Here is a 72,089-nt window from a genome sequence, read left to right on the forward strand (position 1 = left end):
AAGAAATAAGCTCACATGACACTGAGGAGCTGGGATTTCATGGCAATGGGAGGTTGGAGAGAGCCAGACAGGTTAGGCGTGAGCTTAGAGGGAGACCCAGATGAGAAAGAGAAGAGAGAGGACCTGTTCTGAGGAGCCCAACAGATGAAACAACAAGTTCACAGAGCCTAAAAGACCAGAAGGGCGGCAAGAAGAGAGAGAGAGTTGATAGAGAAAGGGCAAGTCGGATATTGAGAGGAAGGGCATTCCAGTGATGTGGGACATTAGGTGAGAAAGGTTTAAGGTGGGAGAGGGCTTTAGATACAAAAGGGGTAGAGAAAAGACATCCTTAAGCAGGACGCAAGAGTCGGGATGGTGTATAGCGAGAAATTACGGCTGAGATGTAAGGAGGGGCAGAAGAGTGTAAAGCTTTAAAAGTGAGGAGGAGAATTTAGTGTGTGATACGGGATTTGATAGGGACTATCCTACCGGGCTGGCACCAGTCTGTAAGAGCTGCGCAGAGAGATCAGAGAGAAGCAATCCCTCTCTCTGCGTCTCCCCGCACAGATCTTTTAGCAGATCACACTGTTTCTGTTATTATGTTTACTACATAGGATTGAAACAGGGGGTCTCCGCTAGCTGAAACATGTTAACTTCAGGTTCGGGGACCCCCTGCTTTCCGATGTAATGTCACGCATCATGGCCCATGTCACAGGATATTTAAACTTGCAGGAGATACGCCACCATATACTGAAGCCTGTATGTCGGAAAGCAGGGGATTCCCGGACCTGAAATCTGCAACCGGCCACTTCGCCGCTGAGGTAACTGTCTTACCCTACAACACCCTACCCTAAGCTGTTACCCTAAAACCCCCTACCCTAAACCTTTAAACCACTTAAATTAACCCCTTACCCTAACCTGCTAAAATCCTTAAATTAAACACCTACCCAAAGCACTAAAACCCCTTAAATTAACCCGCTACCCTATGCACTAAAATCTCTTAAAGTAATCCCCTATCCTTCATGCTAAAATCCCTTACATTAACCCCCTACCTTAAACAGTAATAACACTTACAATAGAAGCGGCCAGCAGTTGGGATTCCAGGGCGAATTGGCTTCTGTGGTGGGGTGAGTCACGGCAAAGCGCCAGCAGTTATTTGGTAGTGGTGAAACCCCTACCAGAATAGGCCTTCCCCGCCCTCCTCCTCAGTGGCACCAAAAATAAAAATACTATTTACTGGCCAGTAACCCCTTATTACCTTTGCGGAGGTAACTCCTCCCACTACCCCCCAGGAGGCAACTACCCCCATCACCACCCCCTCTACCCTGAACACACACTGTATTGGGCAATAGCCCTATTAGCCATATCTGGCTAAGAGTGATTTTGCCAATTTTTAAAGCATTAAAAAAAATACACTTTACAAAATACAATAAAATATAATATAATATACATTACAATAAAATCAAGCAATAGCGAGGGGGAGAGGGTGACGTCACTGCGAATGGCAGGTTAGGAGAGGAGCTCCCGACACCCTCCCCACGAAGAGTCTAAAATGCGCACCCCAAACTCCGCAGAGACCCCCCAAAAGAGCCCACCTCCCCCCCCGAAACTTCAGGCATGGCGGGGAAGCCTCCGAAGAGGGTTCAGAACCCTGTCTCCAAATTTTTCCAGCCAAACCCGCGCCCGCTGGAACCGTCTGCAGACTCCCAAGATGGCGCCGAGGAGCAAGAACATGCCGCAGAGGCCGCAAACCGGAGCCAAACGCCCCCGATACCCCCAGAACTTGGCAAAGAGTTCTTTGAAGAGCTTCTCCTACGAATGCGCCGAGGATTCATCGAGGACCTGGAGAAGGTCCTAAGGGACATACGGGCGGACGTATGCACCCTAACCGCGAGGACGGACGCAGTGGAGGAACGAATCACCACCATATCAGATGCCCACACCAACATGGAAGATGATATGGCCCATATGGGGCACAAAATCGCCGCGCTTAAAAGCTCTATTGAGGACCAGGAAAATAGAGACAGGAGGCAGAACCTGCGCTTCAGGGGGATCCCGGAGTCGGTCACGCCTGAGTCCCTCCAGACCTATCTTAAGACCCTCTTTCTGAACCTGGTCCCTACCCTATCTGAGCACGAACTTCAGCTCGATAGAGCTCACTGAGCCCTGGGCCCGAAGTCCCCCGATCCTAATCGCCCCCGGGACGTCATAGTCCGATACCATGCATACTCCACCAAGGAGAAGCTGGCGGCTGCGGCGAGGAGCGCGGGAACCATTAAAATGGCCGACCACGCGGTCCAAGTATTCAGCGATCTATCCTGGTCCACGGTCCTGAAACGCATGGACATGAAACCCCTTACCACCCTCCTCCGGGATCAAGGGATCTCCTACCGATGGGGATTCCCTTTCAAGCTCATCGTCCCAAGAAACGGCCGTTTCTATACGATTTCGGATCCAGCCGACACGACCGACTTCCTGAAAGTTATAGGTGTCGCCCCCCCACGAGGGGAAGAGAGGGCCCCCCACGGAACAAGATCTGGCCCCCCCGACACACCCCGAACATCCGAAAGGCTCGCCAATCTGCGGAACCCATGAGCCAGCTTCGATGCCCTGAAAGACCTGCTGGAACTCTCGAAACCCCAACTCCCTTGCACTATCCCACCGCTGCTACAGATCTTTACCCCCCGTAGCATTGATACAGTGGCCAGCACTCTGCGTACCCTGCTTTCCCTATTCCACATTCCCCCTCCTCCTCCCCCCCCCCCACCAACACCCTACAACCCACCCCCTCCCCACAACGGTTCTCCTCTGATCTGAACCCCACACACTCTCTCCATACCTTCTCCCCTCCTCTCTTACCTTCCCCCCCCTCACCTTCCCCCAACCCCTCCTCTCCTTCCCTCCCCCCCCTCCTCTCCTTCCCTCCCCCCCTCCTCTCCTTCCCTCCCCCCCTCCGCTCCTTCCCTGCCCCCTCCTCCTCTCCTTCCCCACCCTCCCTCCTCTCCTTCCGTACCCCCCCTCCTCTCCTTCCCTACCCCCCCTCCTTTCCTTCCCCCCCCCCTCCTTACCTTCCCTGTCTTCATCCTCCGCTCCGGACAACTCCGAGACCCAGGTGACGTCCATCTACCGCCGATGCAGAGCCGCTCCCGAGGACCGGACACAAGATGGCGCCGAGAACTACTCGATCCCTCCACGGAGCCGCACAACCAGAAACCAGGAGAGATGCCCCTACGACCCACGTGTCCAGTCGATGTCCGGCTCCGAGAGGAAAAGGAGTCCCTTAAAGCTCCACACCCGAGGGAGTCATCCCCGCCGAGTCCACTCGTCCCCGTGCTGTGGAAACCCCTGCCCCCCCCCTCCCACCCTTTCCCTGGTCCCCCGACGGCGAAGCCCCGGACACCCCAAGCCGTTGCACAGGGACATACCTGGCCTCTCCAGGCACAGACGGTGGACGTTTCCCCTGCAGCAACCGGAGCAACCAGGACATGTTTTCGGAGCCCCCCCCTCTCCCCGCTGGCACCCCGGCCTCCTCTCCCCCCCCCCTCGCTCCCCCACGGTGAGGCCTCAAACACTCCACGCCACATCAAGGTGACATTCCTGGCCTCCCTGGCACTGACACTGATCGCCTCCCCTGCAACAGCCAAGGCAACCAGGTCGTATACACGGAACCCCCCCCCCTCCCCATATATACCTCCCAGGTAGAGATGTAGGGAAAACACCTATGGCCCTCTCCAGGTGTGTCCTCTCTCCCCTCGGCGGACCCCTGCTATTCTAAGGGAACACACCGACATAGAGACAGAGGGCCGCTGCCGAGGCCTCTTAGCCCCTTGGCTCCAGGGTGTGAGGGTCTGCCGATGGGAGAGACGACATGGGTTAAAGGGACCCTGTGCATAACCACAGGCCCCTAGGTGTCTCTGGCAACTGTTAGGAAACGTTATATATATTGAAATGTTTCGCAATACCATAACTGCAGAAATGTGGGGAATTGAGAGAGATTGCAAACCCATGCTCCTCCCCCTCCCCCCTCCTCCATCCCCCCCCTTATTCCCCCCCCCCCCCCACAAAGGTAGAAAATCAAGCTGGGAATATGTGCACAAAACTGCAGCCTATGACTAGTTCGTCTGAAGAAGTGTGGAATAACATGATTGTCCCCCCCACCCCTCCCTCCCCCCGCCCCCCCCCTCCCTCTCGACCCATTGCCAACACCCCCCCTCCCCCCCACTCCCCCCCCCCACTCCCCCCCATTCCCCCTCTCGCCCCCTTCCCCCCCCCTAGAGTGGCAATAGGGTTGTCGCCCAAGGTAGTTGACACAAGCTCTAGCTGTACAACTCGCAAGGGGGTGAATCACACAGTTGTGCCCCCTCCTCCGGGATGGAAGTACAAGCTCCCATAGAGAACCCACAACCCCCCCCCCACTCCCCCCCCTCCTGTCTGTGAAGTAGTACCAGACCACAGATGCTGCACAGTACTGTGGTCATGTCCATCAAAATCCCCCCCCCCTTTTTTTTCCTTCCTACGGTATCAACTGAACTCTGCTCAGCACTGATGAGGACAACTGTTTTACAACAATATACACTGAAATGTAATAGGATATCATGTCAGTAGCAAGGTGAAGAAATAAGAGAGGCCGCACACTCGTGCTGCTCCTCCCAGCGCCACCCCCCCTTCCCCCCCCCTTCCCCTCTCCCCCCCTCCCTCACCCTCCCCTCCCCTTCCAACCCCCTTACCCCTCCCCCCCCTCCAGAGCGAAAATAAGGCCGCCACTCAAGATAGCTGATATAAGTTCTAAATGTAAAGTTGAAAATGTAAAGGTTTATTGTAACAACACCTGTATAAAAATGCAGCCTAAGATCTTGCGGGCAGCCCGGTAACATAAACATGGGTGTTCCCCCCTCCCCTTCCCCCCCACCCCCCCCTCCCCCGCCTCTCCCACCTCCTACACCACCCCCCTCCCATCCCCCCTACCCCTCCCCCCCCTCCAGAGTGTCGACAAGGTCGCCACTCAGGAAAGTTGAGATAAGTTCTCACAGTGAAGTTGTTTATGTTAAAATGTAGTTCAAAACCGTAGAAATTGAGGTTTGTTTTACCTATACCTGTCTAAAATTGCAACCCGAACTCTTGCGGGCCACCAGGTGAGATAAACATGCACCAATCTCCCAGGAAGAACTGGCACAAGCCATAAGCACCCTTAAGATAGCCAAAACTCCTGGCCCCGATGGCTTTTCAAACGCTTATTATAAAAAAATTTAAATCGTCTCTCTCCCCTTAACTCCTAGAGATGTTCAACTCCTTTCTAGAAGGTGCCCCGATCCCTGGCACAATTTCAGCGGCCAATTTAGCTATCATTCACAAGGAAGAAAGGGACCCGCTGAATTGCGGTAGCTACAGACCAATCTCCCTGCTTAACACAGACCTAAAACTCTATAGTAAGATCCTTGCAAACAGGCTAAACCCTATTCTCCCCCGACTAATTCATATAGATCAAGTGGGATTCATGTCAGGAAGACAGGCCTCTGACAACACCCGCAAAATTATTGATATCATTGACCACGTGCATCTCAACAAACTCCAGGCCATGATCCTGAGCCTAGACGCCGAAAAGGCATTTGATCGTATCAAATGGTCCTTCCTGGATCAAACAATGACCAAATTCGGTTTCTCAGGACCATTCCTAGAAGGGGTTAGGGCACTATACCAGAACCCTACTGCATACCTAAAGTTGCCAGGAGGACAAAATAGCCCGATCCATATACGAAACGGAACCAGACAGGGATGCCCCCTATCCCCACTACTGTTCGCACTCTCAATAGAACCGCTAGCAGCACAAGTCAGAGCAAACTCAGATATTCTAGGCATAACCATAGCGGACAAAGACTATAAAATATCCCTTTTCGCGGACGACGTCATTCTGACCCTAGCTGCCCCACATGTCTCCCTATCCAATCTACACAAACTGCTTGATCAGTTTAGTCTCGCTTCAGATTACAAAATAAATATGGACAAATCAGAAGCATTAAATATATTGTGACGATAGTGAGGGTTTGGCCCGGGATTAACGGGGTTACTCCCCAAGGGCCCCCCTCTAACCTCGCCAGGGAGACAAGGGGTTAACTGGGCTGAGGCCCAGAACTGTGACTTAACCCTTGTTAAATAACATGAAAATGCTTATTCCCCTGTGTAAATGATGTTGTTGCTGGATCAGGGTCTGCATAACCCACCCACTGGGACTTAAGGGGTTAATCTTATATGCAGTGCTGAATAAACAGTTACCTGAAAACTGGTAATTTGGTAACTGAGTAAGCCAGGACCCTGAGCCTTGGGTTACAGCCTCCGGGTCACCCCCCAAGTACACACATATTAAAAATATAACGTTGTCATAAGAGAAACATATATTTTTGATAAAGTGACTTTTTGCAGTTTTTGAAATACACAGGCAGAATGCTAATAATGGTGTGCTAATGTACAGGCAGAAGGCCTGTCTTTGTAATGCGTAAGGAGCCAAATGGTGCCTCATATGAGTATTCACTGGAAGTGTATATCAACAGAGAGGTGTGATACATCGCCCTGATCAATAGGTAACTGACCTAATTGGTTATGCGAAAAGCAAAAGCCCACTTCAAAAGGTTTATTGACGTGGCCAGTAGGATGCTAAATAGGATATCCTGCTAGATTTGAGCCTGGCTTCCCAGGGGAATTTTTTATGCGGGAAGCAGGCAAAAGGAAGGGAAGGGTTTGTTATTCACACCTTCCAGCAAAAGGTATTCCCCAACAGGATATCAAAAGTGAGTAACTTTATTAAATATAAGGATACTATGAGATGTCCTTGGCTGAACCGGCTAAGAATTACATAAGTGTATTGGCGAGAGTAAGCCGATCTTGGGAAGTCTAAACATTGAATATGTAACTGCTGCTAAATGCCAGATATTAATATCTCTATTAATGTTCATATTACAATGTAATTTTTGGTCTTCCTACGAGCGTCAGGTGTCCCAGAATGCAGTAATATATCTCACCTGACTGTATGTATTACGGAGCGGAAGTTATGCAATGATTTGCAGTAAATATGAACTTTTGGTTAAGTCTGAGACCCCCCAGAGTTCTACTGCAGATGTGCCAGCTAGCAGGGGGGCCTGTCCTAAAATGTGTTCCCCCACCAAAGATTGGCTGGAGATAATTGCAAACCAATCCCAGGGTCTTAATGTTACAGATAGAGGGACAAAGGGTTTATAACCTGCTGTTTCCCATCTATCCTTTGTCTTCGTTTGCTGAATGATTTCCTGATTGCTGGATGAAACTGCCAGTTCAGATGGGACTGTCTTCATTATTTTCATCTTTTAAGTAAGTGTCTATATTTTGCCTGTTATTTGTACATATTTGTTGTGTTCACCTTTATCAAGGAATAAATTCTATTTATCATATCTAAGTCTCGTCCCAGTTCAAACCCAGGTATATATATATATTTATATATATAGTTTTTGGTGTACAATTACAGCCTGTCGCAAGCTCTCGTGACATATATCCCTCCCCGAACCCACATGGAAACTTCTCCAAGCCAACCACAAATATAGATGGAACTCCTCCCACATAAAATACCTAGGGATCAAAATTACTAGAATGTACTCCTCGCTATATAAAACTAACTATCCCCCCCTTTTTAGCCAGATCAAGAAAGATCTAGAAGCTTGGAATACACACCAGATTTCCTGGTTTGGCAGAATCGTCTCCGCTAAAATGAATATCCTTCCCCGACTGTTATATTATTTTCAGACTCTCCCAGTTCTAATCCCACTAGCTGACCTTAGGAACATACAGACGCAAATAATGCGTTTTATATGGAAGCAGCGTAAACCCAGAGTTCCGCGGTCAGTGCTCATGGCTGCAAAAACAAGAGGAGGGTTAGGTGTGCCCGACGTGATAAGATACTACCAAGCAGCCCAGCTCGGACAAGCAGTGGTGTGGAATAACCCCCCGGACTCTGCCTGCTGGCTGGAAATAGAGACCAACCATATAGTCCCTGTCCCTCTCCCAGTCCTGCTCTGGTCTCCGGACCAGAAAGAAAAACCCTCCCAGAAACTCGGATTGGGTGCAATGAAATGCACGTGGTCTACCTGGTCCAAAAATAGAGGAAAATATGGCCTAACTTCACCCCCCTCCCAACTCATCCCCATACTTGGGAACCCAGCATTCCCTCCTGGATGTGCCCAAGCTCGGATCGGTCATTTCCAGGACCTAAATATTAGCATGGTTGCGGATCTGCTAGAGAATGACGAAGCTCTGTCCTTCCAGGAGCTCAGAAACAAACTGTCAGCCCCCCATCTTCCCATATTCACATTTTTACAAATAAGGCATTTCCTTGGAGCTCTATCCCCGACCTCTAAATTCGCCCCCTTGACCAACTTTGAGTCCCTCTGTCGAAGAAGAGCATATCAGAAAGGTTTGATCACAGCAATCTATAGCATACTGGAAAACTCCCTACCCCCACCCACTCATACTTACATGCAAAAATGGTGCTCAGACCTTGGCATACCGCTAGACCTCGAAGATTGGGAGGACATCTGGGACGCAGCCCCTAAGACCTCAATTTGCTCGGTTACAAAAGAAAATATATACAAAATACTATTCCAATGGTACCTGACCCCGAGTAGACTGAGCCAGATCTTCCCCGGTGCAACTGACGAGTGCTGGAGGGGATGTGGACAAAAGGGAGACATGCCCCATATATGGTGGACTTGTCCGGAGATACAGCGTTTCTGGATCAGAGTCCAAAAACTGCTAGATGACACCCTGGGCCTGGAGGTCCCCCTGGACCCTCTGACGTACGTGCTGGGTAAACCAATAGAGGACCTCCCAGCCCCCGAGGCCAGGCTGACTTCCGCCATACTTACGGCGGCAAGATGCTCGGTAGCGGCGGCTTGGAAGCACCTAAAAGCGCCCTCAAGAAGGACCGTGGTCAACAGGGTAAATACAGTTATGATCATGGAAAAACTGACAGCCATGCTAAAACAGAAAATGCCACAATTCTATAATACCTGGGAGCCCTGGACAGGTACCTGAATCCCGCCTCCCTGCTAGGCCCCGGCTGGGACCCACCGAGTTCGCACAACAGAGCCAAAGAGAAGGAGAGATAGAGAGGGACTACCCCCTCACCCCCCCTCACCCCCCGCCTCTCCCCCTCTCCTGTCGTTCCCAGCTATCGCCCCCGTCCCTATGTCTTCCCCACTGCTTTACCTACCAAAAATCAATTAAAGAAGTTATTGAGACCACGTGCCTATTCCAGTCAAGATCCACTATACTCTGTCTGTTATGTATCAAAAGGACTGTACCCTCTGTATGTAATTTATGTGTATGTCTCCAATAAAGGGAAAAAAAATGTTAAAAAAAAAAAAAATCAAGCAATAGCCATGAAATCCATTGATTGTCCCTGTGATTACCTATACCCTCAATGGTGGTATTCTGTAAGTTTCCTTATAAACTTCTGTAAATATAAATCAAAATCACTCAGGAGGAAGAAAGGGGAAAAGGACAATCATTTTTTCAAGTCATTCAGATGATTAATATTCAAAGTAAATGAGGAAAGATTAAATATCCCATTAGTGCCTGAATACTATGTATTCATAGTCACCATATTTAGTGCTGTCCATTACGCTGCAAGATAAAATGTGTTTATACTTACTAGAAACCAACTGTGAGACTGTGCTTTGACTTCTTTGTGAGACAGTAATTCTGTTTGCTATGAGTACCCCCTAAAAAAAAGTATACTTCTGCTTTGCAAAGAAGAGGTATGTGTCAATGGGGCCTATCAGCAGCTTTGATAAAATCACTGCCAAATCGAATTGTTTGGCATGACCCTACCTCACTGTCTGACATTTGTGTTATCACGGTATGCAGAAAGAATTATCGCAAGTCAGAAACTTTGAGTTAGTACAATGCCAATACCGCTCGGGATAGCAGTGTCCTTATCTCAGCATTTTTCTAAGTTCTACCGCTGCGATCTGCCCGCAGTCTGAAAGAACTGTATAGAGAGAGCTGCATCTCCATGCACAGCTCTTACAGGCAATCATGCTGTTTTAATTTAAATTTTAATAATTTAGTAGCAGGGGATCTCTGGAGCAGAACCGCATTAAATTCAGCCTCTGGGACCCCCTGCTTCCCGAGTTACAGGCCCAGGTATGGTATATCTACCAATCCGATTGCTGAGTATATAATGTGATGGCTTCCATTTTTTTTTTTTTCATAACATAATCTTAAAGGGATGAAAGCATATACTACCTGATTAGCTAGCTTCCCTCACTTTTTGATGACTTCACATCCTTACAAAGGAATGGAAGCTGTCACATGGTACACAAACCAATCAGATTGGGGGTGTACCATTTGACACTTAAATTTGACCTCACACCTGTCCCATCTCATTTGAGTAAAAAAAAAAGGATTAGAAGAAACATTGGTGACTACTATGGGGCATATTCTAGTAACTGCGAGTTGTGCATATCGCTGGAATTCTAGTAGCTGTATTAGCTCCCAAAGGCAAAACCGCTTCAACTAACTCATACTTTTTTTTCCGCCTCCTAAAAGCTGGCGAGATAGCCTCAACAGATGTGGATTTGTACAATTACAGGCCACACAACCAATTTCAGGACTGCGGTACATGAACTGACTTAATGTATGTGTTATTAAGAATTCGATTATAATTTTATTCTAATAAGCAAAGGAGAAGGGATTGGGGAGTGATCGACTAAACCATACTAATTGTGTAGAAAAAATAATAATAATAGGTCCAATTGATAATGAAAGTAGGTGCAACTGTGAACTGAAGTGAATCAGAGAAAAATGAGGGGTACAGTGACCTGTACTCCAAAGGGAATTCACTTAAATGCACACTACCTATATTTAAAATTTAACCTTTAATATCAAATACTTAAAACATATATATTTTTTTTTTGTCCCTGAGGAAGCTCCGTAGTAGGAGGGAAACGCGCGTTGGACGCGTGTTGATGATGTCAGCCCCTTTCATGGGGCTATTTTAATACAGTACTTGTCAGCCGTTCACTAGATCAGCCAATATATAAAAATCAGTGTAGTGGCTAGGCAAGGATTCCTGGAGTGGTTAAGACCTGACTAGGAGGTTATCCTGCCAATATCAAGATACAATATATGATATTAATGGCCACTACGATATTCACTATTCCATTAGGCTAACTAGTGAAGTGCTGGGCTTGGTTGCTCACTCCGGCTGCGTACAACTTAGCAGCCTCTCATTCTCCAGTTTTAATGATATATTGGAACATTTAAACATTAGAGACTGCCTGGTTGCACAAGTTACTTTATTTAATTTATTTTTATTTTTAAACGTTATCACATTTTCTTTTGGTAATATATGTTTTAAGTATTTGATATTAAAGGTTAAATTTTAAATATAGGTAGTGTGCATTTAAGTGAATTCCCTTTGGAGTACAGGTCACTGCACTCCTCATTTTTCTCTAATTTTATTCTACACTGCAGTAGAACTCATGATGAACGTTGTTGAAATCAACAAGACCCCTCTAAAATATCAATACACAACAAAACATAACAGAAAGTATCTTGCCTAAATTACATGCCCCATTGTCTCACCGGTGCACTCATTAAAAGACTCATGGCCTAATGAGCTGCCTTTTGACACGCCCCAGCAAACACTCACTTCTTAAACTAAACGCTACATGTAAACTAAAAGGACATTAAACCCTGCATGTATGGTATGTGAAAATGTTGTGTTAATTAGCCCTGCATTAACAATACTAAACTTGGTGCCGCGATTTGTACTGTGCCGGTGCGTCTGCACCGCGGCTACAAATCTCACAGCCGTAAGGACAGTAAGCTGCCACAAAGACAGTAAGCTGCCACAAGGACAGTAAGCTGCCACAAGACAGTAAGTTGCCACAAGGACAGTAAGCAGCCACAAGGACAGTAAGCTGCCACAATGACAGTAAGCTGTCACAAGGACAGTAAGCAGCCACAAGGACAGTAAGCAGCCACAAGGACAGTAAGCTGTCACAAGGACAGTAAGCTGCCACAAGGACAGTAAGTTGTCACAAGGACAGTAAGCAGCCACAAGGACAGTAAGTTGCCACAAGGACAGTAAGCAGCCACAAGGACAGTAAGCTGCCACAAGGACAGTAAGCAGCCACAAGGACAGTAAGCTGCCACAAGGACAGTAAGCTGCCACAAGGACAGTAAGCTGTCACAAGGACAGTAAGTTATCACAAGGACAGTAAGATGCCAAAGGACAGTAAGCTGCCACAAGGACAGTAAGCTGTCACAAGGACAGTAAGTTATCACAAGGACAGTAAGATGCCAAAGGACAGTAAGTCTTGCTACTTAACATCTATACATAATCTTATAGCCTGTGTTTAATACTCTCACATTACTAATCAAGAGTCACCTCATTCCATTGTTGTGCAAATGTTGTACCAGTAATGTCCTTAGTTTATATAGAGTAGAAAGATAATAAATGCTGCACGCTAATAAAAAATAAAAAGGGAACACAACTACTGGTGCTCCTGGTTCAGGATTCTCTGTGTCAATCCAGGTTTAACAAAATGAAGAAAATCAGGGCTCCACGGATTTGCTCAATGAACAAATTTATTGCCAATAGACTTGGCGTTTCGGACACATAGGCCTTTCTCAAAAGCAGAAATGGCTTAGTTTATATATACAGTGGGGATTAGGAAAGGGGGGATATACCTTAATATGCAAACAACTTAGGGCTCGATGCAGTAAGCTCCGATAAAATCTTGTCGCCAAGTGTGGCGGATAGGTGGCCGATAGGCCTTTTTTTGGCGATTTACCCTGGCAGTATTCAGTAAGGGCCGAATCCTTCCGATCCCTGCCGAAGCACTGCGAAAGCAAAGCTGCCGATGAGCCTGTGCCGATACAGCCTGGCTCCCGATAAGCCTTCCGATAAGCCTTTGGTGCCGATAGATGTTTGCAGCAGAGAGAGACAAGCTGCTCTCTCAGCGCAAACATCGGCAACAAATAAAGTATTTATAAACAACTTTTACTCCTAGTGTACATGTGCAGGGGGTTTCCGGAGCTGAACCGCATTGGTTTCAGGTCGGGGGACCCCCTGCTTCCCGAGATACAGGCCCCTTTATGAGGTGCCGGCATCCCTCTGCATTTGAAGGTCCCGATCACGTGACCGCGGCATGTAAACAAAGCAGAGGGATACCGGCACCCCTTAAAGGGGCCTGTATCTCGGGGAGCAGGGGGTCCCCGGACCTAAAACCACAGCGGTTCAGCTCCGGAGACCCTCTGCACATCTACACTATGAGTAAAACACACATATCAATAAAGACTCGTTCCTTACCTTAGAGGGTATCTGCTACGGTAACGAAGCAGCATGAATATTTATTTAATAATACTGTACAGTGAGCAGGGGGTCCCCCGAGCTAAACCGCATCACTTTGTGGACCAGCGACCCCCTGCTTCCCGAGTTAAAGGCCCCGGAATGTGTCATCGGGTGGCAGTGTCGCCGCCATCTTTATAGCATCCCATTCGCGACGTGCACGCTATAAATATGGCGGCGACACTGTAACCGATGCCCCAAACCGGGGCCTGTAACTCGGGAAGCAGGGGGTCTCTGAGCCACAAATCAATGCGGTTCAGCTCAGGGGGCCCCCTGCTCCCGCACAATATTATGAAAATACATAAATGCTGCTTCATTACCATAGCGGATAGCCGCTAAGGCAATGAAGGGTTAAGGCAGAATAGCATGTTTATTGGGGACAAATGCCCCCAATAAACATTGCAATAAACAACATACACCCCCTGTGTATTTTAAATACATAAACACCAATCAATACATTAAATACATATAGCACTTACCACACATGTCCGGCTGGCACGATGAAGGCCATCCTCCTCTTCATCCTGCCCATGGTCCCCTCTGCTGCTGCAAAACAGACACAAGAATGAAAACATCCAAAGTAATGTCCCCTAACCCCTTAATCACCATAGCGGTTATTAACCGCTACAGTCATTAAGGGCTTAACACACCCTCACCCACCACTCGGGACGCCTACATACCCTCCCACACTAACCCCCACCCCATGAGACCTAACCCCCCCCACCCACTACCCACAAGGGAGGCCTACCCACATACCGTTGGGGAACCCCCCCCACCCCCAGTACCCACAATAAAAACAATACAGTGACCCAGAATAAACATCATAATATTTAATAAATACATTACCCACCCCCTGTGCCCCCCATAAATACAAGATTTATCCTTTTACAAACAGGGTTCATAACGTAGCCCCACGCGAGTCCCCGGTGAGCTGGCAGGGCACCTGGACAAACCTACAGGGTACCAGCAGCCCTTTTTAAACAGGTTCTGGAGGCCTGCTGGTGGGTCCCGCCAGCACCATGGCCCCCAGGTGGTCTCCTTGGGTCACCGTGGGCCACAATTGGGTCCCCACGGTAGGCCCAAGGATGTCTGGGAGCACCCACAGGTGTCTGCGGGGCCTCGGGTGGTTCCCACGGGGGTCTGGGGAACTCACGGGTGCTCACTACGGGTCTGCGGTGCCCCCACAGAAGTGGGACCACACATCTTCATCCCCGCACCTACGGGTCAGCGGTGCCCCCACAGAAGTGGGACCACACATCTTCATCCCCGCAGACTACGGGTACACGGTGCCCCCACAGATGTGAGGCCACCGCTTCATCCCCACATGTGTCACCCGTGGAACCACCAGCCTGGTACCTGTGAGATACCCGAGGAAACCACAGGTGGTCTCCAGAGGTCCCACGCGGAACCACGGAACAAACCCTGAATGTAAAAAAAATAAACCTGGCCTATACATTCAATACATTCTCTCCCCCCAACACCTACAGTACAATAATGTGCAAAATAACTATTATCCAGATAGGTATAATAGATTATTTGCCCATTACTAAAAACATTAACTAGCATATTCAAATAAATAAAGTACTACTGACCTCATCAATAAGAAGTCTCCATCGCCAGCAACATCCTTGTCTTGCCCACAAAATACATAGCCAAAACAAAGCCAATACATTGCAATTGCATTCAGATATCAATTAACCCCTTAAACACCTTATCGGATAATAACCGCAAAGGTAATTAAGGGGCTAAGCCACACTGGCCCGATACCCACCCTTCACCCATGAATTTGTACAGTGGCTTCATCATGCAAATATATATATATACACATACACATGATGAACCAATATACAAATAAATGTAGAAGGGTTATCAAAACCATACTGTACTACAAATAACAATTCTCCATAAAGACACACTACAATAAAATTAATTTCCTTTCATAATCCTAACTGATCTTACAATCACAATCATCAAATGCTAATCAAATACCTCTAATGGCAATCAATACATTGCATTTACATTGCATATACATTCTGCAAATGAATGGCTTTCAATTACATCACATCCTTTCTCCCCCAAGCCTCTGTCACATGGTATACTAGAGCCAATCAGAGTAGGGATAGACTTCCCACGCTCTGATTGGCTCCCATACCATGTGAGGGCAGCCATGTGTCTTTTCATGATGTCATCTTAAAGGCAATTGAAGCAAAGCCATTCTGATTGGCTGTGCTTTCATTGCCTTTAAGTGACGTCATCATTTTTTTTTTTATCGGCCAAAACACATGGTTTTCACGGCCCAATCAGGGTTGTGGGAACCATGATGAAAATGTGACGTCATAGGCCTTTAAAAGCCTATGTCGTCTCATTTTGAAGCCAGACGCCGAGGAGGAAGGACCTCCTACAGAAGAAGAAGACAAGGGCGTGGCACCAGACGGGAAGAAGACCCCGGAAGAAGGTAGAAGAAAGAAGAATACAGATGAAGATGGATTACAAGTAGAAGACCCGTGGATTGATTTGGATTTTTAGTGTAATGTTTATTATTTTATGGTTTTTTATTTTATGGATTCCTGTGCCTGGTGGTTATGTACGTGAGTAAGCTGCGGAACGGGAGTCGGTGGGGCCAAGTAATGGTAAGTGAACTAAAGAAATGTATTTTATTTAATTTGTTAATTTTTTTAAATCCTTTTTTAACATGTGGTTTTTTTTTTGGTGGTACTGTATATAATTTCTTGCCACTGTATGTATGTATGTATAAATGTCTAGAGAGATATATACATACAGGGTAAGAAATTATGTTGTTTTAAAAGCTTGATTTGATGTGTTTTTAAATAATTTGTCTATGCTGCTATGCTTTATTGTGTGTTTAAAGTATTTTACAATTAGATAGATGTAATTGTTGCTATTGTATTGTGTTCTTGAGGTCAGGTTTAGGCTTCGTTTTGTATTTGGTGTTCTTGTTGGTACATATATTTTTTCTCGGCCTAAATTGTTATGTTAAAGGCTTGAAATTGTTAATTGTTTAATTGTTAGGGATGGAATGTAAATTGTTTAGGGATGTCATTAATGAATGGTAATTGATTTATGTTTACTGGATTGGATAAAATAGTTTACTTGTTTGGAGGTATTTCTATTTTGATTGCAATTTTATTGTTAACATTCATTTGCAGAATGTATATGATGCATAGATTGGATGCATCAATATGCAATGTAAATGCAATGTATTGATTGCCATTAGAGGTATTTGATTAGCATTTGATGATTGTGATTGTAAGATCAGTTAGGATTATGAAAGGAAATTAATTTTATTGTAGTGTGTTTTTATGGAGAATTGTTATTTGTAGTACAGTATGGTTTTGATAACCCTTCTACATTTATTTGTATATTGGTTCATCATGTGTGTGTGTATATATATATATATATATCTCTGTATTTTTTTTTGTACGTTTTGCACGTTTTTGTACGTTTTGCTCATTATTGTACTGTAGGTGTTGGGGGGGGGGGGGAATGTATTGAATGTATAGGCCAGGTTTATTTTTTTTACATTCAGGGTTTGTTCCGTGGTTCCGCGTGGGACCTCTGGAGATCACCTGTGGTTTCCTCGGGTATCTCACGGGTACCAGGCTGGTGGTTCCACGGGTGACACATGTGGGGATGAAGCGGTGGCCACACATCTGTGGGGGCACCGTGGACCCGTAGTCTGCGGGGATGAAGATGTATGGTCCCACTTCTGTGGGGGCACCGCTGACCCGTAGGTGCGGGGATGAAGATGTGTGGTCCCACTTCTGTGGGGGCACCGCAGACCCGTAGTGAGCACCCGTGAGTTCCCCAGACCCCCGTGGGAACCACCCGAGGCCCCGCAGACACCTGTGGGTCTGAATCGGGGCTCCCAGACATCCTTGGGCCTACCGTGGGGACCCAATTGTGGCCCAAGGTGACCCAAGGAGACCACCTGGGGGCCATGGTGCTGGCGGGACCCACCAGCAGGCCTCCAGAACCTGTTTAAAAAGGGCTGCTGGTACCCTGTAGGTTTGTCCAGGTGCCCTGCCAGCCCACCGGGGACTCGCGTGGGGCTGCGTTATGAACCCCGTTTGTAAAAGGATAAATCTTGTATTTATGGGGGGGCACAGGGGGTGGGTAATGTATTTATTAAATATTATGATGATTATTCTGGGTCACTGTATTGTTTTTATTGTGGGTACTGGGGGTGGGGGGGGGCGTTCCCCAACGGTATGTGGGTAGGCCTCCCTTGTGGGTAGTGGGTGAGGGGGGTTAGGTCTCACGGGGTGGGGGTTAGTGTGGGAGGGTATGTAGGCGTCCCGAGTGGTGGGTGAGGGTGGGTTAACCCCTTAATGACTGTAGCGGTTAATAACAGCTATGGTGATTAAGGGGTTAGGGGACATTACTTTGGATGTTTTCATTCTTGTGTCTGTTTTGCAGCAGCGGAGGGGACCATGGGCAGGATAAAGAGGAGGATGGCCTTCATCGTGACAGCCGGACATGTGTGGTAAGTGCTATATGTATTTAATGTATTGATTGGTGTTTATGTATTTAAAATGGCCACATTCACTATTATCCCTTTGTGGATAATAGTAATTGTGGCCATTACTATACTGTATGTGTTAAGGGGGAGGGGGTGATTTCTTTATAAGTATGTATGTGTTTAGACATTAATTTGGGGGGGCACATAATTGGTACTGTAGGCCTGCGGGTAATACCCGAGGGCCCCCGCCGGCCTATAGTATCATTGATGTGCATATATGTGTATGTTAGGGGTTGTTGGGTTACATATATATATATATATATATATATATATATATATATATATATATATATATGCAAATACAACTGTATGCTCAGTATTATGGTATATATATATATATATATAGAAATATATATATATAACATACACAGAAAAGCGAATACCGCATCACTACCAATAAATAGTGCAAAGTCAAAACCTACCTAAATCAGAAAAATATATCTGAAAAAGTTGTAGCAAAAGTATAAGCTGTAGGTGGTGCTAGAGGAAAAAAATGAATATGAAAACACAGAAAAAGAAAACCTCTAAAGTAGCACTCAGAAAAATGTTTGCAAAAATAGAAAAGGTACTTTAATTAAATCCAAAAAATAACAGACACACAAACAACTAACTGGAGAGCCTGCCTGACTAAAAATATGAAAAATAAGTGGACAGAAAAAAAAAAAAATATATAAAATACAACACAATATAATAGACCCAAAAATATGAAAGATGATGCCTTTAAGATACTCGCTCACTGAGGGAACAGAAATTCCCGCAATGAAGCAATAAGGACCGGCCGGTCACCACATGTATGAGGGGCTGAAAAACATCATAGGTCTACAAAGAAAAACATAAAAAAATACACAAAAAATAACATGAGTGTTGTGCTGATAGCAGTAAAAATGTCAATAGCAAATTAGTAACCTCTTGCAACTCAGGTAAGGCAAGAGCAGGGGAGACCTATTAATGAGTATATTTAGTGACCCAAAAACATAAATGAAAACAAATGGGAAACAAAAAAGGGAGAGATGGAATAAACAATGATACTCAGCTCCTTGATGTAGAGGTACTGCAAACATAGATCAGCACAGCACAGTCCACTGATAAAGTCCAAGCATGTAGGACATTATGAAAGTCCAAAATGAGACAAAGGCAGGCAGGGTCAACAGCAGCAAAAATTAAAATTAGCCCACTAACGCGTTTCGCCCACAAAGGCTTCCTCACGAGTGGTGCTAAGGCTGAGTTGCAGGAGCATTTAAATAGGTTGCAAACAATTACAAAATTCGCGGCAAAACGCCACATTTAACACATGCAATCAATTGCTTTGGTGATTAGTGCTGGTGATTAGTATCAGTGGGGTCTGGCAGCTGTATATAGATGTTTTGGATCGTGAGTTTACATCATGTTCCCAGTGTACACTTCCTGAAGCAAGGTGTCTTCACAAATTCTCGCGAGAGTTGTACATGAGGCTCCACACATGCGCATTGCAATGTGACTGTTGCGCCCGCCATCTTTGTTATGGTATTTACATTTGCCATTAGTGACGTCATCATCTGTAGCGAACAAATGGAGGATCACACGAGAATTGTCCCTTACTTCCCGCACATGCGCAATATATATTGCTTTATGGCGGCGGCCATTTTTAGGAAGGTAAAGTAGCCTTCAGAAGGGTTCTGATATTTGTCGGACCGATTTGTAAAGACTGTCCTCGCGCATGGGCAATAAGTGTTTAAATGCCCAGACGCCTCATGCAGGGAATCACAGCAGAACAATAGACCCACTTTCGATAACAGAAGCAGCATCCTTTATATCTTCATAAGGCCATTAGATCCCAACGCAATAACCACTTATTGAAGCATATTTTGGTGCATTTGTAATGGGAACTTCATCCTTAAAGATATCCTTATTAATTGGTTGGTATCCTGATCTTTTGTAGGTAGATATTCATACATATAGGGGGAGTCGTGTAATATCAAGACAATAGTGTGGCATCCCAAGCAAGTACAGAGGTAACCTGCATATAAAGGATAGAGGCTGATCTATGATGATAGGAAAAGAGAAGAGACGAAGATTAAAGCAATTCTTCCAAAACATCCCACATTTTTGCGTAACACTATGGATGTGTTATCCAGATTGGACGAGATTGTTGTAGATGACGGTGTGATTTTAGCAACTTGTGATGTTGAGGCATTGTATACCTCCATTCATCACAAAGATGGATTGGAAGCATCTCATAACTTCCTTACTATGACAACTTTGACAAAACCGCTGATAGAATTTTTGATGCAGCTGATGTCATTCACCCTGACGCATAACTATTTCCTATTTAAGAACAAGTTTTACTTGCAGTTAAGGGGGACAGCAATGGGGGCAGCATGTGCCCCCTCATATGCAAATCTCTTTTTAGGTTGGTGGGAACGAGAGGTGGTTTTCGCAGAGGCTAACAGTACTATGACTGACCGTGTACTGTTGTGGTTGAGATACATCGACGATGTCTTGATCCTCTGGCAGGGCAGTGCGGAGGATTTTGAACGATTTGTCGCTGTGCTCAACCACAACAGTCTCAACATTAAGTTAACATCTAAATTTAGTCCCACCTCAATCGATTTTTTTAGATCTCTGCATTAAGATTGAGAGTAATGGGCATCTTAGTACTGATATTTTCAGGAAAGAGACTGCCACCAACGCTATCCTGCACGCCTCAAGCTCCCACCCTTCCCACCAAATTGCTGGAGTCCCTACTGGTGAATTTATTCGCCTAAAGCGCAACTGCTCTGATCCCCTTATCTATGAATCAAGAGCAGTAGAAATGAAACATGGATTCATCAATCGAGGATATAGCCAATCTATTATCAAGAAAGGATATGAACGTAGCAAAGGTATGAGCCGGGTATCTCTTTTGAAACCAAAATCAAAACAACAAGATTCCAATAAAATAAGATTCATAGGCACGTACAATCAACAATGGAATCAGGTGCGTGAAATCCTTCAAAAACACTGGCCCATTCTTATGATTGATTCAGATCTTAAACATAAACTAGGCCCTAAAGTGGAACTTACAAGCAGAAGATCACCAAATTTAAGGGACAAATTGGTCCACAGCCACTACACTATACCCAGTACAACTACATTTCTGTCTACTTTTGACAAGAAGGGTTTTTTTTAAATGTGGTGGCTGTCCTGCTTGCAAGTTTACTAAACCAACATCCACTTTTAAGGATAGTAAGGGCATAAATGAGTTTACAATAAAGCAATTTCTGAATTGTCGATCAAAAGGAGTAATCTACTGCCTAATGTGTCCCTGCAATAAGATATATGTAGGTATGACAACTAGGGAAGTACGCTTTAGGATAATGGAACATAGTAAGAATATCAAAACAGCTAAAAGGGACCTAGAATCATTCAAGAAAATCACTATGGTAGCCAAACATTTTTTGCAGGAACATAACGCGGATAATTCGCTTCTCTCTGCATTTGCTATAGAGTGTGTCTGCCTGGGAATACGCGGGGGAGACTTTGAGAGAACACTCTTACAACACGAATGCAGGTGGATTGTCACGTTAGGTTCAATGCTCCCAAATGGTCTTAACGACTATTTGGGTTTCTCTATGTTCCTATAATGTGACCTGTTTATTCCATCATCTACTGTTTCTGTTTTTATTGCATGATAAACCATCATCTTGTCTTCCAATTATAGGTGATACTGCAGAGTCCTCATGGAAACAATTAAGTAACAGTTTATATCTGACTTTTCTATATATATACTTTATATGGGGGTTTCTGGTTTAAAGGAATTAGGTTTTGATTGTTTTTTATGATTAATTTATTAACAGTCTTGACAGTTTTCCCCACATAATGTACCGTCCTCATTTTATTTATATGTGCAGATATTTTCGTTTAATTAACATTTTTTATTACTTTTTTGTTTCCTAACTGCAATATTAATGATTTGCTCTACCTAAGATGTGGGATGTTTTGGAAGAATTGCTTTAATCTTCGTCTCTTCTCTTTTCCTATCATCATAGATCAGCCTCTATCCTTTATATGCAGGTTACCTCTGTACTTGCTTGGGATGCCACACTATTGTCTTGATATTACACGACTCCCCCTATATGTATGAATATCTACCTACAAAAGATCAGGATACCAACCAATTAATAAGGATATCTTTAAGGATGAAGTTCCCATTACAAATGCACCAAAATATGCTTCAATAAGTGGTTATTGCGTTGGGATCTAATGGCCTTATGAAGATATAAAGGATGCTGCTTCTGTTATCGAAAGTGGGTCTATTGTTCTGCTGTGATTCCCTGCATGAGGCGTCTGGGCATTTAAACACTTATTGCCCATGCACGAGGACTTGTCTTCACAAATCTGTCTGACAAATATCAGAACCCTTCTGAAGGCTACTTTACCTTCCTAAAAATGGCCGCCGCAATAAAGCAATATATATATCGCGCATGTGCTGGAAGTAAGGGACAATTCTCGTGTGATCCTCCATTTGTTCGCTACAGATGATGACGTCACTAATGGCAAATGTAAATACCATAACAAAGATGGCGGGCGCAACAGTCACATTGCAATGCGCATGTGTGGAGCCTCATGTACAACTCTCGCGAGAATTTGTGAAGACACCTTGCTTCAGGAAGTGTACACTGGGAACATGATGTAAACTCACGATCCAAAACATCTATATACAGCTGCCAGACCCCACTGATACTAATCACCAGCACTAATCACCAAAGCAATTGATTGCATGTGTTAAATGTGGCGTTTTGCAGCGAATTTTGTAATTGTTTGCAACCTATTTAAATGCTCCTGCAACTCAGCCTTAGCACCACTCGTGAGGAAGCCTTTGTGGGCGAAACGCGTTAGTGGGCTAATTTTAATTTTTTGCTGCTGTTGACCCTGCCTGCCTTTGTCTCATTTTGGACTTTCATAATGTCCTACATGCTTGGACTTTATCAGTGGACTGTGCTGTGCTGATCTATGTTTGCAGTACCTCTACATCAAGGAGCTGAGTATCATTGTTTATTCCATCTCTCCCTTTTTTGTTTCCCATTTGTTTTCATTTATGTTTTTGGGTCACTAAATATACTCATTTATAGGTCTCCCCTGCTCTTGCCTTACCTGAGTTGCAAGAGGTTACTAATTTGCTATTGACATTTTTACTGCTATCAGCACAACACTCATGTTATTTTTTGTGTATTTTTTTATGTTTTTCTTTGTAGACCTATGATGTTTTTCAGCCCCTCATACATGTGGTGACCGGCCGGTCCTTATTGCTTCATTGCGGGAATTTCTGTTCCCTCAGTGAGCGAGTATCTTAAGGGCATCATCTTTCATATTTTTGGGTCTATTATATGTGTTTTGTTTTATATATTTTTTTGTTTTTTTCTGTCCACTTATTTTTCATATTTTTAGTCAGGCAGGCTCTCCAGGTAGTTGTTTGTATGTCTGTTATTTTTTGGATTTAATTAAAGTACCTTTTCTATTTTTGCAAACATTCGTCTGAGTGCTACTTTAGAGGTTTTCTTTTTCTGTGTTTATATATATATATATATATATATATATATATATATATATATATATATATATATATAATCAACCCCACACTGATGAGACCCATCAAGGTCGAAACAGCTGTCTGTGGGTGGTTTTCTGGGTATGCACCTTAACCCTGGCTGTGCTCAAAGCTGTGACCATGCAGCAATCTTAAGCCTATAGGGAACCATGTTAAAAATGGTTATTGAGGCAAAAAGTGACACTGTGTGCTCATTTGCATGTCATTTCCCAGAATCCCTTGCTGCAGTGGAAGTGCTGTATGCTGGGTGATAATGGGGAAAGGCGGGGTTGCAGACCTGCCTAATACATGCAGATGAGCATACAGCTATATTTGCATATTTGCTTTCCTCTGGAGGGTTTTTGTCACTTTTTTTACTCACCATAACTTAACTCAGTATTATGGTTTAGCCTATCCCATAGCCTCTCTTGCATTCCCAGTAAAATCAACCCCACACTGATGAGACCCATCAAGGTCGAAACAGCTGTCTGTGGGTGCCTTGGCCCTTTGGCTTAGATCAAGGCGATATGAGTGCTCCTCTCGACCTGCACAGCTATGACCAAATGCATTACTATCCTATCTGGGGTTTCAGTAGGAAAGGTCTGTGGCAAGCATTTGGCCCTCTAGCTCGTTGAGAGGTGGTGTCCAGACCCCGGACCACAGAACCCCTGAGCCTTCGGGCTAAGGGGGGATGGCATTCGAACAACTAGCACTTCGGGGCTGGGGTGCACCCGCACAACCCTCGAAAGAGGGGAGATGATGCAAACTCCCTTGCGGGCCTTGGGCCAGAGGGAGGAAGAGATGGATGTCCTGAATCCTAACGGAGGAAGGCATCAATGTCCCTGGAGACCTAGGCTTTCGGGCTGAAACCTTCAGGGAAACTGTGCACTGAGGGCGGGTCTGACTTCGGTTGGATAGTCCAAAGGCAAGCTCCCTATCCACTGAAGTGGACTGGGATCCGATGAGCGAGAAGGTGTACCCTCTCGGGAGGAAAAAAAAAGAAAAAAAAAAAAGCTGTCTGTGAGTGGTTTTCTGGGTATGCACCTTAACCCTGGCTGTGCTCAAAGCTGTGACCATGCAGCAAGCTTAAGCCTATAGGGAACCATGTTAAAAATGGTTATTGAGGCAAAAAGTGACACTGTGTGCTCATTTGCATGTCATTTCCCAGAATCCTTTGCTGCAGTGGAAGTGCTGTATGCTGGGTAATAATGGGGAAAGGCGGGGTTGCAGACCTGCCTAAGACATGCAGATGAGCATACAGCTATATTTGCATATTTGCTTTCCTGTGGAGGGTTTTTGTCACTTTTTTACTCACCATAACTTAACTCAGTATTATGGTTTTGCCTATCCCATAGCCTCTCTTGCATTCCCAGTAAAATCAACCCCACACTGATGAGACCCATCAAGGTCGAAACAGCTGTCTGTGGGTGGTTTTCTGGGTATGCACCTTAACCCTGTCTGTGCTCAAAGCTGTGACCATGCAGCAAGCTTAAGCCTATAGGGAACCATGTTAAAAATGGTTATTGAGGCAAAAAGTGACACTGTGTGCTCATTTGCATGTCATTTCCCAGAATCCCTTGCTGCAATGGAAGTGCTAATGGGGTGATAATGGGGAAAGGCGGGGTTGCAGACCTGCCTAAGACATGCAGATGAGCATACAGCTATATTTGCATATATATATATATATATATATATATATATTTATATAGAGATATTTATTTATTTATTTAGATGTATTTATTTATTTAGTGTGGGGCTGCTGTGTGTGATTATTTTTTATTGTGGGTAGCGGGGGTGGGTGAAGGAGGTATTAGCCACTACGGGGTTTGTTTTGGCCTAGCGGTATTAACTGCTACGGTCGTGAAGGGGTTAAGTGCACCCGCAACCCCCCCGCAAGTCCTAAACTCACACCCAGGGCCAAATACCCCCTTCACCCACCCCCGCTACCCACAATAAAGGTGGCACGGTGGGTTAACCCCTTCATTGCTTTAGCGGTTAGCCGCTAAAGTAATGAAGTGGCCTTTAAATGCCTTTTTCCTGTCTCGGACGCATGCCTGTGGGCTCCGGTGCGGGTATCAGCTCCGGAGACCCCCGGCATCAATCACAGACAGGAAAAAGGGCCGATTTTTTCTAAGTGTCGCCCCGGCCGATGCTTCTCCACCACCAAGTTGCCAACTTTAGTTGGCGGGCTGGATTCCCGATAAACTCTCCAATCTGGGGTGCCGATCAGCACCGAAATGCTGATCGGGGCTACCTGAATTCAGCCGGGTTAAAAAAGTGCCGATAAGTGGCTTATCGGCAGCCGGATGCCGATAAATTTTTTATCGGAGGAAAAGTTGCCGATAATTCCCACTTATCGGCGCTTACTGAATCTGGAAGGCAAAAAATGGCAAAAAACACCTTATCGGGGCTTACTGCATGAGGCCCTTAGTCACATAGCGTTAACATGCTAGACACATTGGAGTCTATAAAGATGTTCTAGGGTACGAAAAGGGATGGGGCTGGGGGGAACCCATGGGGAAATTATAGTTAAAAAATGTGTTACTAATGGAAAAAAGGAAAGACAACAAATGTTATGCTATGTATTTTCTTATTCTTCTTATTTTGTTATATACTGTATGCTACAATGATCCATATATGCTTTTTCTGAACCACACCGAAGTTTATAAAAGATCTGAGAGGCCAGACTAGATACAATCTCATTCCTGGAAGGAGCTACTGTATGGGCAGACATAGGGAAGAATAAACACCCCTCTAAGATTAGTCACTTAAGGTGCAAAACCTTTATGAGAGTAACATCATTAGAATGTTAAGGGAATCAACTCCCCTATTAAGCTAAACAAAATCCTAAAACATCTAAAACACATTGATACTCAAATTGCATGAATTAATGAGGCGCACCTAAATTTAGAATAGTGTAAAAAAAACTCCAAAGAGATCGGGTAGGCAAGTATATTTTCTCCACAGCTAAGGGAATTAAGGAGGAGAAACTATTCTAATCAATAAATCCTTACATTATGAAATTATCTCTACATGGGGGGGATGGAGAAGGACACATCATACAATGTATTTTCAAGGTACATCATGAGGAATTCAATATTTATAATATATATATATATATATGTAGTCCTAACGAGTATGAGCAAGCCTTCTTGCAAAATTTGACTGACAAGGTGCTGACTGAGAAAAACAACAATTTAATAGTAGAAGGGGAATTTACAAAGTTACATAGTTACATAGTTACAGTACATGGTAGATGAGGTTTGGAAAAAGACATGCGCCCACCAAGTTCAACATACATGGGGCTATGCACTAAGCAGTGATACTGTAAGTCGTTTTAAGAGCGCAACGTGCACTTAGAACGTGAAGTTCCGCCGAACGCTATTCACTAAGCCGCGCAAAGAGGCACTATTCTTGAATTTTTTTCAAAGTCCAACTTTGCTCGTACGATCAGCTGTTTGCGCTGAATCCTTCCCTTCTGCGGGATTCACTAAGCAACGCAAACTGATCGTACGTGAAAGTTGCGCTGAATAAAGCTCACCAGCTAAAGGCAGGTGATAAAAAAAGCAGGACTTAGAAAAAATTCTTTGTTTACATTTTTGCATGCGCAACACCAATACAACAAGCCGGCGGGTGTCCCCGGCTGACCCCGCGGGAGTCCGGGGGTCCCCAGCTCACCAAGCGGGGGTCCCTGTGGGAGTGCAGGGGTACCCGTGGCCATCCCGTGGTCCCCGAGGGAGTCCCTGGTCTGCGGTACCAATGCTGCACCTCCAAAAATAATAAACAATATTTATATCTAAATACACACCCCTAACACATACAATACAGTAATGGGCAAAATTACCATTATCCACATATGGATATTAATATATTTGCCCATTTTAAAACATATAAATTACAATAAATAGAGTAAAAACATATTACACTTACCTTTTACAGGCACCCACGATGAAGGCCATCTTGATCCTTATCTTCATCCTGCCCATGCCCCTCCGGTGCTGCAAAAATGCACAACAATCACAATAGCCACTGTAATGTCCCCTAACCCCTTAATCACCATAGCGGTTATTAAACGCTACAGTCATTAAGGCGTTAACCCACCCTTACCCACCACTCGGGAGGCCTACATACCTCCCCCACTAACCCCCCCCCCCCCACCCCGTGAGGCCTAACCACCCTCACCCACTACCCAGACGGGAGGTCTACCCACATACCCTTGGGGCCAATACCCCCTTCCCCCACCCCCAGTACCCACAATAAAAACAATACACTGCCCCACAATAAACATCATTCTATTTATTAAATACATAACCCACCCCCTGTGCCCCCCATAAATACATGATTTATTCTTTTACATACAGGGTTCATACCCCAGGCCCATGTGAGTCCCTGGTGGGCCTGACGGGTCACCTCACAGACCTACAGGTTACCAGCAACTTGTTTCATACAGGGTCTGGAGGCCTGTTGGTGGCTCCCGCCAGGTGCCATGGCCCACCAGGTGGTCTCCGTGGGGCCCTGTGGGCCACAATTGGATCCCCACGTTAGGCCCGCGGATGTCTGGGGGCCCCGGGTCAGACCCACAGGTGTCTGGTGACCTGCAGGTGGTCCCTACGGGTCCGCGGTGCCCCCACAGATGTGTGGCCATTGGTTCTTCCCCGCAGGTGTCCCCCGTGTACCACGCAGCCTGGTACCCATGAGAAGCCCGAGGATACCGCAAGTGGTATCCAGAGGTCTCTCGCAGACCAAAGGAACAAACCCTGTATGTAAAAATAATAAACCGGACCTATACATTCAATACATACATGCACCCCCCCCCCCAACACATACAGTACAATAATGTGCAAAATAACTATTATTCAGGTATGGATAATATATTATTTGCCCATTATGAAACACATAAAACATGCATAAATCAAAACATTAATTCTTCATCTTAAAATCACCACACTGCATGTTACAATAAATCCAGTATCGATTGTAAATATAAACCAACAAACCAGCAGCTACACAAATGTATATGAAATGTCACAGAATTGCATTGAGTGTGTACATGATGCAATTAATCTGTGCATCATGTAACACTATGCAAAATATATGAAACAATAAAATACACTATGAACAATGTCCCCTAACCACCAATGCCATCATGAAAATCAAATAGAAACTAAGTAACATCGATAAAATTACCATCAATCAATTAATCAATTTCCTCAAACAATTACAATACAATACAAATCAATTGTACAATTCCCTATTCAATTCCTAAAGCCAAACCATTGCCAAAAGAATTCTAATTTAAAGTAACCACCATCATTCTAATCTAACTACCAGAAATAAGCCATTACAAATAACCTGTAACTAAATACAAATTACATTATTCACAACAATGACAAAATAAAGCTGATAAATACATTAGCCATACATGAAAAGAACATAAACATTAGCAAAACAATCAATTATTATCCCTGTATTTCTATCCATATAGATAGATATACATAAAATACAGGGGAAATAATAGAGCCTAAAATACAATGCATTTACATACAAAAATCACATACAATACACCCATTCAGTGTCCGTGAATGTATGTATATACATAGATACATTCAGGGGCATTAAATGGGACTGAAAAAATAAAAGGCATGAATCAAAAATCCAAAAAACCTGTAAAAGTAAAAATAATAAACTTTTCTTTTGTTTACTCGCAATTAGATGCCCACTCACCGAAATCCAGGCGACCCGGAAGCACAGGAACCAATCCACAGGTAACCATAAAATAATAAACCTTTACAATCCATGTCTGTGTCTTTTTTCTTCTATTTGTTATCCTTCCCGTCTGTCTTCAGGTCTTCTTTTCTTCTTTGGGGTCTTCTCCTTCTTCTCCCGTCTTCTTCCGTCTTCTTCCGCATCCTTCTTCTCTTCTTAGGAGGGGAGGTGTTCCCTCCTCAACTACTGACTTCAAAATGAAGCGACATAGGCTTTTATAGGCCTATGACGTCACATTTTGGTCAAATGTTACCCACGGTCCTGATTGGGCCGTGAAAAAAATGTGATTTGGCCGTAAAAAAAAAAGGATGACGTCATTTAAAGGCAATGAAAGCACAGCCAATCAGAATGGCTGTGCTTCAATTGCCTTTAAGATGACATCATGAAAAGAAAGATGGCCGGCCTCACATGGTAATGTAGCCAATCAGAGCGTGGGAAATACATCCCAACTCTGATTGGCTCTAGTACCATGTGACAGGCTTTCAATGACATCACATCCGTTCTCCCCCAAGCCACGGTCTACCTGAGCCAATCAGAGTTGGGATGTTGGTTTATATTTACAATCGATGCTGGATTTATTGTAACATGCAATGTGGTGATTTTAAGATTAAGAATTCATGTTTTGATTTATGCATGTTTTGATTTATGCATGTTTTATGTGTTTCATAATGGGCAAATAATATATAATAGTTATTTTGCACATTATGTTACTGTTTGTGTCAGGGGGGGGTGCATGTATGTATTGAATGTATAGGTCCGGTTTATTTTTTTTACATACAGGGTTTGTACCTTTGGTCTGCGAGAGACCTCTGGAGACCACATGTGGTATCCTCGGGCTTCTCACGGGTACCAGGCTGCTTGGTTCACGGGGGACACCTGCGGGGAAGAACCTGTGGCCACAGATCTGTGGGGGCACCGCGGACCCGTAGGGATCACCCGTGGGTCGCCAGACCCCTGTGGGAACCCCCCAAGGCCCCTCAGGCACCTGTGGGTCTGAACCGGGGCCCCTAGATATCCACAGGCCTACCGTGGGGACCCAATTGTGGCCCACGGTGACCCTCGGAGACCACCTGGTGGGCCATGGCGCCTGGCGGGACCCACCAACAGGCCTCCAGAATCTGTATGAAACCAGTTGCTGGTAACCTGTAGGTCTGTGAGGTGACCCGTCAGGCCCACCGGGGACTCACGTGGGCCTGGGGTATGTACCCTGTATGTAAAAGAATAAATCATGTATTTATGGGGGGGCACATTGGGTGGGTAATGTATTTAATAAATATAATGATGTTTATTGTGGGGCTGTGTATTGTTTTTATTGTGGGTACTGGGGGTGGGGGAAGGGGGTATTGGCCCCAAGGGTATGGGGGTAGGCCTCCCGTCTGGGTAGTGGTGAGGGTGGTTAGGCCTCACGGGGTGGGGGATTAGTGGGGGAGGGTATGTAGGCCTCCCGAGTGGTGGGTGAGGGTGGGTTAACCCCTTAATGACTGTAGCGGTTAATAACCGCTATGGTGATTAAGGGGTTAGGGGACATTACATTAGCTATTGTGACTGTTGTGCATGGTTTGCAGCACCGGAGGGGCATGGGCAGGATGAAGATGTGGATGAAGATGGCCTTCATCGTGGGTGCCTGTAAAAGGTAAGTGTCATATATATTGACTGTATTTATTGTAATTTATATGTATTTAAAATGGGCAAATGCATTATTATCCATATGTGGATAATAGTTATTTTTCCCATTACTGTATTGTATGTGTTAGGGGGTGGGGGGGATTTGTGTTGTATATTGCTATGTTTATTGGGGGCAATTGACCCCAATAAACATGCTATTGTGCCTTAACCCCTTCGTTGCCTTAGCGGTTAGCCGCTAAGGTAATGAAGCTGCTTTAATGTATTTTTATTAAAAGTGTGCGGGAGCAGGGGGTCCCCTGAGTAGAACCGCATTGATTTCTGCCTCAGGGACCCCCTGCTTCCTGAGTTACAGGCCCCGGTTTGGGGCATCGGAGGCCAATGTCGTCGCCATCTTTATAGAGCCCACGTCGCGTCTTGGACGCTATAAAGATGGCGGCGACACTGGCACCCTATGCCCCAAACCGGGGCCTGTAACTCGGGAAGCAGGGGGTCTCTGAGGCAGAATTCAATGCGGTTCAGCTCAGGGGACCCCCTGCTCCCGCACACTATTATTAAAATGTACATTAATGTTGCTTCATTACCATAGCGAATAGCTGCTACGGTAATGAATTATTGTTTATTGTTATGTGTGTTTTGACTGTAGGGTGTTTTGATGTGTAGGGGGTCTGCCGAGCTGAACCGCATTGGTTTCAGGTCCGAGGACCCCCTACTTCAGGAGATATAGGCCTCTTTATGGGGTGCCGGTATCCCCTGCAGAATTTAAATGTCCCAGTCACGTGACTATGGAGCTTAAAAGTGCAATGCGGTTTAGCTCAGGAGACCCCCTGCTCATGTACACTATAATTAAAATGTATTTATTTAGTGTACGATTGCCTGTAACAGCCTTGCATGGAGATGGCAAATCTCCATGCAAATGTTACATGCGGCTTTTTTTTCTATCAGCTAGCGTACGGGAAGTTTCAGTGCGCTAGCAGGGGGAAAATACATTGCACGCACGATAAGCCAGTTTTGGGCACGTCCGATAGAAAATGGGCTCAGGGCCTTAGTGAATCGTGCCGCCGGCTTCATTTTTTATCGGACGTGCTAATTTTTTTCAGGTCAGCGCGAAAGCTCGGAGCTTAGTGCATAGCCCACAGTATGCTAAGTTTAGACAATAGATACTTTATCCTATATCCCTACTAACAGTATATTGATCCAGAGGAAAGCAAACAAAACAAACCAGTAACATATCATCCAATGATATCTCATAAGGGGTACTTGGGTTTAACCCCTTCATTACCTTAGTGCAGGCCTGCACACCATACGGCACGCGGGACGCATGCGGCCCGCCTGGCCTCTCTGTGCGGACCGCGATGAGATTTAAAAGAAAAAAAAAACTTAAAAAAAAAAACTTAAAAAAAAAAAAATGGCGTTGATTCCCCGCGGTCCTGGCGCCTGCTCTCCCCCGCCCCCCCCCCCCTCCGCTTGCAACGTGGGACGGAGGGGGAAGTCATTGCCAGCAGAGCTCTTCTGCCTCCGCTCCCCCCCCCCGATCCCAACGTGGATATGTGCAGGGGGATGATGTGAGGTGCAGGGGAGGTGAGGTGAGGTGGAGGTGAGGTGCAGGGGAGGTGAGGTGCAGGAGGTGAGGTGCAGGGGAGGTGCATTGAGGTTAGGTGCAGGGAGGTGAGGTGAGGTGGAGGTGAGGTGGAGGTGAGGTGAGATGCATTGAGATGAGGTGCATTGAGGTGAGGTGCATTGAGGTGAGGTGCAGGGGAGGTGAGGTGAGGTGAGGTGGAGGTGAGGTGCATTGAGGTGAGGTGCATTGAGGTGAGGTGCATTGAGGTGAGATGCAGGGGGGTGAGGTACAGGGGAGGTGAGGTGTAGGGGAGGTGAGGTGCAGGAGGTGAGGTGCAGGAGGGGTGATGTGAGGTGCATTGAGGTGAGGTGCAGGGAGGTGAGGTGAGGTGGAGGTGAGGTGCAGGGGAGGTGAGGTGCAATGAGGTGAGGTGCAGGGGAGGTGAGGTGCATTGAGGTGAGGTGCATTGAGGTGAGGTGCATTGAGGTGAGGTGCATTGAGGTGAGGTACATTGAGGTGAGGTGCAGGGGTGTGAGGTACAGGGGAGGTGAGGTGCATGGGAGGTGAGGTGCAGGGGAGGTGAGGTGTAGGGGAGGTGAGGTGCAGGGGAGGTGAGGTACAGGGGAGGTGAGGTACAGGGGAGGTACAGGAGGGGTGATGTGAGGTGCAGGGCGGGGGTGAATGGAGGTGCAGGGGGGTGATTGGAGCTGCAGGGAGGTGATTGGAGGGGCAGGGGGGTCACTGGAGGTGCAGGGGGGGTCACTGGAGGTGCAGGTGGTTGGAGGTGCAGGGTAGAGTGGTTGGAGGTGCAGGGGACAGTGGTTGGAGGTGCAGGGTAGGGTGGTTGGAGGTGTAGGGGAGGGTGGTTAGAGGTGTAGGGGGGTGATTGGGGTGATTGGAGATGCAGGGGGGAGAATAATGTGAGGTGCAGGGGGGGGACAGTGCTGTGAGGTGCAGGGGGGGGAGAGTGATGTGAGGTGCAGGGGGGGAGTAATGTGAGGTACAGGGGGGGAGAGTGTTGTGAGGTGCAGGGGTGGAGAGTGATGTGAGGTGCAGGGGTGGGAGAGTGATGTGAGGTGCAGGGGGGGAGAATGATGTGAGGTGCAGGGGGGGAGAATGATGTGAGGTGCACGGGGGGGAGAAGGATGTGAGGTGCAGGGGGGTGGGATGTGTGTGGTGTGCAGGGGGGTATTGTGTGTTTGATGTGGAGAGGGAGTATTATGTGTGTGGGTGAGGGGGAGAGATGGGAGTATGAGAGATAGATGGGGAGTATCGCAAAGGTTGATAGTGAGGGTTCTGGGGGAGATATGAGGATAATGATGAGAGGTGCTGGAGGAGAGATGATGATGATGATGATGATGATGATGATGATGATGATGATGATGATGATGATGATGATGATGATGATGATGATGATGATGATGACGACGCTTTACGAGTTGTGCAGGCCTGCCTTAGTGGCTAGCGATAAGTTATTGAAGCTGCCTAATTTCAGCCTCTTTGACCCCATGATTCCCGAGTTACAGGCCGGTGCCGGTATCTCCCTGAATTGTTTAAATCTCCCACGTCATGTGATTGGGGCATTTAAACTTTGCAGAGAGGTTCGCGATTTCTTCTCCATTTTACCATTCTCACAACTTTGTAGACAAAATAAGTAAACTTACTATTCCACTTTGCTCCTTATTTAGGATCGTCGAAACATTGATGAAACTTTTTTCTTTCGCTATTAACGCACCCAAAAAATCTATTTTTACAATTCCATAATATCTCCACTTTATCAAAATTTATGTTTGTGTAGTCATTCTTCATCTGGGTAAAAGTATTACTTGTTACTTATGTTAACATAATAAATTCTCGAAGTGTGATGTTTTGAGTTAATGGTACACTAAACAACTATAATGTGTTCATATATGTTGATATACCAATTTTGGTTTTCTTCACAGAATCCAATGCACATGGCCCTCCGGAAAAAACGTGTGCCGTATTGACTAAAAAGTGGAATCTAGGCATTGTAACTTTTTTGGAAACAAGTTACAATCATGATGTGATGTGTAACTTTTCCTTACTTACACATTCCGCTTGCCAGCTGAGCTCTTCTGCCTCCACTCCCCCCCCCCCGATCCCAATGTGGATATGTGCAGGGGGGTGATGTGAGGTGCAGGGGAGGTGAGGTGAGGTGGAGGTGAGGTGCAGGGGAGGTGAGGTGCAGGGGAGGTGAGGTCCAGAAGGGGTGATGTGAGGTGCAGGAGGTGAGGTGCAGGGGAGGTGCATTGAGGTGAGGTGCAGGGGAGGTGAGGTGAGGTGCATTGAGGTGAGGTGCATTGAGGTGAGGTGCATTGAGGTGAGGTGCATTGAGGTGAGGTGCATTGAGGTGAGGTGCATTGAGGTGAGGTGCATGGGGGTGAGGTACAGGGTAAGTGAGGTGCATGGGAGGTGAGGTGCAGGGGAGGTGAGGTGCAGGAGGGGTGATGTGCGGTGGGTGATGTGAGGTGCAGGAGGTGAGGTGCAGAGAGGTGAGGTGGAGGTGAGGTGCATTGAGGTGAGGTGCATTGAGGTGAGGTGCATTGAGGTGAGGTGCATTGAGGTGAGGTACATTAAGGTGAGGTGCAGGAGGGTGAGGTACAGGGGAGGTGAGGTGCATGGGAGGTGCAGTGCAGGGGAGGTGAGGTGTAGGGGAGGTGAGGTGCAGGGGAGGTGAGGTGCAGGGGAGGTGAGGTGCAGGGGAGGTGAGGTACAGGGGAGGTGAGGTACAGGGGAGGTGAGGTACAGGGGAGGTGAGGTACAGGAGGGGTGAATGGAGGTGCAGGGCGGGAGTGATTGGAGCTGCAGGGGGGGTGATTGGAGGGGCAGGGGGGTCACTGCAGGTGCAGGGGGGGTCACTGGAGGTGCAGGGGAGGGTGGTTGGAGGTGCAGGGGAGGGTGGTTGGAGGTGCAGAGGACGGTGGTTGGAGGTGCAGGGGAGGGTGGTTGGAGGTGCATGGGAGGGTGGTTGGAGGTGTAGTGGAGTGATTGGAGGTGTAGGGGGGTGATTGGAGATGCAGGGGGGAGAATGATGTGAGGTGCAGGGGGGAGAGTGATGTGAGGTGCAGGGGGGGAGAGTGATGTGAGGTGCAGGGGGGAGTAATGTGAGGTGCAGGGGGGGTGGGATGTGTGTGGTGTGCAGGGGGGTATTGTGTGTTTGATGTGGAGAGGGAGTATTATGTGTGTGGGTGAGGGGGAGAGATGGGGGTATGAGAGATAGATGGGGAGTATCGCAAAGGTTGATAGTGAGGGTTCTGGGGGAGATATGAGGATGATGATGAGAGGTGCTGGAGGAGAGATGATGATGATGATGATGATGATGATGATGATGATGATGATGATGATGATGATGATGATGATGATGATGATGATGATTTTACCCGGGCGGCCCAAATTTTTTTTCCTTGGAGCAGTTCGGCCCTTCTCGCTTTACGAGTTGTGCAGGCCTGCCTTAGTGGCTAGCGATAAGTTATTGAAGCTGCCTAATTTCAGCCTCTTTGACCCCATGATTCCCGAGTTACAGGCCGGTGCCGGTATCTCCCTGAATTGTTTAAATCTCCCACGTCATGTGATTGGGGCATTTAAACTTTGCAGAGAGGTTCGCGATTTCTTCTCCATTTTACCATTCTCACAACTTTGTAGACAAAATAAGTAAACTTACTATTCCACTTTGCTCCTTATTTAGGATCGTCGAAACATTGATGAAACTTTTTCTTTCGCTATTAACGCATCCAAAAAAATCTTTTTTTACAATTCCATAATATCTCCACTTTATCAAAATTTATGTTTGTGTAGTCATTCTTCATCTGGGTAAAAGTATTACTTGTTACTTATGTTAACATAATAAATTCTCGAAGTGTGATGTTTTGAGATAATGGTACACTAAACAACTATAATGTGTTCATATATGTTGATATACCAATTTTGGTTTTCTTCACAGAATCCAATGCACATGGCCCTCCGGAAAAAACGTGTGCCGTATTGACTAAAAAGTGGAATCTAGGCATTGTAACTTTTTTGGAAACAAGTTACAATCATGATGTGATGTGTAACTTTTCCTTACTTACACATTCCGCTTGCCAGCTGAGCTCTTCTGCCTCCGCTCCCCCCCCCCCGATCCCAATGTGGATATGTGCAGGGGGGTGATGTGAGGTGCAGGGGAGGTGAGGTGAGGTGGAGGTGAGGTGCAGGGGAGGTGAGGTGCAGGGGAGGTGAGGTCCAGAAGGGGTGATGTGAGGTGCAGGAGGTGAGGTGCAGGGGAGGTGCATTGAGGTGAGGTGCAGGGGAGGTGAGGTGAGGTGCATTGAGGTGAGGTGCATTGAGGTGAGGTGCATTGAGGTGAGGTGCATTGAGGTGAGGTGCATTGAGGTGAGGTGCATTGAGGTGAGGTGCATTGAGGTGAGGTGCATGGGGGTGAGGTACAGGGTAAGTGAGGTGCATGGGAGGTGAGGTGCAGGGGAGGTGAGGTGCAGGAGGGGTGATGTGAGGTGGGTGATGTGAGGTGCAGGAGGTGAGGTGCAGAGAGGTGAGGTGGAGGTGAGGTGCAGGGGAGGTGAGGTGCATTGAGGTGAGGTGCATTGAGGTGAGGTGCATTGAGGTGAGGTGCATTGAGGTGAGGTGCATTGAGGTGAGGTACATTGAGGTGAGGTGCAGGAGGGTGAGGTACAGGGGAGGTGAGGTGCATGGGAGGTGAAGTGCAGGGGAGGTGAGGTGTAGGGGAGGTGAGGTGCAGGGGAGGTGAGGTGCAGGGGAGGTGAGGTACAGGGGAGGTGAGGTACAGGGGAGGTGAGGTACAGGGGAGGTGAGGTACAGGAGGGGTGAATGGAGGTGCAGGGCGGGAGTGATTGGAGCTGCAGGGGGGGTGATTGGAGGGGCAGGGGGGTCACTGCAGGTGCAGGGGGGGTCACTGGAGGTGCAGGGGAGGGTGGTATGAGGTGCAGGGGAGGGTGGTTGGAGGTGCAGAGGACGGTGGTTGGAGGTGCAGGGGAGGGTGGTTGGAGGTGTAGTGGAGTGATTGGAGGTGTAGGGGGGTGATTGGAGATGCAGGGGGGAGAATGATGTGAGGTGCAGGGGGGAGAGTGATGTGAGGTGCAGGGGGGGAGAGTGATGTGAGGTGCAGGGGGGAGTAATGTGAGGTGCAGGGGGGGTGGGATGTGTGTGGTGTGCAGGGGGGTATTGTGTGTTTGATGTGGAGAGGGAGTATTATGTGTGTGGGTGAGGGGGAGAGATGGGGGTATGAGAGATAGATGGGGAGTATCGCAAAGGTTGATAGTGAGGGTTCTGGGGGAGATATGAGGATGATGATGAGAGGTGCTGGAGGAGAGATGATGATGATGATGATGATGATGATGATGATGATGATGATGATGATGATGATGATGATGATGATGATGATGATGATGATGATGATGATGATTTTACCCGGGCGGCCCAAATTTTTTTTCCTTGGAGCAGTTCGGCCCTTCTCGCTTTACGAGTTGTGCAGGCCTGCCTTAGTGGCTAGCGATAAGTTATTGAAGCTGCCTAATTTCAGCCTCTTTGACCCCATGATTCCCGAGTTACAGGCCGGTGCCGGTATCTCCCTGAATTGTTTAAATCTCCCACGTCATGTGATTGGGGCATTTAAACTTTGCAGAGAGGTTCGCGATTTCTTCTCCATTTTACCATTCTCACAACTTTGTAGACAAAATAAGTAAACTTACTATTCCACTTTGCTCCTTATTTAGGATCGTCGAAACATTGATGAAACTTTTTCTTTCGCTATTAACGCATCCAAAAAAATCTTTTTTTACAATTCCATAATATCTCCACTTTATCAAAATTTATGTTTGTGTAGTCATTCTTCATCTGGGTAAAAGTATTACTTGTTACTTATGTTAACATAATAAATTCTCGAAGTGTGATGTTTTGAGATAATGGTACACTAAACAACTATAATGTGTTCATATATGTTGATATACCAATTTTGGTTTTCTTCACAGAATCCAATGCACATGGCCCTCCGGAAAAAACGTGTGCCGTATTGACTAAGAAGTGGAATCTAGGTATTGTAACTTTTTTGGAAATAAGTTACCATCATGATGTGATGTGTAACTTTTCCTTACATACAACGTTTCAATAAGATTATCTTGCTGTGCCAATGTGACTTTACTGCAAACTAGAGCCAAAAAGGAAAAAAACGGCACAGCACAGGACCTTGCAAAGGTAAAAAAAGAGTGTTTAATGGTGACAGAACAATGTTTCCATCCTAACGTTGACCTTTGTTGATTATACTATGGCAGAAGACCATAAGCTCCCTGTGATTATGGCATGAGATAACGGCTTTGGCAATATCGCTCAGAGCGATGCCAGTGCCATGCTGACTCCCTGCCTCTATGCCTTGGGGGAGTTACCACTTCTGAGGTAGCACAGGTTTCCCCAGCTGGCATTTAAAAAGATGAAGACAGTGGAGCTCTACTGTGTGGCTCTGCCGATTCTGCCAAATCCATGGCCTCCAAATTTGGCTCGGCAATATCCACTGACGACCTTATGTATATGTAAGATTTAAAATAAGCATATTGTTACTTAGATGGGAGTACGTGAACATAGAATTCTAGCAATATAATCAAACTATTTAACTGTCCCTTGCATGGTCTAACCCTGTTTGTTCCTGAATATAGGGCCATTATTAATTTAGGTGCGCAAAGATTGACATCGTAAAAACTGACATTGTTTGTTATGTAAGTATGAGACGAAAACCATAGCACAACTTTTATGATCAAAAGATGTGTGTTTAATGCTTCTAATTGAATAAACTTGGTGTTCTCAAGAGCACCACACTGAGAATTAAGTCTACTCATGTCTGTAAGCAATAACTGTATAAGGTCTTGTTTTTCGGGCATGATGCTCTTGTATTCTGAACATCTTTCTACTACATCCAGTGAAATAGCAATGTATTTATGTGAGTGTATAAGTTCCATTAAAAACTAGAGAAATATGCACTATGTACACTAGTGGCTAAATGCTCACATCAACATTTCAATGTGTTATGATGTGATGAATTTATAGGTGATGCCGCAGTACTGGGCATCATTGAACATTGTGTTGACCCACGACAAGAGTCACTGTGTTGGGCCATAAATCCTTTGTACCTTGATTCATGTCATAGTACTCACCTTGCTGAGGTTCAGACTCGCTGTGTCCAATGTCCCTGCCACCCAGAAGTAAAAACTGCCATCAGGACTGAGAATGGAGCTTAGCCTCTCCTCCATTGGGCTAATCTCCAGGACTCTGAGGGGGACCCCCTCCTGTCTGTGAAGCATGCCGGCGGTTATCGGCCTCCTTTTGGCAGACCTTGCTCTTTATGACCGAGATCCTCTTTTTGCAGTTCTCGGGACAGCGGCGTTACACTCCCAGGGAGGAGGCATGGCCACAAATCTCCTGCCACATCCTGCTCTTTTTAGAGCTTGTGGTCCTGGCTGCAGAGTGCAATGTTTATGGAGTAGAAATGCTATAACTATTCTAACACTTGTGTCTTACAGATAGTGTGAGTATATGTGGCACATCCACTAACACCAACGAGAGGGAGAAAGGGGAATGACAGCCCCTCCCGACATTTTGGTATATTTAATAGGGTATGGATTCCTAAAATGTACCATTTCCTAAGTATTAAATATTAGTTCACGTACCTAAGCTACTGTACAGCATGCATGTATTTTACATATCAATGCTAGTGCGAACATGTACAGTAAGCTAAGTGTAAATGCCAATATTTATTTTTATATGTTATTCTTAATTTGTACACTGTACTTCTGTTATTAGCTTTCTTACCTGATAAGCAACCAAACATACGATTGCAGTGCCTGACCAAATGTTCAATCAGAACCTCATTCTCCTTGACTGTAAAATGTATGTTGCACACCACTGACAGACACTGCCTATCTGTCACAGGAGGTGATGCAACAGCCAGAGCCTCAACCTCAGAGCCTCCAGAAGTTTGCTGCATTTTCCCTTTCTGCCTGCACTCACCTCCCACAGCCCTTTAGCTGCCCCTGTTCCCGCAAGTCACTGCTGGACTCCCCTGCCTCTGTTCGTAACCCAGACCCTCTAGGCCTCCTTGCCTCCTCCAAAACTCCTCTCCTACCCTCAGTCACACTTTCACTTTTGTCACCTTCACTCCTCCACTTCCACTCCTCTCACTCACACTCCTCTCACATTCGCTCCCACTCCTCCATGTCACTCACTCCCCAAACACACACAGACAACAGTGGGGAAAAAACTCACACTGACAGGACAATATAATTAGAAAGCAAAGGACAGAAGATAACTTCTTCAAAAGTTTCTATCAGATTCCTAGAAATACTTATAGCCCAGTCTCTCTCCCTGACTCCCCACAGCACTGGCACACAGTGTCTAAAATGGCCGCTTAATATACAGTAGTGTGTTCGATGCGTTATTTCAAATGGTTACCTTCACTCCGCTTCAAAACAAAAGAACAACCCAAGCAGATTAGCTGTTTTTTATGCCCCGTTAGTCATTTTTTATAGACGCGGTTTCAACGATACGATTTGTAATACAGAATACAGCTAGTTGTCAAATTTTATTCAGCTACTTATTCCAGTTTGACATTGACAAACTTGCAGCTACTAGAATATTCCCTATGCCATTTATTTAGGCCTTCTTATTAATATCAGTAGAAATAAGAAAGAAATAAAAAATAAAGAAATGCACAATATTTTGAAAGGGGTTTTATATATTTCCAGTACAGATGTATGACTGCAGAATAAAATAGTGTCGTAGAGTATGCTTATGGAATGAACTTAGACTCATTGCATGATTAATAGTAATGTAAGCAGTGGCTAAACAAGTCTCCTCAGTGGATCAAATAGAAATGTGATTGCCAGGCTTTTGTTCTACCTTTTGCTTAACTATGTATGATGTAATCTTTCTTCCATTGGAAAATCCCCTCATAAGTGATTTATCTAGATTATGTAATGCTGCCTGTGGTTATTAATGACATACATATATGATGAATATACAGTATTCTATAAATAAAAGTCCCATCTTGTAATCACAGATTTGGGCCACCTTCAGACCAATAAAATTACTAGTATACAGTACAAGCTTTAATGCACTGAGAGACTTAAAAAGGCATTGCTCGTGGGACTTTAACTATATTAAACCTTTCAACAGAACAAAAGGAAATATGATCCCCAATGACAATATTCACAAATGCCTTTTCAAACAAAGATGAAGTGTGCTTCTAGAAAATAAATGAAACAGAAGTGGTAACTATATACACACATCTTAAATTGTTCTTTATGATTTACCTGCTATTATTAGACTTGTGTTTCCATTCTAGAAATACTTTTCTGGACTCGACGATAAAAATCATAAAAAGTTTATAAAATGTCATTTACCTGGGCACATTTTACATATTTTTTTTCTTAAACAGTTAAAATCTTGTGGTGAGAAACAAAAAAAAATTAAATCCTTAATTTTGATGCCAATAAGATAATGGATACTATTAATTAGTATTTAATTCATTGCAATGTTTCTATTAGTGCTTTTTAGATATTTCCATCCAATTCCTTAATTTTCAACTTTTTGTACATTTGTATTATTATTATTGCAATTAATGTTACTAATAGTATCACTGCTATTTTCTACATGTAATCCTACGTGTTCCCATGTATTTTTCCTTTTTACCATATGCAAAGTGTAAGTGGAGTAATTAATTCCTAAGATACATTTAATACGCACATTTTATTACAGTACATTCTTTATTCAAAATGTTGATTTATCCTGCAAAAGTTTTAAATTATTATATATATTATATAATATATATATATATAAGAATTTAAAACTTTTGCAGGATATATAAGGCTGTAGTGGAATGAAGGTGCAAAAATAGAAAAGGGCGCCAGGAACTTTTAACTTGAGTCTTTATTCATCAGTGCTGAAATTAGCAGCAGCAGCAACAGCAGCCATAGAACAGGTTTCTCAGTATAATATCAGTGGCAACAGGACAGGTTTTCAGTGCAACAAAACATCTCACATATCCCTCCTCTTCCAGACATGTCCATGTAGGCAATATAGAACTAGAACCTCAAGCCTTTCATTGCACACAGGGTCTGGATTCACACGTCCCTCGCAAGAGTAGCTTCTCTTGGTCACCTAATTCAAGGTCCCTACACTAAGGAAACTCCTCCCTGTCTGGGAAAATAAGAAAAGGGAATCTGTCCCTTAGGCCATATGCTGCTTTGGATGCATTCCCTGGAGTCCCTCTAGATGGATGGGATCTCTTGATAAAGGGAACTCGTTTGGGACCCTCTCCCCCTGGAAGTATATCTTAGACTCTGGAACAGAATAGTCCAAAAGGGCAGATCCCCACTTTTTACATCAAAAGGATTAACCAATAATCTCTCCCCAGATTCTGCGCAGAGCTAACACAGCAAATTTCAATCATAGACATGTGCCCTCCTCAGCATCTTCCAAAGCATCACCAAACAGAACATGTGCCTGGAAGTGCAACATTGTAACTGAGTATGGAGACTGACTCATATATACCGCCATGCTAGATGTTAACTCTGGCACTGCCAGCAGCTGCAAACTGACATGAGGGACCGGGGTATAATTTAGCAAGGGTGCTACATACAGTATATATGAGAGAGAGACTATTTCCTAGATAACAAGAAACACTTGATTGAAGACAGCACAGTCTTTAACTGTGTTGATAAATGGAGTGATCACCAATATGTTTGCTGTAAATTATATCTGAATGTGAAGATGAAAAGAAGAAAAATGATTAAAAAGAAGACCAAAACAATCAACATCAAGAACCTCAAGGGCACCGACAAAGATTTGTAACTAGAGCAGAAAACTTCAATCAGCTTGCCCGAAATGCAAAACAAACAAATATGAAGAACCTATGAAATTGAAGTTGAAAGCGCAGAAGAAACGGGAGGAATCTCTAACAAAAAAAAACAGGATAAGAAAACATTACAGATTACAGATAGTGAGGAAATGACAAGAAATTAAGCAATCCAATAATGGAAGAACAAGAATTGAATATGCAGAGCTGTGTAAGTCATCCCACAAGCGTATTACTGAAGAAGGGTCATGGAAGGGTTTTAGACTTTGTCCTTAAATATTATATGTATGCTTATATTATGTAAAAAAAAAGATTGCATGTATAATTATTGGCTTACTGATTATTTGATTGTTTGATGGATTTTGCAAAAAAGATCTCTCTCTCTCTCTCTCTCTCTCTCTCTCTCTCTCTCTCTCTCTCTCTCTCTCTCTCTCTCTCTCTCTCTTCTCTCTCTCTCTCTCTCTAAGCTGGGAATATCTGTGGCTGCAAAGAAATTTCACATTCTCAGCTAAATTTAGACAACAGATACTTTATCCTATATCCTATATCTATACTTATTTATAGATAGATAGATTTATTTATGCAAAGTATATTTAAATTACTCCAGAGGAAGGCAAACAAAAACCCCAGTGACATACAGTATTATCCAATGATATCTCATAAGGGGAAAAATAAATTCCTTCCTGACTCCAAGAATTGGCAAACGGATTACTCCCCGAATCAACATCCTTCCCTTGTTTACTTATTTGGTATATCCCTGTATACCTTTCCTTTCTAAAAAGATGTCCAACATTTTTTTGAACAAATCTATTGTATCGGCCATCACAGTCTCCATGGGTAATGAATTCCACATTTTAACTGCCCATTCTGTAAAGAACCCTTTCCTTTGTTGCTGGTGAAATCTCCTTTCCTCCAACCTTAGGCTGTGTCCCCGCTTGCGGTGGTTACTTACATATATAGATATATGTAACTCCCCGCTCACGCTGTGCGCGCATGCTCGTGTGTGGGCACGCATGCTCATGTGCGGGCACACACGCTCGGCGCTTAGATAAACAAAAAAATTATACTTTCCGGCACGCTCAACTACCCGCAATGCCCCCCCCCCCACACGAGTGTACATGCAGGACACCCGTCACTCATGCTTGGAGTGCTCTCCAAGCATGAACACGCTCAGCGCTAGCGGGGGCTCGCCAAGAGGGATGACCCAGAGTCCTTTGTACTGTCCTTGGGATGAATAGTTCTTTTGAAAAGTCTTTGTACTGTCCCCGAATATATTTGTATATAGTTATCATATCCCTCTAAGTTTCTTTTCTAATGTAAATAAATCTAATTTAGCTATCCTCTCCTCGTAAGTTAGATTGTCCATCCCCTTTATTAATTTGGTGGCTCTTCTCTGCACTCTCTCTAGTTCCATAATATCTTTTCTAAGGAGTGGTGTCGAAAATTGTACTTCAAATTCAAGGTGTGTTCTTACTAATGCTTTATAAAGGGGCATAATTATGTTTACTTCCCTTCCATCCATTACCAGTTTAATGCAAGATAAGATCTTGTTTGCCTTTGCAGCTAGTGTATATAGTGCAATCAGGATAATTACATAAGTAGAAAGGTATACAATATGTGCAAAATCGCAGACAGTGGAGTGGAAAGCCACCAAGTATTGCATTTTGTTATTGCACTTTAATACATTAAGGTGTCTATTAGCGCCGGTACAAGTCATTTGGTTGCACTATTGTTATCTGTATTTGATTTGGTGGCTGCTGTATTCAGTTTTTCTTTTCACTTTTATTCACATTGTTATCTTCTTTAGCCATTATGGATGTAACATCACCTAACATATTTGCAAAAAGACAATCTAGAAGATTACATTTTGATTACCATGACACTAATACATCACATACACCTGTTTCACATGACCTTTTAGAAGAAGATTTTCAAAAGTTAGATAGACTACTTATAAAAGACACAAGGAAATGGTTGGATCTAAGTTTTTTGAATAAATATATACACTGCAACAGAATACCAAGAGGTCTAAGATTTTCCAAATCCCCATCATCTAATTTGGATGATGAAGAATTTGTGAAAAACTGGTATGAAACTATGGATAAATGCTCTTTTGATTTAATGCTGTCTTTAATTAATCAACACAAGAAAAATATTAAAATTATAGATGAGGAAGTCAAAATTATTGAAGAAAAACTGGCCCATCTAGAAGACACCGCAGAATTTAAAATTAAAGATAGAGAGCTGAAAAAGAAAATTGATAAATTAGAAAATGATTTATATATTAATAAGACCAATAAATTTTTGAGAGATGAGGAAGATTACCAGAGAGGAGAACAAAGAGAATGGAAGAAAAAGAAAAATAATTTTCATGTTGAACGAAAATATGATAACTCCAACAAGACAGATTCAAAATATGATAAATCCAACTACTCTAATACCTCTTATCGTAGAGAAAATAATATTACACTTAATAATTCTAGAACAAATTTAGCTCAAAAAGACATTAAAGATCGTAGATTCCCTGAACTACAGAAATCAACAGAAAATAGTTATTTACATCACAAAACTAATGCTGATAATATACTGTATTCAGATAGAGGACAAATAAAAGAGCAAGAACATTTCAGAGAGAGAGAGAGCGTGAAAGAGAAAATAGGTTGGAGAGTGAAAGACGCAGAGATAGAGAGAGACAGAGAGAGAGAGAAAAACAGAGAGAAAGAGAATTGAAGACACAAGAACATAAAGATAGAGTTGCAAAAGATAGAGAACACTACAAAAGTAAAGAGTCTGCAAGGGAGAAAGAACTTCTGAAAGCTAGAGAAGCACAGGAAAAAGAACGTAAAGAGAGAGAATATCTTAAAGATAAAGAAATGAAGAGAGATAGGGCCTCATGCAGTAAGCGTTGATAAGGATTTTTTCGGCATTTTATAGCCAAAATTGGGTTTGAGATTCAGTAAGCGCCGATAAGTGCTTGATTTCGGCAGTTTTCGTAGCCAATAATTTTGTTATGGCCAGTCGGCTGCCGATAAGCCTGTTTTCGGCACTGATCGCCACTTTTTTAAATCGGCTGGATTCAAGTACCAAAATCAGCTTATCGGGGCTGATCGGCACTAGGAAATTGAGATGTTATGGCCAATTTTTCCCGCCAACTAAAGTTGGCAAGTTGGAGGGGAGAACGATCGCTAAGGCTGCCGGAACGGCACTTAGAAAAAAAAACTCTTCTGTACATCAATGGAGTCAATGGAGCGGGGACGTATAACAGTATAGTACTGTTTACGTTTCATTGCTCACAATACAAAGGGGATTTGCATTACAGTGTTGGGGGCATTCCCTGCATTGTGTCACAGCTGACGTGTATTATTTGCATAACATTGTACTTTTAGATGTTTTCATCATTTGCGTGTCACATTACTCATCATGTGATGATGTGTCAAGGGAAAATCCTATACTTAACTCTTAAAGGAGAACCTCACATCATATCACACATTTTACTGAACTGAGCGACAATTATTTATATGATGTTACACATGTCACACATCTAACACATACACCGTATATTCATGTTGCTTTACATTACACAATGCTTGTAATGTGTAACGCATCTTGAAACGTTCATGTACATTTTTCTTCTCATGTTTACATGTAGTTTTGGGTCCTCCTTTTTTCATGACGTCACTTATTGGACACTCAATCACATTGCATGTTTACATTGTAAACGTTGCATTACAAGCACTTCAACCTAACTTCTACACACATCTACAGTAATTAATCATTGTGACACCTTTCAAACTGATTCTATAGCAACTATCCTCATGCAATAAATGTATGCATATGCACACGACAATTCATTGTTGTCAACATGTGACAATAACATGGCTAATTACACATGTTGCAGCAAACATTGTACACGCCAATCTCAGGCTCTTTGTCAAATTACATGACTGACTGTTGCGTTCAGAAGTGTTAAATGCATTGCACATTAAATTAATTTTTTTCAAGCAATGTTTGTACAAAGCTTCACGTGACATCATTGTCAAATATCATGATTCCCTGCAGAATACACAGAACAAATACTTCTAACATCAAGTGCACACAGCTTGGGACAGAACTACTTTAATATGTTAATGTAACACCTTGCATTTTACTATGTCACCTGACATCATCACATACCTATTTAAAGGACGCCCATTACCTGCTCATTCACATCTACTCATTTCAAAATGTTGCGATTGTTTAGGAGACGGAGGAACATTCTTTTTTATGACATGCTTGCTGATGAAGAGAATGACTTAGGGCAAGGGAGGGACAGACCCAGGGACAGTGACAGGGACAGGCACGCGGATACGACAGGGACAGGGAGAGGGACAGGTAGAGGGACAGGTAGAGGGACAGGAGATCAGAGGAGAAGACAGAGGAGACAACTTGTGCCTCGTCCGCGTGTGTACAGGGAGAGAACCCTGTTAGATGGGATGAGTGAGGAGGAGATAGTAAGCCGCTATCGTTTGAGTTCAGCAGCAATCTTATCTCTTTATGAGGAGATAAGGGGAGATTTAGATTTTTTGACAGCCAGAGGTCGTGCAGTCCCTGGGCTTGTTAAAATGCTGTGCTCATTACATTATCTTGCTTCCGCGTCATTCCAGACAACTGTGGGCATAGTGGGCGGGGTCTCGCAATCTACATTCTCGCGGGCCTTTACCCAGTTTCTCTATGCACTCAATAGACGCGCTAGGAATTATATTCATTTTCCTACAGAGGCGACAGAGTGGCTGGAAGTCAGGACTGGCTTTTATAATATAGCAGGGATACCATGTGTGCTGGGTGCAATCGATTGCACACATGTTGCTTTGATTGCACCTAGTCAGAGTGAGCATGTTTACCGCAATCGTAAGCACTACCATTCACTCAATGTACAGGTGGTATGTGATGCCACGATGAGGATAATGCATGTGGTACCCAAATTCCCTGGTTCCAGTCACGATTCCTCTATCCTGAGGAACTCTTCAGTCTTCCATGCGTTCGAAGAGGGACATTTTGAACATGGTTGGCTGCTGGGTGAGTACAGATTTAGATGTTCTAACACAAAACACATTTTTCTTTAGGAATGTTGGCATTGTAGAATCTTATCACTAATGTAAGCTTATGTGTGCTGCATTCATTATAGGTGACTCAGGATACGGAATTAGGCCGTGGCTCTTGACTCCGGTGCTAAACCCTCAAACTGAAGCAGAGAAGAGGTACAATGCAGCCCATATCTCTACAAGATCTGTTATAGAGAGGACATTTGGCCTACTCAAGACCAGATTTAGGTGTCTGGACAGAACTGGTGGGGCTCTTCTATACAAGCCTCAAAAAGTGTCTGATATTATCCTTGCCTGTTGCATTTTGCACAATGTTGCACTCAGGCACAATGTACAATCAGACCTAGCTGAGCCTTTGGTAGACGAGCATCCAACCCATGTAGCTGCTGAAAATGAACAAACAGCCAGTGGTGGCCAGACACGCCAGAATCTCATCAATTCCTTTTTTTCTTGTAAGTAAAAACATATATGTTCCTAGTACTACTTTTATAGATTAATTTTGTTATATTAACAATAATGTTTCTTTATATAACCTTCTGTTAGGACACAGATGAATATGGGTTGCACACCTTTCTTTTCTCTGCTGTGTGCACAAAGGGATGTGGCAGCGGTATGTTATTGTTGCACAGGTTATATAATCCCTCTTCAATTGTACATTAGTTGTGTGTATGTGAATACAACTGGGGTAACAAAGCAGTAATATTTTAGCATTGTGTTGTTCCTTATGCTAACACAATACACATAGTATGGCCATAGTCATTCATTCTTGCAGTATGCTTACATACAATGTTATTGGTGCAGTGTAACATGTACATCCATATGATGTGTACACCAGGCTGCTTTACATTTTGAATGTCATTAAATATACATGGTGTTGCACATTTAACACCAAATACACACTTTGCTGTGTTGCTTACGGTACTGAAGATGGCATGTCAATGTTTGCAATTTATATATTGTTCCTTTGCATTATAGGTATATCTCCAGTATGACTGATCATGGTATGTATATTTGCTGACATCTGGCATAATATGTGCCTACCTCAATATTCGTACAATTATTTGAACTAAAAACCCAACATATTGGTTCAAAGAAAAATGTTACATATATGTACTTTCTGTATCATGTACATGCATTTAGCTACTATTGAGGTTTCATGTGCATTGTGTTAGAAAATGATTACTCCCATTGCATCACATTTAATGTATGTTCCCTTATAAATTCCATTAATGTAATATAGAGGTGTTTGGAGAGAAGGGATAACTGTACTTATTTGTTTACTTACGGGAGCTCATTAATCACGGATACAATTGACTGATCATAACACTCCATGCATGAATGCCTGTAATCACAACAATGCGTGGTACATCTTATATTTAGCAATGTAGGTGATTATTAATGCTACAAATTATTTGTCAACATTAATTAAAATGTGTCACATGTGTATGTATAAGTCACACGTGTGTTGATGTGACCTACATGTAACAAGTGTCAAAGTGTAAACAAAACCACAATTGTGTCAAAAAATGTTACTGTAATTTTGCATTTCTAATTTCCCACAATGACAATGTTGGTAATATATTTGGAATGTCATTGACGTCACTTCATCATTATCATGATGATAATTATCAAGTATTCTCAAAATATAAACGTCAATCACGTGCACATTAGCATTGGCACACTTTTTAAGACAACTGTTTGTGTCTGTATCAATTTGTGTATGATCCATGTATAACCCCGACAAATGATAACAGCAGGTTTATTATGGTAGCTTATATCATCATATTGACTGTAGTATGTATGTGTTGAACGTTTAATAAACACAGTAAACTATAGTTAGTTTGGTACATGAAATATACACATAAACGTACTTCATTACATGATGTTGATGTAATATTCAGAACATCATGCATTGTAGGGGACCACAACATCTTGCCAATAACATTATTTGCTACAGTCCCAAACCATTTTATCAACATACCCATGTAACAAGAGATTTTTAACAAGAAATGGCTAGTTGGTTGTACGTGTCCTTTACATTGGGAGAAGGAGTGGCTCAGTGAGTAAAGACACACACTGGCACTGAGAGTTTGAAGCAGGGGAGTCTGGTTCAATTCCCGGTGTCGCCTCCTTGTGACCTTGGGCAAGTCACTTTATCTCCCTGTGCCTCAGGCGGCAAAAAATAAATTGTAAGCTCCACGGGCCAGGGACCTCAGCCTGAAAAATGTGTCTGTAAAGCGCTGCGTACAACTAGCAGCGCTATACAAGAACATGCTCATATTATTATTATTATTTTTACATAGTTTCGACAGTCATACGTTCCATTACACAATAGAATACACAAATGTGTTAGCAGAGTGGCAATGGTTGTTATATATAAAACACACCATGGCCTAAAATGTTAGTAGTAATTAAAGAACACTCAAGAAAATTTATAGCTGCACTCTTTTGCAACATCATTATGTTAATTAAGTGCTTATGCAATATAGGCATAAGGGTATCACATTTTGAATTGTTTGTTAATAAGCGCTGCAAGCAATATAAAATTAGTTCCATATGTAGTATAGTAGTCGGTGGCTCCTCCTCACAATCATCTCATATAAAGGTAGACTCTTCTGAAATCATACATTGATCCGATTGTATCTTCCCCGACATCTCTGAAATACAGCAAACACATGATGGTCAAAGATGGCACCTTACTATATATGTATCCGTGACAACGCGTGACAACGCGTTACACAGCTCTATATGATTGTGTACATACACACGTCACTCACTTATATGTTAGAACTACAAGTGTACATCATTATGTAATCGAGAATTAAATTAGTAGCAGGCATAACTATGTATATGAAGTTAACGTTGCCTGTATACTGAAAAATGTGCGCGCACATCTTAGTGTGCGCACGCACTTCACGCTTGGGTCGACTAACTGTTAGCGCATGCGCAAAGCAATGCGTACGTTGTTCGTTCAATACATGTTGAAAATAGCATTAACCATTAAATATTTATTTCAAATACAATGAAGGCGAAACTACATTCCTTCTAAACGAGTACATCTGTATTCTTTTTAAACAGACGTGTGTGGACAGAAAGCACGGCCGATAACACAATGCGCAAATGCAATACGTGTGACGTCATGTTAAGCCAGCGTGAAGCGCACGCAAACACTCCTCCCACTGAATTAACATTCGGCTAACGCCAAGTGTACGCCCACAAACACTGAGGCGCACGCATGACACAGTGCAGTTACCGTAACTATAACAAAACAACACAGCCAATAGGCTTTGACGCGAGAACGTCACTTGGGGGCGGGACTTACATCCGTAATCCTTTTTAAGGACGCCTTGGCACATGACAAGGGTCCCACGTCATACGTGGTCGACCCGGTTTGTTTTTTGTAGATGTTGCATGATAACAAAAGAGGTGTGTGTTACAGTTATGGTAACATGTTTATAATATGTTTAAAGGGATAGGAAAGTACATATATTTATTCCGTGAGCAATGTGTACTACTCTTTCAGGTTCTACTATATTGTAATAGGAAACCATGTGTTTGTGATCGCTACATGTTATGCAGTCTGCAATGTTACGCTGTATCCACGCATTTAAAGTCAAAATGGTGGTTACAAAAAAAAAATTTAACGCTGAGTCAACGCATAACGATTTTATATTTACCATTCTTGTAGAAGTAACACTTCGTCTGCCTGCAACTGGTCGCTCCAGAAAACCAAGGCATTTGCATCCACGGTTGACCCAAACGCTGAATCCTGTATGACACACATCTCCTCCATGAAGCGCTCATAGGAATCGCCACTGCTTTCTTCAAACAATTGGTCCGGAGGTAGGTTAATTTCTTCGGGTACCCATTCGAATGCGTTTGCAGCAAAAACGCTGTGTACAAAATCATAGTAGTTATGTTCTTGTCGAATGTGTGTTTCAGCAATGGCGGGTGCATATATTGCAGCAGGTATGGATTCACACGGAACAGTAGTAGCGGATCCATTGCTATTGGCATTAGGAATAAATATGCCATTTAGCACAATATGTGTGCCGTCTTCCACGGTGAATTGTTTTTCCTTAGCAATCTTCCAAAAACCATACCTTTCTTGTAGCTTATCCTGCACACGTTGAAAACAGTCATTAGTTGATAAAGTGAATCTTACTGAGGATTTAAAATTTCGCGCACGCCCAGGTTCTTGGTAATAAGGATACTTTGCTCTAATCAAATCATAGATTTGTCCCACGTTGGCTTTCTGGTCGGGACTTGACACAATCGCTTCTGCAATCATCAATTTGTACCCCTTGTGTGGATGCATATTTGACCATAAATCATCAGCCATTGCAGAGTATCAGAAATGATGTGTGCAGTTCTATGTTCTTTGCTCATAATAATGAAATGCTTCAAATGCTAACTATTTTGTGTCTTTCCTTTTCAAGGTCACACAATGTTTCAACTTGCTCTCCTTGTTTCAAGCACCAATTGTAGGTCTAGAAATAATTGGTTTCACATTTGTGGTTTCTGATAGCCATTTGACTGACCAACATGTAGCAACTTTAATCTACTTTCTCAAAACATTTGTAGACTTTTAATTAAGAAACATTGTGGGTTGAGGAAAAAAACATTGTCCACTTTATGAAAATAGTGCTTACACAGCCATATAATGAAATACACACACACCTGCAAAAGTAATTTTTTTTTTTCCCCATACATTTCTGTGTCTATTTGAAAGTCTGGTTAACTCCCTGTCTGCATCAGAGTTTAAGTACGTGTGTATATGTATATATATATATATAGACAGAAAAAAGACTGCGCTCAACAGGTAATAGAGATCTAAATGTGGTTAATAAACAGTATTGATTAGTATAATTGATTGACTATACATAAATTAATTTCTAATAGAATAGCTGAATTATTACTGGTATTTTCTATACATGCTAAACTAAAATCAATGAGTGTAATTGTGGACCTGTATAAAATAAACTAAAATAGCTAAAACCCTAAATCACTAATACAAATACATGAAATAAGTAATATAATAATATAATGAATATAATTTTCTGTGAGAAAAAAAAAATATATATATAAAAATAAAAATTAAAAGAAAAAGAAAAAGAAAAAATGAAAAAATGAAAAATGAGAAAAGGGAAAGGGATTCAAAAATAGGATCTGGCAGCTCTCCACAAGGACCAACGACCTCCCAGGAATCTGCGAACAACAAAAAAAGAAAGCGCCCGATCCTAGTGCAATATGAAAAAAACACTTTTAATACAATCGATTAGGTCCAACAAAAATACACTCACAAACAAATAAAGGGTAAAAGCATGTAATGAGTATACTCATTCGCCTCCACGTGCTGCTGTAACTCTGTTTGTAGACTGCTCTCTCTTGGGTGATGTGTCTGCTTCTCCAGTAGCCCTTATCGGTACAGGAACTGTGAGAGCCTCTGGAACCGTGACCTCTACTGGCAAACCGCTCCCTTCAAGGATAGAGCTCCGGCCTTTCCCGTAGTGATCCGGTGGGTTATCGGGGTTGGAACTGTAACCCGGAAGTGTAATCGCCCCCTCTGTGTAGACCGGATGCGGAGCAACGGATGTGCGGCCCCGCTGTTAAGATCTTGATGTACCGGCAAAGTTCCAAAGTCCTGACACAACTGTGCAGCAAAATAAAGGGCAGCAAAACGGCAGCGAACGAGTAATAATAAAAACTGGTCAAGGATTTTTACTGGTATCCAGACCAGTTTTTATTACATCAAGTAATTACATCAAGTAACACACCCAAATAAAATGTTTTGCAGGTAAGTCAATGGCAGCTTCTCTAAACATAGCAACTGGCTCCTGGTGGACCATTACTGAACAGATGATTAATACATCAATATTAATAACACTATTCATTAATTAGGACTGTTAACATTTCCAAAACTTCACGTGTACAAGAACATACTTGAAAATTTGGAAACAACAGGTCCTCAGCATACATACAATATTCATTAGATAATCTGAAGTCAACAAAACAAGGCCAAAGACATATTTAGTGAATTATAACATTTTTTTTTTTCCTTTTGAGAGCGAGTAACAGGCCTGCTTGTTGTCTCTTGTATTTTCCTTTTTCGTTTACCAACAACTTTAGGCACAACAGAGCCACTTTGAGTGGCCTCTGGCACTTTACGGGCAGGGCTTGTGGCCAGTGACTGTTCACCGACAGGCCTTGTGGGCAGTGACTCACCGACAGGGCTTGTGGGCAGTGACTCACCGACAGGGCTTGTGGGCAGTGACTGTTCACGGACAGGGCTTGTGGGCAGTGACTGTTCATGGACAGGGCTTGTGGGTAGTGACTGTTCATGGACAGGGCTTGTGGGTAGTGACTGTTCACGGACAGGGCTTGTGGGCAGTGACTGTTCACGGACAGGGCTTGTGGCCAGTGACTCACCGACAGGGCTTGTGCCCACTGACACATGTGAGCAAGTTGGTAGACACTGCACAAGTGATGGTTGGTCTGTTTCATGTGTGTCTTTTTTTGTTTGTGTCCAAAAACTGGTCAGTAGTAACTGCTTGTGCTTCTTTGTTTTTGCCGCCTCCTTTGTAGGTGTCCGCTCCAGAATTTCTACAGATGGCAGCGGTAGGATGTTGTCAGGAACATGCACAAAACTTTCTGCTACTTGACCGGTAACATCCCGACCTGGGGAATGAACATCAGACGCATGGGGTGAAAAATGAGCACCATGTAAAGATCCTTCCTGTGATGTGTTGAAGTTGAAATGTGGTACTGTAGTCATTCTCAAGTAATTCGCTTGGGTTTGCTGAACAACTAATGCTTCGAATGAGGTGTTGATTTTTTGCAACTGTTTAGGCACTTCAATGAAGACTCTGTGGAGATGTGCCAATTGTGATATCGTTTCTTCCTGCAGTGAAATCATCCTTTCCAGCACTGTCATCAGATCAGAATGGCGACGATTTTCTGCTTCCACAATTTTTCCCTCAGAAGCTACTATTGCATCGTATGTGTTAGTTGATGGACGATTTGGCGGTATAACTGTTTCAATTGGAACCTCTTTATGCTCACTTGATTGTATTTCTGTGTCTATGGCGGCATCATCATCATCTTCATCATCATGTTCTAAAAATAAATGTACACATTATTAAATGGCATGTTAATCTCTGCTGTTTTACTATGTAATTATACTGTGTCATAAGTAACACCTAACATGTTTCCATACGTTTCATAACCTCACATTAAAATCTACCTTGACTTACGAATAATGTTTGGACTCAGTATGAAATATGAATGAATGAACACTTGCTCTAAACTCAGAACTCCTACATGATAGTTAACATCACTAACACGATACATGTTGCCTTACACTTCATTTTCACTGACACTAAGTAATCCTATTTAAAGAACATGTGCAAAACAAATAATGAACATGACAACATAACATATAGAAGTGCACATATTATATGGCCACCAACTGATACACTCACCTTCTAGGTGTGTTGAGCTGCATGACCCAGGTGAAGACACTTGTTCCGTCTCAGGTGACACATGTCCTCCAGGGGCAACTATATATAACAATAACATTAGTTGGACATTTACATGTGTAAATATTGAACAAACAGTTATTGTATGTTCTGTATTTATGAGTACCTAACAGCATCAGTTCCTTAACCGAAAATGTGTGTGTGAAAGTGAACATAAATAGTTGTAATAACAATGTACATGCCTGTGTACTTAGAACTTTTGAGTTCCCTAACATACAACATACTATGTTTCTGCAGTAATGCGTGAGGATAAATTGATTAAATTTGTACATAAAAATCATATGTTGTGTAGTCATATCAGTATCATAATGTACATAACTATCATGAGATGACCATTCACAATGGTTATCATGAAGGTGGTCATATTGCAAAAAGTTTTGTTTTTGGTACAGGATATGTGTGGTACATTAATAGAAGATGTGGCACACCTGAATGTGCCTGTCACTCAACAAGACAACACATGCAGTGTGTGATAATGTGTCGTTGATAGCAGCTCAACTATACATATGAGTGAACTAATGTGTGACGTACGGTTTGATAACTAATGACTTGTTGGGGCATTTAGTAGCTAGAGTTAAGCTTTCAAATGAGTGTGATTAACTTCAGTTTTGCTAGTCAGGTTGTAAGAACGGTATTCCCTTCCCCAAAAACCCTAATCAGCCAGACCTTTCAATTACTTCAAACAGGTGAAAATGGTGTGAACTAAGTTGACCCTAAGATGACCCTGTAATTTGTGTGTGTGCTGAACCCCACCCCCTCTGTTGACGTGTATGCTGTGATGACATATTCATTGCAGCTGCTTTAACACAATGGTAGAGGAGCTAAATAGTCGTCTGCAGTGTTTAAGTTATGAACACAATGACATAACATATGCTACGTGTGCATCATTATGCTGTCTGTATAGGACATAAAGCAAAAATGGACCTTTTCATAAACAACTATAGATGTGTTAGTGCAAGTGATGTTTGTAGGCCGTTGCATGCAATATATTGGATGCATGCTTAGAATAGGCAGTAATGTCGTGTTTGTAGGAGTAAAATAAATAAAATACACAATAATATTATACATATTTATGTTCTGTACCTGTAGCTAGTAATAATTTCTCATTAGCATGTGTTACACATGTGTACTACCCTGTTGTTCCCCATCTTCGCCCACCATCAATTGCTTCCACTGCAGCAATGCATTTTGGGAATTCACATGTAAATGACCACGCAATGGCACGTGCTATATTAGTTACTGCTTTTAGTAGGACTACAACATATATGTCTATTTTGAGATATATATATATACAGAATCAGACATATACATATATAGATGCAGGTATGCTTATATTGTGAAGACAGTATAAAAAGCAGCGGAAATATGCAAAATAACTGTAAGCAACGACACGCCTAGTACAGTAATATTTCTCACCTGGTGGAAATTGTGAGGGATAAATTCCAATATCACGGTCACCGGCCAAGCCCTCCACGACGACGGGAAGTAATTTTCCCCGAAGCAGCTCCTCCAATGGAGTTAATATCAGACGTTGTGGTGTCGGGCCACCTCCAGTGCCAGAAGCATGCACGCGTTGGTCTTGTAATTTCTTTTTCAATTTGGACCGAATATCGTCAAATCTTTTGCGACAATTCACCTTGTCCCTGACACGATTCCCACACGCATTGACACCAATTAGTATTGTGTCCCACATTTCTTTTTTGCTTGATGAACTTGTCCGCGCTTGAAATAGAAACAAAATATATGACGTTAATTCCTAATAATAGAAGCACCAGTTTCCTACACTGCTAGCTGTTCCAAGAGATAGCAAACATGCTGTTTTAGGTGTAATATGTGAAGCACATGAGCATTCACTACTAAACCTAGACATGTAAGCAAGCTTGCATTCATATTGTAAGCAGTTATGGCAAATTGAACGCCTGTGTTTAGTTGTCCTTGTAACGCATGATAAAAAGCTGTGTTTCCACAATAATTAACATAGACAGATATTCTGTACCCATATTTGCATATGAACAAAACTCACATGACCTATGATCACATGTATTTGAAGAATAAATGGAAAGGTACACTTACCTACTAAATGTCCATAGAGACTGTCATAGTGCTCCAGAATCCCAGTGACAAGAGCCCTATTTTCCTGGTCATTGAAGCGAGGATTACGTGGCTTCTCCACACGTTTCTTCCGAGCAGGTTTAGGCTCAGAGCTTGGCTGGTGCTGACTGGACTCTCCTTGTTCCAATGGAAGAGACTCCAAAAGCTGGTCACCAGCAAGCACGCCACCACCAGACACCCCATCAGCAACTGAGCCACCAGCAGCACTCCCACTCCCAGCAACAGCACTCGCACTCCTAGCACCAGCACTCCCACTCCCAGCAACAGCACTCGCACTCCTAGCACCAGCACTTCCACTCCCAGCAACAGCACTCACACTCCCAGCAACAGCACTCACACTCCCAGCAACACCACTCGCAGAAACAGCACTCCCACTCCCAGCAACAGCACTCGCACTCCCAGCAACAGCACTCACACTCCTAGCAACATCACTCCCCTGAACAGTACGTTCACTCTGACGTGTACTCGCACGAGTAGCACTACCACTCCCACCAGCATCACTCTTCCCACGCTTTGCGGGCATACTTACAGCACTCACAAAAAACAGAAAACAAATGTACAGCCAATCACACGAAACACTTCACATATAAAACAAGACAAAGATGTAAACAAAACAACAAAGGACAAAGCTCTCACAATACACAACAAGTCTCTCAGTCAATATGCAAATATTAAATCGCCCAGCTCTGTGCGTCTCTCTCTCTCTCACTCCCAACAACACAGAGAATGAATACCAATACACGTTGCCTTTAAATATGGCGCGCTATCCAATACATGCTGGCTTCGCCTGATTCAGCAAGATTTTTGATTGGCCAACCTAACAGCACCCCGCCACGCACGCCGATACACCTGTGTGTGATCGGCAAATCATCGTGAGAGTGGGCGGATTTGTTATCGGTTTCATGTTGAAGACATTCGGCACTTACTGCATACGGAGAGGGAAAATCGCCAATAACATGACTAATCAGTAAGCTTGCCGATTTCTCATCATCGACGCTTACTGCATGAGGCCCATAGAGAGCTAAGAAGGGAGAGAGAAGAGAGAAGAAGGGAGAGAGATAGACCCCAGCATAGTAGGCAACATCAAACCAGTAGATCTCGTTCTCCAATTGGAGCTACTGGATCTGATGATTTTTTAGCACTAAGCATGTGGGAATCATCAAACCCCTATACTCCTCTATTAGACAAAAGGGAGGACAATGCATACCCCAGAAAAGAAAACATCAGAGAGGAAAACGGGGAAGAGGAAGGAAAAGAGAGAGAATAAATAAAGAAAAACACAAAGGGAGTAACAACATTTTTAATCTTAGTTCCACGATTTTATCCACTCCACAGCTGAATTTAATATCAAAAGGACTGTCCTTTGCTCCCACAGTGGGACCCAATAATTTTGAGCTATTTTTAGATGCCAATAGATATTTGAGGAAATTAACAGTTAAGAGATTTTTTCTGAGCAAAAATGTGGAATCCAGAATTGTTAATACAAACCCGGTGATTGAGATGGAAGCTGAGAAGTTTAAACACACAACACTTAAAAGTAAATCAACTTTTTATCCTTCCTATTACAAAGGGAACCATTTGGAAGTTTTTTACGATTTAATTGTTAAGGATTTTGAAACTTTATCCAAGAATACAAAGTCTAAAACTAGAAATAATATACAGTAACAAAAGAGGAAAAGAATGCTTTAGATGAGATCACAGAGAATACTGATATAATAATTAAACAGGCGGATAAAGGAGGAGGAATAGTCATTATGAATAGAACTGACTATCTAAAAGAAACTGACCGCCTTTTAGGAGACTCTAATACTTATGAGGTTTTAACAAAGAACCCTACAAAAAAATTCAGTACTGGTCTACAAATACATTTGGATAAAGGGAGAGATGTAGGCATACTGACAGAAAAAGAATACAAATTTCTGTTAAACAAAACGCCACAAATACCTATATTTTATATACTTCCAAAAATCCACAAATCTTTAACGAACACGGGTTGGCCTATAATTTCGGGCATTAATTCTCTTACCTCAAATCTATCGGCATATATTGATAGTTTTCTTCAAGGATATGTTAAGACACTAAAATCATATCTTAAGGATACCGCTGATATCTTACTTCTATTAGAATCTTTTGAATGGAAAGAAGACTATATACTTGCAACAATAGATGTTACTTCCCTTTATACTGGTACCTCAATTGCTCATGATTTAGGATGTAAAGCAGTCAAATATTTTCTTGAGAAAGATGAGGAGTTACACGAAACACAAGTCCAATTTTTAATAGACAGCATTGCTTTTATCTTGGAAAAAAAATTCTTTTTATTTAATGATGTTTTTTATATTCAGAAATGTGGCACCGCCATGGGAACAAAATTCGCCCCCAGTTATGCCAATCTCTTCATGGGATTTTGGGAAGACCATACCATCTGGTCGGACGGCATGCTGGGGGGGGGGTTGTGGTCCTATGGCGGCGCTACATTGATGATATCATTTTAATTTGGCAAGGCGATCAGGAGAGTTTGGATTATTTTATATCTAATCTTAATAAAAATACGATGAATCTTAAATTTACATCTACCACAAGCAAAACCTCTGTGGAGTACTTAGATTTGGTTATCTATATAGAAGAAGGCACTGTCAAAACAAAAACACATTTTAAAAACGTGGATAGTAATAATTTCATCTTGCGTTCCAGCTGCCACCACCATAAATGGATGGACAATGTTCCGTACAGTCAGTACAGAAGATTACGTCGGAATTGTACTGACGATAATATTTTTAGGGAACAATGTAAGATTTTAGAGAACCGTTTCCTAGAAAAAAATTATAGAAACACTGTACTGGATACAGCATTAGATAAGGCCAATCGATTACACAGAAAGGATCTTTTAGTTCCAAAAAATGTTGTGAAAAATAATAGTAACATTTTCGAAACAGCCTTTTTAACCACATACAATAGAGAAGGGAGCAGTATAAATAAGATTATTAATAAACACTGGCATGTTCTTAAAGCAGATAAATTTCTTAAAGAGATAATTCCAGAGTACACAAAAATTATCTATAAAAAGCACAGAATATAAAAAACCGGGTGGCACCTAGTGCCTTGAAGAAAATAGCCTCCAAAGACAAAGGGTGGTTGAAAACGATAGAGGGTTTCTACGGTTGCTCATCATGTAAGGCATGTGAATACAAACAAATAGACAAAAAAAGCTTTATTTGCAATAACACCAAAGAAACATTCAAAATTAAACAATATATGAACTGTCATACAGACTTTGTAATTTACATTCTACAATGCCCATGTGGGCTACAATATGTGGGGAAAACCACAAGATCTATTCGGACTAGGATCCTAGAACATTTGAGCAATATACGACGTGGAATTCTGACACATAGTGTCTCCAAGCACTTTGCCAAATGCCATAACTCTAACCCCAGAGGCCTAAAATTTACTGCAATAGAGAATGTCCCACAGCATTGGAGGGGAAGAAGTAGAGAACTAGATCTAAGCAAAAGAGAGATGTTTTGGGTTCACAAATTGAACACACTTATCCCAAACGGCTTAAATGCGGATTTTGAAATTATTCCATTTTTGATCTAATTTCTCTACCTCTTCTCCCCCCCCCCCCCCCCCATCTGTTTTTTAAGAATGCTAGCGATAATGTATTTCTTTCACTGTCTATCTCGTTGGTGGCTTTCCACTCCACTGTCTGCGATTTTGCACATATTGTATACCTTTCTACTTATGTAATTATCCTGATTGCACTATATACACTTTATGCCTTTTTAATTTATTTTTAAAAGATCAATTTTTTTTATAAGATCATTATTTTTAAATGATCACTAGTTTTAAATAATACTATTTTATGATATTGTTGTAATTAGATCCACTAACCCTTTGTTTTCTCTCTCTCTTCCATTTTCGTCGTTATTTACTACAAGCGTCAGATACATATATTTTAAAACTACTTTTTAATTTAAGTGTAATATTCTACTATGTGATTTATAATAAAATTAACTTATTTATGTTAGAAATTTAATGTCGTTTTTGAACCACAGCGTGATGTGCCACTTGTGTGACAACCTGTGGGTTAACTATGTGATCAATTAGTACACACGCCTAGTCCTTTAATTAATCTCAATCAACTTGAGTATATAACAGCCACTACTTTCAATGGACACCATCTGCTCCTGAGGAAGCTGTTTGAGAACAGCGAAACGCGTTGAGCCAAGCCTTTAGTCCATTACAGCCCTGCTGAACGTGAAGACGTGTGAGGTGCCTGCTGTCTACACTAGCGATCGGCTGAGACTCATCTTCCCTGCTCCCTACCGGATGTCATCACCCGTGTTGCCGGAAGTGACGTCAGACGCCATACCGCGACGGGGAGGTGGAAGTGAAGGGAAGACATCCAGCCAGCCAGCTTACCATCGCTAAAAAAGCCCTCTACTGTCTCACGATACTGCTACGTGAATACCTTTCAAGTACTTATTCTGACATACCTTGAAAGTATCCTGCATGAAGCTATCTACTATCAAATTCCCCTCTCTGTGTCAATCCTAAACCTTCATCTTCTGACAGAGTCAGACCACTGCCTGCTTATATCTCACCTGCTGTAAGTAGGAATTGCATTAGAGCCAAGATTCACCCATTCCCCTATTGCTCTATTATACTGCACCATTATTGTATATATCTTTTATTTTTTAGGTGTGTTCCTGAGAATACCGCTCCCTTCCCCCCCCCCCTGTGGATCAAGACTACTTCGTTAAGGAATCTGTACATATTCCTTGGAAGATGGAGAAGTGTGTTTTTCTGGGATACACACCATTCTTAAGTATTGCATTTTGTTATTGCACTTAAATACATTAAGGTGTCTATTAGCGCCGGTACAAGTCATTTGGTTGCACTATGATTATCAAAAGAGACCTTGAATCTTTAGCAACTAAATTACACTATTTTACCTGTTTAAGAGAATCAGTCTATTATATTCTAACTAAAAGAGCAGGAGACTGACGATACAAAAAGTATCTTAGCAATATCCTGAGCAGGAAGAAAGGAAATGTAATTTGACAGAAATTGAGTGCATTTAGGAATTATATTTCAGCAAAAGGCTGACTACAGAATCTTAACTAGTTATGATCTGACAAAATGGAAGCTTAACACAAGTGTAGATTCTGGCCTGACCTACTGGTCCTAACACCCATGCTTCTGCCGCAGCTTCTGTTCCTGTACATTGCTGGTAATCTGGCTTGTACCTGTTTGTTCCCTGCTCCCTGTCCTCTGTCCCTGTTCCCTAGTCTCACTTCCTGCTCCTGCCTTCCTGTTGCTGAATCCGGCTTATGACTCTGACATTCCTGCTTGCCGCCCGCCTCTGACCTCTGCATGTAACCCCGATGTTCCTGCTTGCCGCCTGCCACTGACTTCAGCCTGTGACCCCAACAATCCTTGCCTGCTCCCTGCTGTTCTGACCACTGAGGTCCTACCCGCTTCAGGACAACAATGGATCACATCCAAGTCACATAAGAAGCAATTTCCAAAAGTAATGAATATGATCAATAACTCGACTTAAGATTCATAGATTACGAAAAAGCATTTGCTTCTGTCTATACTTCAGGGTTCTAAATTCATTTAGAAGACAACATGTTGAAGAAGTGTACATTTATATTACTGTCACGGTTGTGCTCGACCACAAACCAGGACCGGACCGCGGGGCTGAGGTGGGGTTGTATAATCACCGACATTAGACCGCGCATACTGATCCGGAATGCGTAGTTCGTATTCGTACATAACAGGGTCGGGACTGGAGAGAGCAGCGTAGTCAGTGGACGAGCCAAGGTCAGGATAGGAGACATCAGGGTGAACGTTATCAAAGCGGAGTTTCGGTAACAGGAAGTCAACTAGGTCCCGTTTCAGCAAAGTAGCTGCAGGGCGGGAGCGGGTTCTGCGCGAGTGGCGACCATGGCCCATGTTACCGGTCTCCGGGAAGGGTAGGCAGCCCAGAGTGGGCACACCACCGGGCAGCACTGGTAAACCAATGCTTCAGCGCAGCAGAGTTGAAAAAATTGGTGGAACAGCAGGAACCCAGAAAAAGCACCGATCAACTCACCAGAGGTAGCAAAACAGAAAAAAGGTTTATTGAATTACATTGTTAAAAACAAAAAACAAACTAACATAAAAAACAAAATCTCCTACATGTTTCAGGCTCTCCAGCCCTTTCTCAAGGAGTACTCCTTGAGAAAGGGCTGGAGAGCCTGAAACATGTAGGAGATTTTGTTTTTTATGTTAGTTTGTTTTTTTTAAATGTTAATCTATTTTTTGCTACCTCTGTCTGGTGAGTTGATCGGAGCTTTTTCTGGGTTCCTGCTGTTCCACCAATTTTTTCAACTCTGCTGCCCCACGATTGGAGTGATGCAGTTCCGCAGCGCAGGTTCCGGCAATTCGCTACACCTCATGGGAGAACGCCGAGAGGAGACAAGCACCTCCATGTGAGCAGCCTGAAGTTTTTCCCGGACAGTCTGAGGCTTCGGGATCACTATAGCTTCAGCACACGGGATCCTACAAGGCTTTATCATAAGGGCACAGGTATTTACCTCAATATCTTTTGGACATTAAGGGATGCAGAAGCTAGGACCGAGATATTTATGCTAATGAGTTACTAAGGGTCCGGTTCAAAGCTGGCTCTAGTTTCTCTAGCTACTCTCTTATTGGGTCCATTTTCCCTGTCAGTTCAGTCCTTTATTAAACACCATAGGCGATGTTATTTGCCCAAGAACGTATAACCTGATTTGCTGCAGATTTAGAACCATCTTTTGGACTTCATATATGTCATATACTTTTCATTTTTGGGTCTCTCAGATCATTTCTCAGAGTCTCTGTATCGCTATTTTTGGAGCTGGTAGTAGTTACCTATACAAGATTGCTTCAGCGCAGCAGTTCAGAACGAGCCTGTGCAAGGAGAGAGAGCTACAGACCTCAGGACTAGTAGAGCGGCCTCTGCTAAGGGAAGGACAGCAGGCCTCAGGAAACAGTGAGCTGAAGTTACGCTGGAGATCCACCGCTTCAGCACAGGAACCAGAACACGGCCTCTGCAATGGAGAGAGAGCAGCAGGCCCCAGGAACCAGAGACAGGCCTCTGCTATGGGAAGGGCAGCAGGCCTCATGAAACAGGAAGCTGGAGATCCACCGCTTCAGCACAGGAACCAGGAACTAGGAACATGGACTAGGAACAAGGGACATGAACATGGACATGACAACAGCAACAAGGTGGCCAAGACAGGTGGCTGTGGCAAACACAGTGAACATCCAAGAAGGATTATGCTCTGCAGAGAAGTATTGTGGGAAAGCTGTATTTAAAGGTCAGCGAACCTATAGCAAAAGGGGCGTGTGAGAGCATTGCTCTAATGACTGAACCCAAGCTGGGGCTGCAGTAATAGCTTGCACAGCTGCAGAATATATCATGGGGAGTGTTCCAGGACTGCACAGGTCTGTAAGGCAAGGTAAGCAGTAAACCAAGGTGTGGATTCCTTACAATTACATAGTTAAATAGTGGATGAGGTTTAAAAAATACATATGTCCATCAAGTTCAACCTATGTTAAATTTAGACAACAGATACTTATTCTATATTTGTATTTACAGTATTTTGATCCACAGGAAGCTAAACAATAAAACCCAGTGAAACATTATTGAAGAATGTCTCCTAAGGGGAAAAAATAAATGTGAGTATCCTCTTCTGAGAGGCCTCCTGAGAAGACGACCAAAACGTTAATGATTATCTTATTTCAAGTTTCCTGTGGGTGCCTGTCTATTGACTTGTATACATTCACCATTGACATATGTATATAAGAGATAGAGAGAAGGAAACTGACTATTTCATAGATAACAAGAAACATGTGATGGAAGACAGCACAGTCTTTAACAGTTTTGACACAAGGAAATATTATCAATTGGTTTGCTGCAAATTACTTCTGAATGTGAAGATGGAAAAAAGAAAACTGATTAAAAGGAACACCAAAACAATCAACATCAAGAACCTCAATGACATCATCAAAAAAAGGATTGTGTGTCGGCATTGTTGTATAAAATGCAGGAACATAGCTGTGTGCCTTTCTGCATTGAGACAAGACCGCACAGTGCACAACTTTACACCATCAATGCTATGGTATATTATAATTAATGAGCCATACATGTTTTTTTGTTGTGTGCCTCTATTGTGGCTACATGAACCAATATAATTTTAGGGTCTGATGACAGTGATATGAGGACAATTGCCACAATGTACAGTAATGTATCAGAGCAATATAATTCACTTATATACAGTTGTTGATAGAGATAAAAAAAAACTGGGTGTGTGAAAGCAGAACATACCAGAACCTTACATTCAAAAAACAAATACCAAGCAAAACCCTGGAGATTTTTAGAATCAAAGCCAGAATCCAATAATTATTTAGAACTAAATTCAGAACATCATGCCAATTGCTTATATCTCTAAGGATTTCTCACCAAAATGTTTAACAATTCTTTTTACACAATTTTAGACTTATTTTTAAAAGTTTAGTGTCTTATTATGATATTTTAGCATTTCTTTATTTATTTTGTGTTTCTTACACAATTTGGTACAAATTCTAAACAAAAACACAAAACCAAACAAATTAAGTTTTGGCAATACCAGAACCAAGCAATAACAAACATTCTTTAGAATCAAAACACAAGTGAAAGTGCTCACCTTTAAAAGTTAATGATTTAGGGATGGGTAACTCTTGTTAATGACTTATTTTTATGAAACCAGTTTAATATTCCTATTTTCACTGAAATAAATGTAACCTCTGCACAAAGAAAACCATTAATCTCTACTTTATATTTTATCATACTGTCATTCATACCCTCTGGGGCCCACTACACTTTCCTGTCATTCCCAAATTTTACAATGTTCCTTAAGGTCTTGTGGGCTGTACACCTAATGACAAGCAATCCATTCTCTCTTCACCTTAAGATCACACAAATTCTCCCTCATTACTGCATAAAAAGCAGCTGATCAACAAACTCATTGCATTCGCTCTGACTAAACATGTTATGAAGGATTCAAACAGGCGGTACTACAGCCCATGCTTAGGGGCAGAGCTTGGTGCTATTCTCTCACGGGGTTAGTGTCAGTGCAAATACTCCATGATAAGTGACAAGGCATGGTGGAGTCCTCTCATTGGATGATGGTTACTGAATTTGGAATTGTCTCCTGTCCACCCTATTTACCTTTATTACTCACTCATAGTTACATAATTAAATAGTAGTGGACACATGTCCATCAAATTCAACCTATGTTAAATTTAGAATACTGTAATACTCATCCTATATTAGTATTCACAGTACTATATATTGATCCAGAGGAAGGCAAGAAAAACACAGTGAAACCTTATCCAATTTGTCTCATAAGGGAAAAATAAATTCCTCCCTGACTGCAGTCAGATTTCTTTCTGGATCAACATCCTTCCTATGTTTATTTATTTGGTATATCCCTGTTTACGTTTTATTTAAAAAAAAAAAAAAAAGAGGTCTAACCTTTTCTTAAATATATCTATTGTATCAGCCATCCCAGTCTCCATAAGTAGTAAATGCCACATTGTAACTGCCCTTACTGTAAATAACCCTTTCCTGCTGGTGAAGTCTTATTTGCTCCTCTTTCAAGAGATGACCCTGTATGATTTGTCCTGTCCTTGGGATTAATATTTTCCTTGAAAGTTCCTTTTATTGACCCTGAATAATGTTTTTAATAGTTATCATATCCCTTCTTAGATGTCTCTTTTCTAATATAAAAAAAAGTGTGTGTGTGTGTGCCGAGCAAGTGCATTTTAAATGAAACTTCTTTGTCTTTCATCACTGTTTTGTCACAGAAATTGTATTAGTGATGGTGAGGTTTTTAATTAAAAATCAAAACACAATTTCAGTGCCAAAACGCAAAGAAGTTTGACTTACAATGCGTGTTTTAGCTATTTGCACTTCTATATTTATAGTAACTGTGAATTAATCGTTTGTGTGCAACACTGTGTGTGTGTGCGTCACTGTGTGTGTGCACATGCCAGTCAGTGTGTCCGTGCGCATCAGTCAGTGTGTGGGTGCACGCGATTCAGTCAGTGTGTGTGGGCACGCCATCAGTCAGTGTGTGGGCGAGCACGTCAGTGTGTGCGTGTCAGTCAGTCAGTGTGTGCGTTTCAGTCAATGTGTGTGCATCACTGTGTGTGTGTCAGTCAGTGTGTGTGTGTGTGTGTGTGTGTGTGTGTGTGTATCTGTGTTTTCCAAGTGTGGTGCTCCGCATGTCCTGCAGGCACTCCCAGCACCCCCTCTCCACCAGGACACCCTCACCACTCAGCACTCTCTCTCCTCCCTCTTAACTCGGTGCTCTCTCCCTCCCATACCCCTGGTGGTGCTGCGGGGATACGGTGCTCTGTGCTCAGTGCTGTCCCCCCCTCCCTGCGACATGCTCTCCCCCTCCCCTGTCTCTCCTCCTCTGACATCAGCTTTCCGAGTCCCCTGGCCGGGAGCAGCCCCGCTCTCTCCTCCCCCCGGCTGAGCTGCTATGGTGTGCTCTCTCCTGACATGACCTCAAAGAGATTTTGTAAGGTGGGAGGGGGGGGTGGAAGAGTACGTGAGAGAGGGGAAGGAGGAAAGGAAGCCAATTCAGCACTGAAAGCTACAGGAATCTCAGACAAGTGAGGAATTAACTGCCAGGGAAATTTTCATGTGGCAGGTGCCGCTAAAGAAGTTTCACTTCAATAAATCTAAATAAGCTAGCCTTTCCTCATAAATCAGTCCCTCCACGTCATCGGAGGGCACTCACAAGCCCAGTCCCGAAGAGGCACCCCAACCAGGCACCTACAGTCGAGTAATACCCTTTATTAATTTGGTGGCTCCTCTCGGCACATTTTCCAGTTCCATAATGTCTTCTTTTTTTTAAAGTGGTGTCCAAACTATACTCCATATCCATGGAGTGGTAAAATGTGGCAAAATTCCTTCCTTTCCAACCTCATTTTATGCAAGATAAGATATTATTTCCCTTTGAAGCTACTGCCTGACATTGGGCACTATTCCTAAGCCTGGTGTCTACTAGCACTCCTAAATCCTTCTCCATCAAGGATTCGCCTAGTTTTTCCCTCACATCTTTTATACTCCCTTATAATCAGCATATGCCAAGCTCCATTCCCTACCTTCAGATCAAACATACAATGTACATTATGAATGAAGCATTGCAATAGCCTGGCAATAGCAAGATTACTGCTTTCCATGTCTACAGAGACATTTACCCACAAACGGGGTCAGACACTACAGATAGTAATGTCTGACCCCGATTGTGGGTAAATGTCTTATGCCTTTTTCTATTGTCTACTACTTAGATTGTAAGGTTTCTGGGCTTTCTTTTCCTATCATGTGTGTATATTTTATTCCCCTTTGGTAATATACTTCCCTTTATTCTAATGTCTGTTTGGTAAAATGCAGTGTACATTGTTGGCATGATAGAAATTAAATATATATACTGTACATACAAGTTCTACTCCCTGCTGCCTTTCATATATAATTCACCAAGTCAAAACATATTATAACAGTCCCCATCTTTTTTATACTTCTTCACAAGGCCACGGCCACTCATAGTAGTTCAATAGTTTGGTCCTGTCAAAAGGAACCATTTTGGTAATTATTTCCATTATGTCATCCATCTGAAAATCTTTATTTTGTCAAGAACTATAAGTTGTGGCAAGACACACCACTGCAACAACTTAAGTGGAATGAAAAAGCACCGAGCTTCAAACGCCTTCTACGTTTACGCTAACAAACAAATTGACAGTTTTTGGCATAGTTTGTGTGTTACAGCATGTACTTGCAGTTTCTTATACAAAAGATTCTTTAAAGTAGAGCATTAAGTGCCAGGCAGTTAAATGCATTTAATGGAGCATTGGGATTTATAGGCAACAAACTATGTTTCAAGATAAGTACAAATTTCGCCTCTAGCAACCACAATTTCAAGATAACCAATTCATTTTTGGTAAGAGGTGAATGGCCAAGATATGAATAGGATGGTAGAAGGTTCACTCATTTAATAATGACAACAATATGTCAAAAAGTCATTAATGTGTGAATTAAAGAAATATATATAATTTTTGTACTGTAGATAGCATTTTCTTTGATCATGGTAATATTATGCAGTTTGTTTGAGCTATATCATAGCATTCGATGTGCCTTTCAAGTCCTGTGAGAAAATAACATAGGGAAAATTACTTTCAGTACCGAGTGACCTAAGTTTTAACAATTATAGGTCATAAGTGCAATTTTGACAGTATAATTTTACTGCATGCGTTACATTGGGAGAGGTAAAATAAGTGCATTTGTAACAGGTTATGTGATTCATTTCAGCCACACCCCTTTTGTTTAGAAAAACAAAACATGCTGTAAAAACACTTTGCTATCACAGAATCCGTTGGCAACATGACAGTGTTTTTCATTTAATCCAAAAGGGAAACAAAGCTTGGCAAAGTTTCTGCTTGTATAAATTAATGTCAACTCCAATAAACAGCAAATCTTGTACGCTGTTAAAAAGCGGATATATACGGGAATATGTTTCATTTTTTGCCAAAAAAAAATGTTTTGTTTATAAACAAAATGTAAACGAAAATGGGTACTATATACTTGTCAGATGGCATAAGATTATTTTCAGTATTAAGAGATTTGAAATTGAAACTGTTATTTAAAGAGTAATAAAATAAAAAATAAAAATCTGCCAATAAACCTCTTATTATTAGCAACGATAAAAGAAATTGTAATATAACTGCACAACTAAATCTGGTCAACACCTAACCCATTAATAGTTTTTTTTGTAAAGTACAATTTATGAAACAGTTTAATTCGAAAATAAGTTCCCACTGACATTCTAGGTTGCATTCTTGTATTGCCAAAATGTCAGCTAGTAGGACTTCCAATAAATGTGCCTCATTTTTTAAAGTCTAATCACTCTTAATAAAGTGCCAGTGTTTGCCAATTGTTGCTTTGATGAGTAATTTGCCTATTGGAGCATGTTGAGGGTCTTACTATACTATACTGTATCATGTAGGGCTACTGTACAGTATGTTGCAAAATTGATTTGCAACCTTTCTCCTTAGGGCACCTAATCATGTTTTTGAGACAATTATAGAACAGTTTATTGCTAGACTAAATGGTTAAATCATACCTAACCTGTGTGGTACGGTCTAGTTTTCCAAGATAAAATGTTTTATTATGGCTGAAGAATTATGCATTGTGCAAACGCAAGTTTTTTGACCAAGGTTTGGCAAGTTGTGCAAATGTGCATTCTATTAAATATCTGATGGAATCATGGGCCAGGTTGTAGCATATCTCCATGGCAGGATGGGGTAAAGGTGTGAAGATTAAAGGCCTTATGGAGTAGGCACTATCACATGTAAAAAATGGGGAAAACTGAAGCTTAATTGTTGGAAAATATTAGAAGTGAGATGTGTAAAATTTAAAAGTGTAGCTACCTAAAAAGCCATTCCAATTGTTGTCGTCTAGCCTTCAGTAGGTCAGAAATAGCTGTAGAATATTACATGTATGTATGTATGTACAGTATGTATGTATGTCTTTATATATATAGCGCCATTAATGTACATAGTACTTCACATTAGTAATACACGTGACAATCATATAAATAACAAATAATACAAATAACAGATCATGGGAATAAGTGCTTCAGACTTAAAATTAACATTTAGGAAGAGGAGTCCCTGCTCCGAAGAGTTTAACAATCTAATTGGTAGGTAGGAAGGATGAACAGAGACAGTAGAAGGGCATTCTGTAAGAGCGTCTGCAAGGGGCCAACCTTTATGTATCAGGTGTATAGTATTAGCCGCGGAGCTACACATATGCTTTGCTTTGTGTGTTTTAAGGTGGGTCTTAAAGGTGGATAGAGAGGGTGCTAGTTGGGTGTGGAGGGGAAGGGAATTCCAGAGGTGTGGGGCAGTCAGTGAGAAAGGTTTAAGGTGGGAGGGGGCTTTAGATACAAAGGGGGTAGAGAGAAGACATCCTTGAGCACGACGCAAGAGTCGGGATGGTGCATAGA

Source organism: Ascaphus truei, chromosome 4 (assembly GCF_040206685.1).
Source record: "Ascaphus truei isolate aAscTru1 chromosome 4, aAscTru1.hap1, whole genome shotgun sequence".
NCBI lineage: Eukaryota > Metazoa > Chordata > Amphibia > Anura > Ascaphidae > Ascaphus > Ascaphus truei.